This window comes from Bos taurus, chromosome 18 (genome assembly GCF_002263795.3).
Source record: "Bos taurus isolate L1 Dominette 01449 registration number 42190680 breed Hereford chromosome 18, ARS-UCD2.0, whole genome shotgun sequence".
Taxonomy (NCBI): Eukaryota; Metazoa; Chordata; class Mammalia; order Artiodactyla; family Bovidae; genus Bos; species Bos taurus.
In genome coordinates, this window is record NC_037345.1 from 51858382 (window position 1) to 51920620 (window position 62239).

The following is a 62239-nucleotide window of genomic DNA, read 5'->3' on the forward strand; positions in this document are numbered from 1 at the left end:
TATTAGGGAGACAGTTGCTTTCCCCGCTATTTTGGGTGACGGGGTGGGCTGTGCACTGTGAGCTTGACCATTCTTGGGTTTTTGAAGTCTTGGGATGGTTTAGAGTTTGTTATTTGTTTTCTCAGCATCGTTCTGCAAGATAATAGAAAATATATTGGTCTCTGCCCCTGGTTCCTGACACAGAGCTCCTGAAACCCTTGTAATTACCTAAGTGATAAGAACACCAGGAACAGCTTTGTTCTAATATTTAGTCTTTGACCTTAGCTCCTAACTCAGGTCTCCGGAAGTCCTTGTCATTTCTTGGATGATAAGAGTGTCTTTTGTTCTAATAGGTGACTTATGGTGGGCTCCTGGATGAGGTCTGGTCCCCAAAAAGACCCAACTATGATAACAAACTTGAGATTTTCAGCCGCACTCCCCATTCTCTTGAGAAGGGAGAAGGGCTGAAATTGGAGTGAAGGATCCATGATGCCTTTGTGATGAAGCCTCTGTAAAAATCCCAATAGTATGGGGTTCAGGCAGCTTGTGGGTTGATGAACACATGCAGGGGCTGGGAGAGTGACATGCCTGAAAAGAGAATGGAAGTTGTGTGCCCCTGGGCACAGACCTTGCCCTGTGCATCTCTTCCATCTGACTGTTCATCTGTATTCTCTATCATATTCTTTTAAAGTAAAAGGAAGTCACTGTTTTCCTGAATTCTGTGAGCCACTCTGGTGGGTTAATCAGACCTGAAGAGGGGGATCCTCATGGGAACCTATGGTTTGTAGCCGATTGGTCAGAAGCACAATCTGGACTTCTGATTGTCATTGGAAGTGGGAAGTATGGGCCTGAGTCCTTAATCTGTGGGATCTGAGGCTATTTCCGGGTAGATAGTGTCAGAATTAAGTCACAGAACAGCCAGCCAGGGTCACAGAAAATTGCCTGGTGTGGGGAAGCACTCCCCACATTTGATGACCTGAAGTGTTGTGAGTGTGATGCTGGTGTGAGAGTAGAGGAGATGCACAGGAGAAAGACACTGTAGGGAAAAACTGAGTTGTTCCCTCTACAGAAAGAAGACTGGGTGGGCATTTTCCCCCAACACACATTCCCTCCTCCTTTGTTCTTTCCTAAGAGAATCCTGATTTTGTTCAGGCATCAACTTTTCTTTAATAGTCAGCTGATGTGTGGGAAGTCCTAGGAGTAGGGTCTGATTATACTTTGTTAAATACTGTGGTTCCATGCCCGCTTCTAGTGCAAGGGGTGAGGCATGAAACAAATCAGGCAAATAAAATGCGGGAAAGGCAAGTCACCCTGGAAGTTTTGGGATAAGCTTTCTTTGTTTTAAAAAAGAAGAGAAGAGATGGCCCTTTGTTATTGCTTCTGAATGTGGGTGTGATGCCTGGAACTGCAGTGGCCTTCTTGAGGCCATGAGGCAGATATGCTTGAATGGATCCTTTAGGACATAATGGAAACATTGAATAAGTCAAGCCAGGAACTGCCCTAACTCATGATCTCTTCTGTGAGATCATCAATTTCCTCTTTGTTTCAACCATTTTGAGTTGGGTATCCTTGTAAATACAGCCCTGACCACCATATTACCTGCAATTCAGATAGAATACATGGAGGCATCCCTGCTTACAGAGTAAAACATTTTAAGTGGTAGTTTTCTTTTTCAGTTGCTCCCCCATCCTTGTGATGAGATCTCTCTCATAGAGGTGGTTTTCTCCACTCTGCCTGAGTGGGTTGCCTACCATGAGAACTGCCTGAGTGGCAGATGCTTGTTTCAATGTGCACAACTGTATGTCATGGCTTTGATACAAACTTCCCTGGCTGTAGCAGAGGAGGTTGTCGGCAGCGTCCTGACCCAAACTGGACTCCACCAGAGAAGAGAGAGAAGAATCTGTTCATCAAAATAGTATAACCAGACACGGTAGTTCTTGGTACTTGACATTTCAAGGGCATGTTTGGCTACTGTGTTTGAGGCCGGAGGTAGTCTGTGAGGAGACAAAAGTAAGGTGAAAGCCCAGTCCATGAAGGAAGCCACACACTCAGAGTAAGAGAGAGTGACACAGAGAGGCAGATTTTGCAAAAGGGAGACAACATTGATTTCGCCCAGCTTTTCAATTCTGTTTCTTGTCCCTGGCGCAGCCCAGAGACCTAGCTCTTGCCTGGATTCTAAACTTCCAATAATGCTGTCGTTTTTTGCTTGAGTCAGCTCAAACAGATTTTATTTCTTGCAACTGAGATCCCTGAACAAAAACTTGGGAGCCATTAATGATGAGGTCCTGATCACAAGGTCTGGTGTAGAACATTATGAGAAATTTATCTCTAGCCTCAATAGCTGCACCATGGGACATGTATTTCCATCCTTTGATCCCCACTGTAGGGCATCATGGGAAACGCAATCCTACCCTCCAGTCTCTGCCACAGGGTCTCATGGGAAATGCAGTCCTAGCCTCAATTTCAGCTCTAAGTCATCGTGGGAAATGTATTCCTAGCCTCCAGTCTCTGCTGTAGGGGTATCATGATGAATGCAATCCTAGTCTCCAGTTATCACCCAGGGGAGCAACCTGAGGGTCCCTAACCCACACCTCAACTGTCTCAATAAAACAAGTACACCTCCCTTAGACAAAAAGGTAAGGAAGCCATCCTCCCCCTCATTTCTAAGAAAAACCTCACTCCAGGCAAACTTGCAAAAAAAAAAAAAACAAACAACCCACAATTGACTATACCTTCTAGCTGCTTTTTCTTTTTCTTTTTTTTTTACAAGATAGGAACAAGAGAGCCTTAACCACAAGACACTGGTATAAGCTGACCGGACTTCAAAATTGGGACAAGGGTTGCTCTGCAGCTCATTACCATCTCATTGTAATATTAAGATCTCTGCCCCCGGCGCCATATTGGTACAATCCAATTCCTGTCCAGCCACCAAAGGGTCATTCAAGGGCAGAAAAGAGGAGTTCATTCCAGGAAATCAGTACCTATTCCACAAATCAGGGTGACATGAGACCCGCCCCCAATAGCTCTTCTTCACCCTTTTCTATAAAAAGCTTGTCCCCCACTTGTAATCTGGAAGAAGGTATCTTTAGAGCATAGAATATCCAACCAGTCAATCCTAAAGGAAGTCAGTCCTGAATATTCATTGGAAGGACTGATGTTGAAGCTGAAACTCCAACACTTTGGCCACCTGATGCGAAGGACTGACTTATTAGAAAAAACCCTGATACTGGGAAATATTGAAGGCAGAAGGAGAAGAGGATGACAGAGGATGAGATGGTTGGATGGCATCACTGATTGGCTGGACATGAGTTTAAGCAAGCTCCAGGAGTTGGTGATGGACAGGGAAGCCTCACGGGCTGCAGTCCATTGGGTCCCCAAGAGTCAGACATGACTGAGCGACTGAACTGAACTGACCCCTTCTCCATTCCTGGACCACTGAATAAAAATCTGCCTTGCAACAAACTTCTGGATTCACCGGTGTGGGAGGGTAAGGGGATTGGAGGGGTAGGGGGGTGGGGCGGAGCGGGAAGTGGAGGTTGCTTTTCAGTAAGTTTCTGCTGCTGTAGAGAATCACAGCAGAATGGTGAAAGTAGCCTCAATTTTAATTATGAACCATCTCAGAAAATGTCATCTTAGCCTCATCTCTGCTTAAGGGTATCATGGGAAATATAGCCTTAGGCCAGGTTTTGTTGTAGGGTACCACCCAAGATGTCCTCTTTCCTTCCCTCCCTTCCTCCTTTGTTCATGTCCTGGGCTCTAATCTAGAAACTGGGAATACAGTAGTGAGCAAATAAAAGGATTTACTCTTTATGGAGAGTCTTGTGGGGAGAGTTAGCAAAAACCAGACAAACAAGTGATTATTCTAGCCAACCATTGCAGCATAACAAAATACCCCAAAACTCAGCCATGTAAAGCCACAACCTCTTTATTTTATGATTCTGTGGGTCAGGAATTTGAGCAAGGCACAGTGAGGTCAGTGTGGATTGGCTCGTCAATGGATTGGAGCCAACAGCCAGAGATGGATGAGCTGCTTCATCTGGAGCCATATATTGGAAACTTTGGTTCTGTGTGGGTTGAATTGTGTCCCCCCAAAATATGTTGAAATCCTAACTCCCAGATTCTATGAATGTGACCTTATATGGAAATAGGGGGACTTCCAGGCAGAGGGTGCATGTTCGATCCCTGGTTGGGGAACTTAATACCCTACATGCTGAGGGGTACAGACAAAAAGTAAAAAAAATAAAGGAAAGAAAGGTAGATTGATATATTAAGATGAGGTCAAACTGGATTAGGGTGAGCCCCTAAATCCAGTGAAGGGTGTCCTCATACAAAGAGAGAGATTTGGAGACTCACAGCCATATTGACAGGAAAGAAAGTCATGTGATGACAGGCAGAGACTGGAGTGATGCAGCCACAAGCCAAGGACTGTTGAGGATTGCCGACAAAGAAGGCTGAGTGCCAGAGTCGATGCTTTCCAACTGTGGTGCTGGAGAAGACTCTTGAGAGTCCCTTGGACAGCAAGGAGATCAAACCTGTCAATCCTAAAGGAATCAACCCTGACTATTCATTGGAAAGACTGATGCTAAAGCTGAAGCTCCAACATTTTGGCTGCCATTGGAAAAGACCCTGATGCTGGGAAAGATTGAGGGCAGGAGGAGAAGGGGGTGACAGAGGATAAGATGGTTGGATGGCATCATCGACTCAATGGACACGAGTTTGAGCAAACTCCAGGAGATAGTGAAGGACAGGGAAGCCTGGTGTGCTGCAGTCCATGGGGTTTCAAAGAGTTGGACATGACTGAGTGACAACCCAGAAGCAAGGAAGAGGCCACAAAAGATTCTTCCTCAGAGCTTTAGAAGGAGCATAATTCTGCTAACACCTTATTTTTTTTGTTTCTAGCATCCAGAATTTCTGTTGTTTGAAGCCACCTCGTTGGTAAGTTTGTAGTCACTTACCATGGCAGTCCTAGGAAATGAAATCAGCTGGGTTTCTCAGGTCTCCTGCACCTTGCATCTGCTGGGTTGCCACGTCCAGGGTAGCTCCTTTGTTCTCTTGGCTGGTGCCTGGGCTGAGATGGCTGGAACCTCTGGGGCTCTCTCTACATGTGGCATCCATGCACAAGTAGCTTGGGTGTCTTCAGAGCATGGCAGTCTTGGTGCAGGAGGACTTTGACATGGCAATCGGCTTCCCATGGTGCCACTTCCACCACATTCTAGTTTTGTAAAATTTATTATTATTTGACTATGCTGGGTCTTAGTTGTGACATTCGAACTCTTAGTTGCAGCATGTGAGATCTAGTTACCTGAGCTGGGATCAAACCCGGGTCCCCTGCATTGGGAGCATGTAGTCTTAACCATGGGATCACCAGGGAAGTTCAGAGGTGATATTGACCCCATCCTTCTAGGCCACCACAGTGACAGTTGGTGATATATGATTTGTGTGTGAATGTGCTTAGTCATGTCCAACTCTTTGCAACTCCATGGACTGTACCCCACCAGGCTTCTCTGTCTGGGATTTTCCAGGCAAGAATACTGTAGAAGGCTGCCATTTCCTACTGCAGATCTTCCTGATGCAGGGATCAAACCCTGGTCTCTTGCGTCTCCTGTATTGGCAGGTGGCTTCCTTACTGCTGAGACATCTGGGAAGCCTGGATATATGATTTGAGAAGATCTTAAAAAGAAATCCTGTCTCTGGGAGTGGGCAGGAAGAGATAGGTTGGGAGTTTGGGATTGACATATAGCACCACTATATTTAAAATGGGGCTTCTCTAGTGGCTCAGGTGGTAAAGAATCTGCCCATGATGCTGGGGACCTGGGTTCGATCCCTTGGTCGGGAAGATCCCCTGGAGAATGGATCCCCATTCCAGTTTTCTTGCCTGGAGAATCCCATGGACAGAGGAACCTGGTGGGCCACAGTTCATGGGGCTACAAGAGAGTCAGACATGACTAAGTAGCTAACACTTTCACTTTCGTGTATATGTATAACTGAATTACACTGCTGTACTCCTGAAACTAACACAACATTGTTCATCAAGTATACTCCATATATAAAATAAAAATTGAGAAAAGAAAAGAAACCCTGTCCTCCACCTGCCCCCAGACACCATAGAAAATGTTCTTTTTCTTCCTTAAATCATACGGTTCCAGGGAAACAATTTTGTCTCTGGGGGCTTGCCTCAGCAAACCATGGAAAACATGAATTCTGCCATGTTGTGGTCAAAGAGTACCATTGAAATGGTAGTTCTCACACAAAAAAAAAAATTTTAAAAAGAAACAAAAGAAATGGTAGTTCTGGCTTTTTCTCAGTTGGCCTGAGAGCATCCTAGGAAATATAGCCCAGCCTTTATCTCTTGCCCACAGAGCAGCAGGGGGATGAAGTCTTGTCCTTAGTCCTCATGGCACGGCTCCCAGGGGTCATCTCCTATTCATCTCCTGTCTCAGAGCCCCCTAGGAAACGCAGATGTGTCCCTTTAGAGCAACAAAATAGTCTTGACCTTTGGATGTGGGAGAAGAGACTGGAAGGTTAATGCCTGGGTCAGTGAGTTGGAAAGTTGAATTTGGAGGCCAGAAATAGATGTGGAGGTGGCTTTGGGTGGAAGGCTGTATGGGACAGCTCCCAAGGCCAGGGTCTCGAATGCCTGGGTCCTACAATATGACCCCCTAATTCCAGGAGCCTGTGAAAAAGTGGCCCCCCCTCATTCATCCTCTGTTGAGAAGGGCAGATATGGCCTTGTTCGCTGGTTCAAAAATCTTTATTTCAGTATAAAATATTAAATAAAACATATATTAATTAATAATAACAATAGCCGCAACGCTATCAATAATCACATGAACTCTCTCCTGCTGGCCTGCAGCTTTTGCTAGCTTTTCTCCTCTGGTTCTCACAGCCCTCTCTCTGGACAGCTGGGAAAATTAAAGCCCAGAGAGGGCAGCCCACTGACCTGAGGTCACACAGCAATTTGGTAGGGCTGGGAACTGAGGGAAGGGCAAAGGGATCCCCTGAATCCAGCCAGTGTGGTGGGAATGTGGGGTTCAAGTGCAGAGGAGAGTGGCTCCCCAAAGTCTGGCAGTCAAGAGCAGGCTGACAAAGAAGCTGAGGTGGGCAGGGCTGGTCTTGGGGGCACCCCCCTTGCCGGGCTGGTCATCCCTGGCTGGATGGTTACAGCCACTTCCAGTACAGCAGGAGACGTTGACGTGGGTGAGGTCGAAGGCTTCAGCCACGTGGAGGCTTTGGCACCACGAGGGGGCTGCGCAGCCTCTGATGGTGTAGCTTGGGTTCCTCAGTCCTGAAGAGAGAGAAGGACCACGTGAGACTCCGAGTTCTCGGGACTGGAAACTGGAATTCTCACTGCGTGAAGCGCCACCTTGTGGTGGGTACCACCTGGAAAAGCAGCTGTTCTAAGCCTGGTCCGGGGACTCCTGGGCTTTCCCTCAGACCCTTCCAGGGGCTCTGTGAAGTCAAAATTATTCTCATAATAATGCTACAACCTCACTTGCATTTTTTCTTTTTTTGCTCTCACAAGGGGTTTCCTAGAAACCCAAGGGCATGTGATCTTGCAACAGACTGAATGCAGAGGCAGATATGAGGGTCCAGCTGTCTTCTATTAAGCCAGACATTAAAGAGATTGCAAAGAACAATGTCCATCTTCTCGCTCACTTTTTTTTTCATTTTGGAAAATGTCTCCTTTTTTCCCCCCCATAGAAATATGTTCACATGTCATGAGTTTTCAATTGTTCTTTTAAAATGAATAAGTACATTTTAAAAAGGTTCGTGGTTTTCATTTCTAGTGCAGTAAATAGCTAAAGATGTAACTGACATAAACAATAAGTTTTAAGAGCATCAAGGAATCTTGAGACCCCAAAGTTTGAAAAGCTCTGGAATAGAGGAACCTGCCCTGGACATCTCAGGATGGAATCTCATGAGGTCCACAGAAGTCCCACCCACCCACGGAAGTTCCACTCCCCCACAAAGAAATCCACTTGTCTGTAGTGAAGATATCCACTTCCTAACGAAGGAGTCCTAAGTCCTTGCTACACTTTGCACCCTCCTGAAGGAAGTCCTACCTTTTCCAACAAGACGATCCACCTCAAGTAAGTCCAGTTTCATAGGAGGTTACCTCTTGCAGAACCTCCCCCCCACCCCCCGCCCCACTCCCCACCCACCTCAAGCATCCAAGTATCCTCACCTTTAGTGCCTGTCGCTTCCAGACATTGATTCATAGGGCCGCGGCAGTCAATGAGGAAAGTTTCTTCAGAAGAACACCTGTGGGCGCCGTTCCCCTCACAGCTGTAACACTGCAAGCCGTTTGGTGGCAGGTTTTGAAGCTCCAGGACTTGGGAGATCAGTGACAGAGAAACCAAGGAAATTAGCCCAAAGGGTTTCCCACCATTAGGTCTCCAGGACTCCCACCTCTCAGCCAGAGATGTCATGGCGCTCCCTTGTGGTCAGACCTTGGAACAGCACCCTCTTTGGGCAGGGGTGGGGGTTGGGGTGGGGGATGGTTCTCTGAGGCTTGTGACAGAAATCTCCCCATGAGCCCTCACCTGCCTAGACTCTGGGTAAGGCGAAACAGTCCCTGCCTTCAGAGAACTTACGATTTAGAGCTACACTGTCCCCGGACTTCCCTAGTGGTCCAGTGGTTAAGAATCCACCTGCCAACGCAGGGTACCTGGGTTCGATCCCTGGTCCAAGAAGATCCCACATGCCGCGGAGCAACTAAGCGTGGGCGCCACGCTTTGGAGTCTGGGCTCTAGAGCTGGAGAACCACTGACTACTGAACCCGTGTGCCCTAGAGCCCGTGCCCCGCAACAGAAGAAGCCACTGCAAGGAGAAGCCCACACACTGGAACTAGAGAGTAGCCCTCTCTCTGCAGCTAGAGAAAGCCCATGTGTAGCAACAAAGATCCAGTGCGGCCATAAAAAGAAATAATAAATAGATAATAGAGCTACACTGTCCCATATGATAGGCACTAGCCACCTGTGGTTATTTACACTGACACTAAAATGAATATGGAATGAAATCCAAAATTCAGTTCAACTGCTCAATAGCCATATGTAGTAGAGGCTACTCTATTGGGCAATACAGATACAGAAATTTCCATCACCATCGAAAGTCCTGTTGGCCAATCATTGTTTGCAGAGACAGAGAAACACAAAGGATCTAGATTATACTTAGGAGGGCAGAGTTAGGGACATCTTTCCTGAGAATGATGCTTTAAAGCTGAGACCTGATGAAGGAGAAATAGCCAGACAGGCAAACTCCTAGGGGAGATGTGTTCCTGGTGGAGGGTACTGTATGTGCAAAGGCCATGAGGCAGACACATGCTGGGTTACAGAGAGCATAAGAGAACCTGCGGACAGCATTTTAAAAGCAAGCGGAAGGCATTGAAATGTTTGAGGAAGAGGGACGTGCTTTGATTTATATTAAAAAAAAAATCACTCTTGCTGCTGTGTTGAATGTAGGGTAGCAGGAGGGCCAGCAAGGTCATTGCAACAATCTAGGTGAGAGGCCATGATGGCGGGGACCAGCGTGGTGAGCAGCAGAAGGATTCCAGATGTAGAAGCATAAAGCACAGGTCTTGGTGAGGCTTTGATGGTCTCCTTGAATTCCCACAAAATCTTTCTTGAGAAAGGGCTTAATAGGTCCTTTTTTTTTTTTTTTTCCAGAGGAGAAAGCAGAGTGGAGGGATAAGCAAGCAGCCTGAATGCACCTCTCTGCCCCCAGTCCTAGGTAGGTCTTATGCCAGGTCCCCTGCCCCCTTACCTGAGCCTGCATTGCATTTGGTGGTGTTGCAGCACCGCAGGAAGTGGAAGGTGTGGTTGTTGTGGAATCCGGTGGGGCCTGGGCAGCCAGGAAGGATGCCACAGCCTCTGATGTGGCGCTCATCGCCTGGATTCTCTGTGGGGACAGAGGAGGTTAGACTGTTGCTGAGGAGCTGGGACTGGATTTGTCACCTGTCCATCTTCTGCTTCATCCTTCACTATAGGACTCTCACTGTATGAGGGCAGCCATATATCTAACCAAGAGACACAGATTCCAGCCTCTGTGGGTATAGTCAGGGCTTCCCAAGTGGCACTAGTGGTAAAGAACCCGCCTGGCAATGCAAGAGATATAAGAGATGTGGGTTCGATCCCTGGGTTGGGAAAATCCCCTGAAGGAGGGCACAGCAACCCATTCCAGTATTCATGCCTAGAGACTCCCAAGGACAGAGGAGCCTGGCAGGCTACGGTCCATAGGGTAGCCAAGAGTCAGACGTGACTGAAGTGACTTAGCGTGCACACATGGGTATAGTCATGTGGCTAAGTTCTGGTCAATATGATCTAAGTAAAAAGGCTTATGGGACTTGCAGAAAGGAGAAGCTTTACAAAAGCAGGGCCACCCCGCTTTTGCCCCTTCTTTGGGGCACAAGGTCTGGTGCTCAGGCAACCATCTGGGACTGTGAGGCAATCTTGCAAATGGAAGCCGCATGTAAGAAATGAGAAGGCATCTGGTGACTGTGGAACTGTCTTAGTGGCCCTAGACTTCCCGTCACTGGGCTTCCTGTGTGAGTACTAACTTTCTACCTTGCTTACCTCCCTGTTATTTGGGGGGTTGTTGTTAAGAGCAGCCTTTGGGAGGAACAAAGCTGGGAAGGGGAGTTGCTGGCACGTTGGGGCTCACCTTTCAGGCTCCGGTGGGTTATCACATCCACGCACTGATCTCTAGATTTGAGGCATTGCATGGTCTGGTCCCAGCCCCTCTCACAGCTGAGGTCTGTCGAGGAACAGGAAGCACATTCGAGGTAGCGGTTTCTGGAAACAGTAGCATCTCGGCCTGTTTTGAGAGGAGCAGGAGGGTGAGACCCCACGGGAGGAGTCCTAGAGACCTGTCTTGCTAGAGGACTCACCTGCACATCAGTTCTTCCTTATCCCACTCTTCAGCCAGTCAGCAAGTTCTGCCCATCCTATCTCCTAAATCTTCCTAGGGTCCATCCCTTCCTTTGCAGCTCCATGACCAGGTCAGACCTCCTTCAATACCAGCTTCCTCCCTGGCCTCCTGGTTTCCATTCTGGCCCTTCCCACCCCAGTGCCTCCCACATGGCCCTAGAAGGATGCTTCTAATACTCAAATTGAACCCAGTCTCTCCTCTGCTCAGCTCTTCCATGGGTTTCCAGTGCCTTCAGAATAAAATCCAAGAAACTCAGCGTGGCATTCAAGGCCCATCAAAGACTGGTTCCTGGCCACCCTTCCTGCCTCATTTCTCTCCATCTGCTCAGACTCTATACCAGCTTCCCTCAGTCCCCAAGTGTAAGTGCTGAGTCCCACCCAGCCTTTGCTTCTGCACAACACTTTACCCTGCTCCCTAATTTCCCTATCTCCTACTCATTCTTCAGGAGTCATCTTCCCTAATTTTTACCTCCTCCAAGAAGCCCTCCTTGACCTCCCAGGCTGGATTAGGTGCCCCTCTGGGCTCTCCAATCCCAGCTCTGTCTACTTTGGATCATCTCTGTTTGTACTAAGTCCCAGGTAGAGCCTGGGCTATCTTGTGTGCCAACATGACCCAGCACAGGGCCAGGGCCAGATAAAATAGTCAATAAATATTTATTAATTATTATTATTATTTTTTGGCTGTGCTATCAGCATATGAGATCTTAGTTCCCCGAACAAGGATCAAACCCGCATTCCGAGCACTGGAAGCACAGAGTCTTAACCACTGAACCATCAAGGAAGTCCTACAGCAATAGGACTTCCCAATCATGTCGTAGGTCAAAGTCTCACTTGACTAATCTGTGATAACTTTGCCTCCCACATGGACCTTCCCATCCAGGCCAAGTGGATGAATTAGTTTTTCCTGGAAACACCAGAGTCATTCCTCTGCCCAGACCTTGGCTCACACCATCCCCAAGCCTGGCATGCCCTCTCCTTCCTGACCCCAGATATCCAGGTTTGAGTTTGAGCCAAGTCTTAGAGAAATTAGAGGGCTCTCTCAGCCAAGACACTTAACCGGCAGGCCAGCAGCTGTAATTAGGTGAAGCACTTACCTTCAAAGCCAAATCTTCCCCACCCCCCTCCCCAAAGAAAAATAACTTAAAAGGCCAACAACCCACGTCTTCTCATATGAACCACCATGAAAAGGAAAATACAAATTGCCATCATTGCCAACATAGCTGCCTCACATCACCCATGGGTCTCTTTTGTGAGTTCTTCTTCTTACGTCGCTCTTCTAAATGTGGATGATACCCAGGCTCTGTCTGAGGTCCTTTTTTCATTTCTCATGGTATATACTCTCTCCCATTGGATGTTATCCACTGACATTGCGTCATCTCCACCTATCTGTGGAGAAATCATGAATCTCTCTCCAGGCAAGACTTTCCTCTGCACTCCACACCTGTACGCCCATGGGCCTCCTGGTGGTCCCCTGGCTATCTGTCAAACACCTGAATCTCTACCTGGCCCCAACACGACTCTCCATCTTCTCCAAACTGCTGCTTCTCCTGAATTCCACATCTCTGAGGTGGCCCCATCTGGTCTCCCAGGGTAGACACTTGGCAGACTCCTTGATCTTCCATATCTAGGCATCAATCTAATTACTCCAACTTCCCTATCTTCTGTAATCCTTTTGCCATATTGCTTCTGATCTCCATTAAGCATGTTCTATTGAGATCTTAATTTTAGACCCTGTTCTCTATTTCCTGTTGGACTCATTTTAAAATGGATTCCAGATTTCTGCTAAAAATTATCCTTTCTTCTGTTTTCTTAAAGATATTGATCATAGCTATTTTAGACCTCCCCTGTCTAATAACTCCAATATCGGATTCACGACAAGTCTGTTTTTGTTGCAGGATTTTTCTCTTGGTTTCCCCAGTCGATTTGTCCTGTTTATTTTCTTCAGGATACCTTGTATGTTTTGATTAGATGCCAGACATAGATAACAACTTGTAAAGGCTTTAAATGATTTTATCTTCTGCCAAAGAGAGATTAGGTTTTCTTCCTGTAGAAATTGGATGTAGGCATTTTTGTGCTGTGCTTAGGTCATTCAGTCATGTCCGACTCTTTGCGAATCCCACGTACTGCAGCCCACCAGGCTCCTCTGTCCATGGGGATTCTTCAGGCTGGAGTGGGTTGCCATGTCCGCTTCCAGGGGATCTTCCCAACCCAGGGATCGAACCCAGGTCTCCTGCATTGCAGGCGGATTCTTTACTGACAGAGGCTGGTCAATTTCTGGTTTTGCCCTTATTCTTAGGGTGTGGTCTCAGAGGAAAGCCTGAGACTTCTCTTTCCAATTTGGCAGCTTCAGTCTCCCAGCATCACATGCTCGCTGGAATTCCTGCTTGGTTCTGTAGTTTCCCAGATACTATTTTCTGTAGAGTTTCTTGGAGTCTAATGCTATGCATGTACGGCTTGCCAATGAGTTGAAGGAAATCTGCAGATTTGGGGACTCCCTTTTCTGTGGTTCCATGCATTCCATGATTTTACTTCTCGTTTTCCAGACACTCTGGCAGCCCCAGATTTCAACCTCTGCCTTCTCAGTCTAGCGACAATCTCTTTCTATCTGCATTCTACTTCCCTTCCAGAGCAGTGAATTGGCAAGTGCACTCAAGGTAAAAGCCAGCTTGTCTCTGGAATTCAATTTCTGTGCTTCCCTTATTTCAAGGATTGGAGCACCTCTACTTCCTCTCTCCATTTGCTGCTCTTGAGTGACTTCAATGATTGTTTATAATTCATCCAGCTTTTGTAACTATCATTGGTGGTAGAGAGTGGGGAGCGGGGGAGTTGGTCTGAGACAAGTAACTCCACATGACCAGAACTGCATATCTGCCCTCACCATCTAACCCATCATTAAGTTATGCTTATCTGCCTGCTAAATAGCTCTTAAATCCATCCACTTTTCTCCATCTGCTGATCAGACAGATACTGTCTTCTTCTTTTTTTGTTTTTAGCCACGCCATGTGGCATATGGAATCCTAGTTCCCTGACCAAGGATTGAGCCCATATCCTCTGCAGTGGAAGCATGAGGTCTTAACCACTGGATTGCCAAGGAAGTCGTACACTCCCTTCTTTATCTGGACAACCTCACACACCTCCAGGTTGGTCTCCCTTAATCTACCTTCCCTCTATCATTTCTTCCTTCCAATCTGTCTTCCCCTCTGAGGTCAGAATGCGTGCCTGTTAAGTCGCTTCAGTCTTGTCCTACTCTTTGCAACCTAATGGACTGTAGCCCACCAGGCTCCTCTGTCCATGGCATTCTCCAGGCAAGAATACTGGAGTGGGCTGCCACGTTCTCCTTCAAGGGATCTTCCCGACTCAGGGATTGAACCCACATCTCTTAAGTCTTCTGCATTGACAGTTGGGTTCTTTACCAATAGTGCCACCTGGGAAGCCAGAGGTCAGAATAACTTGTGCACAAATACAAATCTGATAGTGACCCTGTAGCCTTTCATGACCTCCCAGTGTTCCCCGGATGAAGTCTACATTCCCCACCACAGTCTAGAAGGCCTTGTATATGTGACCTTGCCGATTTCATCAGTTCCTCTTGCCCTATCTTGTCCTTCCTTCAGCCATGCTAGTTTCACTCTCTTCTGTTGCTTTTGTATCTGTTGCTCCTTCTGTCTGGATAAACCCTTTCCACCGTCTGTTTAACAGCCTGACTCCTCCTCCCTCAAGATCCAGCTTAGCTGTTGCTTCCTGTAGGAAACCTCCTCTGACCTGAGTCATTTATCTCCTCTAGGGTCCTACAGCCCCTACTCATAGTTATCCCAGCTCTGATCACTCTCTGGTCTCTGTTTGCCCCATCTCAGCCCTGATGATTCTGGACTGTGCTTCCCTATTGCAGCTCTGACCTCTCTGGTCTGTTTCCTCTGTCAGGGTCCTGACACCTTTCTCCGTGCTTCCCTGATCCCAGCTCTGACTGGGGGCAGGGCAGTCACTGTCTGGTGATGGTCTATCCTGCCCCTCCCCCACCTCCCACCCCTGCCATATAGACACACATTACCGGACTATGAGCCCCAGAGGGGCAGGGCTCAAGGCTGTCTTGGCCATTGCTATGTCCCCAGCATCACAGAAGAACAGTTGTGTCTGACTCTTGTGATGCCATGGACTGTAACCCTCCAGGCTCCTGTGTCCATGGGATTCTCCAGGCAAGAAAAATGGGTTGCCATTTCCTCCTCTGGGGAATCGTCCCGATCCAGGGATTGAACCCATGTCTGTTACATCTCCTGCATTGACAGGTGGGTTCTTTACCACTATCTCTCCTGGGAAGCCCATTAAAATCCCTACGTCCCCAAGATCCACTAAAGGGGAACACAAGACCCAGTAGGAGGCCTTGAGGGAAATAGGTCCCGACTGGTCAAAGTCCTCTGCACTGACCAGTGCTGTTAACTATTTCGGTTGTTATCTCTGATTACAAGTGTTCCTGAGACTCAACTGTTACTGCTTTCCTTTGGCACATCTAACAGAAAGAGGAAGCCAACATCCCCTCTCTTGTCACTTCCTTGAAAATAAACATCTGACTCAATTCCCACCAACGGATGAAAGTCTGAGGTCAGAATCAGTGAAAATCTAGCAGAATCAGGGCAGATGCAAAACAAGGGCAAAACTGAGTGCAGACGCAGGTGCTCTGTTTTCTGACGTCATTCTGACTGGACTGGTCTTAACACATTTCCTTTCTCCCTGGGGCCAGAAAGAGGAATCTCTGCTTGACCCTGTACCATGGTCTCCTTCCTATCCTTCCTCTCCTGTGAGAACTCGGAGGAATTTGAGCCTTTCTAAGTCTTTTTCTTACACTGACAGACCAGAGCCTAAAGTCATGAAACTCTACAAAAAGCCTTGCAAAAGTTTCTTCGCATTCTTTTTTCATTGCCCAACTCAAGAATTGAGTCTAGGGAACTTTACCAGCCCATGGAAGCCTGTCTGGCTCCCTCCTCTTTTGACTTTAAGGACTTTGAGTCACTGGCCTCACTGGTCTTTGTATCTTGGTCCCTTGCTAAGATACAAAGCATCTGTTGCCTGAACCATCTCCTGTCCCATGAGAAAAATGAGATGGCAAAATGTCAGTGAAATGACTCACCCACCACTCAAGTGGGTGTATGTATATACAGCTTCTTAAAGGCCGGTGATGCATCTTATAAATGACAACCACACACACACAGACACATAAGCAGTGCAGGATGAGATAGGAGGAGATGAGTTTGTAGTTGGGAGTGGGGCCAGTGACGGTTTGAGATGAGTTGGGATTGATTGGGGGATGGGATTAGTGATGTGTTCAGGAGGAGGATGGGTTTGAGTTGGAGAGTGCTGGGGATAAAATGAAGTTGGGGAAGGGATTGGGGTTGGGGATGGAAATGGAGTTAGGTTGGAGATTTGTTTAGGATAAGGAAAGGTTTGAGCCGGGGGATCGGTCCTGGGGTAAGGCATGGAGCTGGGGTTGGGGTGGCCCCAGATTGGGGATAAGACCAGGGTGATGTTGAGGCTGGGATGGGGATGTTTTGGGGTTGGGGATGGCAAGGGCTGCCCTACTCACCAGGGTTGGGCTTGTTGCACAAGTCTGACCTGCACACGGTCTCTGAAAGGGTGATGATCTGATCGGCAGCCCGATAGCTCATGGACCTGTTGGTCTTGTCCGGATGGGTACAGCCTTTTCTCACCACGTTCATCTCATTGCCACCTATGAGGAATGTCTCTTTGTTACCCCCAGAAGCTCCCCCGGACCCAACCAGCCTCTGACACTCCTGGTTATAAAGTCACCTGCTCCCAGGACCGACCCCTGACAGGCCTCTTCTCTTACTTGAGTCCAACTCTGTCTTTTCTAGACTTACCCATCCTCCCCATCAACCTCTTATACCAGAAGCCTACTCTCTCCTCTTAGTGACAACACTGTACCTGGGACATTCTGGATCCATCAACTCCTCCCTCCCAGCTTGGAGATCTTAACAGAGAGAGGCCTCTAGTAGGAATCTTTAAAGGAAAATGCTTTGAGCTCACCAAAAAGTACAAGTGAATGATATAATAAATACTGTACCTTAGTCATAAAACTTTATAAAATATTAATATTTTGTTATATTTGTTTCAGATTTTTTTTAAAAAAGAGAAACCAAGTTTAAAAGATAGTTAAAGCCTCCTGCTTACTGCCCTCCTCCAAATCCCATTTCTCTTATTCCCTGTCTGAAGGCAACCACTGATATAAGTAATTCTCACACCTGTGTACGCAGAATATATGTTATTGCTTATTTTGACTGTTAAATACTATTTCTAGTAAAAGGTGTCCAACTCTGTAACATGTTTTTTTTTTTCTCTTTTAATCTTACATTTTTGAGATGTATCCAGGTTAATACTTACAGCCGTGTGTGTGTGTGTGTGTGTGTGTGTGTGTGTGTGTGTTAGTTGTTCAGTCGTGTCGACTCTTTGTGACCCCCATGGACTGTAGCTCGCCAGGCTCCTTTGTCCATGGAATTCTCCAGGCAAGAATACTGGAGTGGGTTGCCACTCCCTTCTCCAGGGGATCTTCCCAGGGATTGAACCTGGGTCTTCCACATTTCAGGCAGATTCTTTATCATCTGAGCCGCCAGGGAAGTCCCCTGTTCCTAGGACAGCCCTAGTTCCTTCATTTCAGCTGCTGTGGGGTATAATGTGTGATTATACTTTAAGGTTTCTCCTCTGCTGCCCCTAAGTTCAGTCTTTCCAGTTTTCTGTGTCACAAATACGAGGACTAGGAACATCCTTTTACATGTGTCTCAAGGCAAGTGTAGCTAAGGTTCTTTGGGGTCTCTACATTCCTTGAAGTTTAACTGCTGCTGGTAGGTTATGTTAATCTTTATTTGTATCAGATATTGCCACTTGGCTCTGTTCCGTGGATGAACAAACTTACCTCCCTAACAGCAGAGCCCGCAGTTCCACAACCTCATCGATCTCAGTACTGTCAGATTCTTAAATGCTCCTCCATCTGGTGGGCGTGTTACGGGTCTCAGTGTCTTTTTTTTTTTTTGCTATTTGCCTGATAACTCGTGAGATAAGTTTTCTCGGTCCCTCGTTTTCCCTGCCCCACACACTCACCTTCCCACACACTCAGGACCGTGGTCCTGCAGAGGTCCTGACCAGGAGTACACTCTTCAACACTGCAGCTCGTCGTGTTCTCACACTGTAAGCACCGCAGGCCCCAAGAGCCTGGGGGCAGAGGGAGGAGACGAAAGAAGAGGTGTTATTGCTCTGAGCCACCCCCGCCACCCCCACCGTCCCCCACCCCGGCCCCCTTTAAGCGGCAACACCTGGACCAAATCTCCAGGCCTTGTGCACTCAGGTTCAGGCTCCACTTTTGCCCTGCCTGGGTTCCAAGGCTGGGTTCCGGCCTGCTATGCTATCTTTAGGCCAACGTTTTGTCTTTGTCTTTTACCCTGATGTTTTTTTCCCCCTGCCCACAGGTCCTTCCTAAGTCCAGTCCTCGCTCCCTTTCCCTTTAATTCTAACGGAGCGCCGGAGCCATCCGGAAAGTGAGATTCCCACCCTCTCCGCGGGTGCAGACTTGTAGCCTAGTCCTTTCCTCTACCCCCACCCGCCTGGGCCTATTCCACCTCGCGTGTTCCGACTTCCGCCGATCTTTTCGTTCTACCTTCGTGCCTGGAGCTCCCTCAACTAACGCCCACAGGTTCTCCTCCCTTTCCTAACCTCTTCCCAACTTTCTCCCGCCACGCATAAGTCCGAGAACTTCCAACTCCGCCCAGCAGCCCTGCGGAGATTCTAACCCCACCTACTGGGGCCTCCCCCGACGTTTTCCCCCGCCCCCCAGCGGCTCTTGAGCAGTTTTAACCCCGCCCACTAGGGGCTCGGGACCTGTCAGCCCCACCCACTGGTTCCGCCCCGAAGTTCTCACCCCGCCCACCACCTCCGCCCCGATGTTATAATCCCGCCCTCTAGCTCCCCAGCCAAGGCTCAACCTTGCCATCAGACCTCCCTTGTGGTCCCTTGAAGTGAAGAAGTGAACTGAAGTCGCTCAGTCGTGTCCGACTCTTTGCGGCCCCGTGGACTGTAGCCTACCAGGCTTCTCCGTCCATGGGATTCTCCAGGCAAGAATACTGGAGTGGGTTACCATTTCCTTCTCCAGGGGATCTTCCCAACCCAGGGATCGAACCTGGGTCTCCCGTATTGGAGGCAGACGCTTTAACCTCTGAGCCACCAGGGTCCTTTGCCCGCTCCAAATTCAGAGTCCCCAACCGAGTTATTACTCATTCTAGGCCTCCCGCGGTTGGTTCATTACCGAACCAACTCTCAACTCCTACCCGCCCCCGCTCCGCCCTCACAGTTCCAACTCAACTTCCTTTCATTTTTCGACCCGTTTTCCATTTTCCAAAGAAAAGAGGTAAGAGGTCCCGTCGTCTAGAGTATAGTGAAAGGGAAGGAGCCTCGGTACGAGCCCCGCTTCCCTAGCCCCTGGCTCTGCCCGACTCAGCCTGACTCTCTTTAGACCTTGTGTAAAATGAGGCGCTGTCCTCCCAGTCTTACGAATGTGTGTGTGGCGGGGCGGGGGTTGGAGGGGGAGGGATCTGATAGAGTGGAGAGGGCTGTAGGAACCACTGCGGGTCAGAATCCCACTTACAAAGGCTGGCTGTGTGACCTCGGACCAGTTAGTTAACCTCTCTTTGCCTGTTTCTCTGTAAAAAGGGGTTAAAATAGTTCTGCCCACCCAGTCGGAAGTTGCAGAAGCTTAGAAGAGTGTCTGGCATAAAGAGCGTATTCCCCAGATGATGGCTGTCGTTAAGCTCCTTTGCTCAATAAATATTTCCTGAGCGGCTACTGTGTGCCCGGTTCTGTACCGCGGGGGGCGGGGCGCCGAGAACAGGAGAATTATTTGATTGTGGGGTGGGGGCTGGGGATTAAGCCGTCCTTCTCCGAGTCATCAGATTCTGAGCTCTCTTCCCCTCTCCCTTTCCCGCCGTCAGACCCCAGTCCCCAGCTTAGAGGTCCGGGCACCTTGCCCCTACCTGGAATGTAGGTGTAAACCAACAGCAGTAGCAGCAGCGGTTGGCCCATGTCCGACGGTGGCTCCTGCTCGCGATCTCCCTGCACCTCTCAGTCTGGCCCCCGGAAGGAGACAGTTTTGTGGCCCTGGGGGCTCCTCCCAGAAGTTTGCGAAAGAGCGAGTCAGCCCCAGATGTGTAGGTCATTCCTTGCCTCCCCCTCCCCCGCCTCCCCTACCCACCCCTCCCGGACCTTCCTCAAAAACTTCCTTTACCAGGGTGTGGCTAGCTGGGGGTACGGGGGGCTGACCCTACTCTGACTCACGTTGGCGGTAGTCACAGCTGTCCCTGGACTGCCTGGGTGTGAATTCCACTTTTCTCTCAATGCCACATCACCTAGGGGAAGGGACCTCACTCTTTAAATTAAAACTTATCCCTTTGGGAAATGTGTGGCTATTAGATATTACAGGGCTTTCCTTAGTCTTGTTAGGAAGGATCGTGGTTATATGGGAAAGTGTCTTTCTCATTTAGAGCTGCAGGCTGAAATATTTGGGGATGAAATAATACACTGTCTCCAATTTACTTTAAAACACTTCAGCCAAGAAGCAGATATTGCTGTTATGACAATAGTTTTGTGGTTATGCGGAAAACTTGTTCTTGTATTCTACAGATGCTGAAATATTTAGAGGCTGAATGTCATTGTTGCATTCGCATTTGCCTTAAAATACTTTAGGAAAAAAAGGCAAAATATCATTGTTTAGTTGCTAAGTCGTGTCTGACTTGTTGCAACCCCACAGACTGTAGCCCACCAGGCTCCTCTGTCCATGGGATTTCCCAAGCAAGAATACTGGAGTGGGTTGCCATTTCCTCCTCCAGGGGATCCTCCCAACCCAGGGATTGAACCCAAATCTCTGCACTGGAAGGCAGATTCTTTACCACTGAGTCACAGTTAATTATTTATTTTAATATTTATTTGGCTGCACTGGGTCTTAGTTCTGGCACTCAGGATCTCCAACCTTCTGTGTGGCATGAGACTGTGGGAGTTCCAGTTTCAGCTAGTCATTAGCTGTGTGACCTTGGGTATTTTACTAAACCTCTGAGATTTTGAGTTGTAGCATGTGGGATCTAATTCCCTGACCAAGGATTGAACCCAGGCTCCCTGAATTGGGAGCATGGAGTTTTAGCCACTGAAACACAAGGGAAGTCCCCATAATAAGCTTTTAAAAGAGAAAAATAAAATACAAAACATGAAATAGCCTCTCCCTCCCAGTCAGAGCAATTTAATGCGGTAGAATTAAATGCCTGAAATGGTCACTGGCCCACATGGAGTGCCTCAACAACCTCTGTCAACATTTACCAAGGACCTGCTCTCTGCCAGGCACTGGTCCAGAAGCTGTGGACCCAGCAGAAAAGTCCCTGACCTTGTGACAGTAGGGAGTAAATATGTATCACCTGGTCTATCGCTATCAGACTGTGATAAGTAAAATGCAGAAAAACAAATTGAGTTGAAGGAGGTGCAAGGGTACAAGTGAGGTGAGATTTGTTTTAGGCCAGGTAATCCCGGAGGGCTTTCCTGAGGAGGTGACATTTGAACAGAGGCTGAATGTAGTGAGAATAGACGTTCAGACAGATGGTCCAGGAAGAGTTCCAGGGAAAGGAAACAATTAGTACAAAGGCCCTGGGGTGGGAACGGACCTGATGAGACCTAGGAACAGCAGAGAGGCCAGTGTAACTGGAACAGAATCAAGAGGGACACAGTAGTAGGCTGTAAGTAAGCAGTAGCTACCTCTACCACGGCGATAATGATTAAACTATCATTATTCTTACTAACATATCAAAGCCTTAAGGTAATCATTTTAAGATAAGATAAGAAAAGGACTTCCCTTGTGGCCCAGTGGTTAAGAATCCGACTGCTAATGGAGGGAACGTGACTTCATTCCCCGGTCCAGGAAGATTCCACATGCTTTGGGGCAACTAAGCCCTTGCCCTGCAAGTACTGAGCTCGAGTGCCACAACTGGACAGTAGCCCTGGAGCTCTGCCACTGGAGAAAGCCCACGTGCAGCCACGAACACCCAGTCCAGGCAAAAATGAATGAACGAATTAAAAAGATAAGGTAAGAAAAGTCTCCAAGAAATTCTCTTTTCTAAGAGACAGTATACCTAGTGGTTCAGAGTGTGGGGGCTGAGACCAGGCTGTGGGGGTTCCAGTTTCAGCTACTCATTAGCTGTGTGGCCTTGGGCAGGTTACTTAACCTCTCTGGGCCTCAAGTCCCCTATCTGGAAAGGGAAGCTAATTGCCTCCCTCCCACAGCTGGTGAGCTAGAGACAGAAAAGTGTACATTCTTGCACAGTGCCTGGCGCCGTGCTAGTGCTCAATAATAATAATAATAGCAAGTGCTCAATAAAAGAGTCACTGCCATTGTTATCCCTGTTGGGTCCAGATTCTAGACTCTGGTCCTGCATTTCCTCTCTGTGGGTAGGATAGGGCAGGAGGTAGAACTGTCATGTTGACACATGAGGACAGCAATTGTACTGACGACAGCAGGATAGTACAGCCCAACCGATATCCTCATCGCCAAGCGTCAGTCTCCTCATGTGGAAAATCCAGCCCCTCTTGGGGCTGGCGTGAAGACTGAATGAGATACTGATGCAGATGAGGTGGGGAGATAGAAAGTCGGGGTGTTGGCCCAGGTGGCCTTGAGACCCAGTTCAGCCCCTTGCTTCTGGGGGACCCTGGGCAGGTGGCTTCACTCCATGGATCCTTGCTTTTCCCAGCTGTGAAATGGGTCTGGGGTGGGTGGAAGCATCTCTCGGTGAAAAGTAGCTTCAGGTTCGTTAGTTCTCGGAGCTTGTGGTCTGGCGCTGCCGCTTCCTGGCCAGATGACGTCATCGCTATGGACTATGAGTTCCTCTTTTATTTGAAGACAGAGAAATAACTCGGAGGCCTCCCATCCTCCCACCCCAGACTGCTCTAGTTTCCTGAAATCTGTCCATCTGTCTCTCCCTTTCTGTGTCTTTGCCTTTTTTTATTTGGCTGTGCAGCATATGGGACCATAGTGCCTGGACCTCACCCCTGCAGTGGAAGCACAGAGTCTTAACCACTGGATGGCCAGGGGGAAGTCCTTCTTTGTCTTTTTCAATATGTCCATTTTGCTCCTGTCTTTCTTTCTTTCTTTTTAATATTTATTTATTTGGCTACACCAGGTCTTTGTTGCAGCAGGAGAACTCTTATTGTAGCATGTGGGATCCAGTTCCCTGATCAGGGATTGAACCCGGGGCCCCTGTATTAGAAGCATGGAGTCTTAACCACTGGATCACCAGGGAAGTCCCGCTCCTTTTCTTTGTCTCTCGCTGTTTCTCTGACTCCATCCTCCATTTGTATGTTTCTCTTTCTCCCTCACTGTCTCTGTCTCTGACTTGCTCTCTCCAAGTGACACACACTGTGAGGTCCGGTGACGTGTTATGGGAGGAGAAGGGCAGGAGGCTGGGCTGTGGACAGTTCCAGAAAAAAAACTGCAGGAATGTCAGCTCTTTCCTCCTCTGACTCACCTGGGCCTCACCCAGCTCCTACCTGCCTGTGGGGTCCTGGGTGAGGCCCAAGGGTTTCGGGGGTTTCCCAGGGCTGGGGAGAGGAAGATCTCCTGTAGAAATATAGAGGGAGAGGGATCGAGAGAGATAGAGACAGAAAAGGAGAGAGAATGAGAGAGCTAGGGGCCAAACACAGCCAGACTCAGGGGAAATCAGAGAGGGACAGAGACTCGACATACACTTTAAAATATGGCTTCTCTAGTGGCTCAGTGGTAAAGAATCCTCCTGCCAATGCAGGAGACCCAGGTTCAGTCCCTGGGTCGGGAAGATCCCCTGGAGAAGGAAATAGCAACCTACTCCAGTATTCTTGCCTGGAGAATTCCATGGACAGAGATGCCTGGTGGGCTATACAGTCCATGGCCTCTCAAAGGAGTCAGACACGACTTAGTGACTAAACAAAAACAATATTTAAAATAGATAACCAACAAGGACTTACTGATAGCACAGGGAACTCTGTTCAGTACTCTGTAATAATCTGAATGGGAAAAGAAACTGAAAAAGAATAGATGTGTGTATCAGTTCAGTTCAGTTCAGTTCAGTTGCTCAGTCGTGTCTGACTCTTTGCTACCCCATGGACTGCAGCACACCAGGCCTCCCTGTCCATCACCAACTCCCGGAGTTCACTCAAACTCACGTCCATCGAGTCGGTGATGCCATCCAGCCATCTCATCCTCTGTTGTCCCCTTTTCCTCCTGCCTTCTGTCTTTCCCAGCATCAGGGTCTTTTCAAATGAGTCAGTTCTTTGCATCGGGTGGCCAGAGTATTGAAGCTTAAGCTTCAACATCAGTCCTTCCAAAGAATATTCAGGACTGATTTCCTTTATGATGGACTGGTTGGATCTCCTTGCAGTCCAAGGGACTCTCAAGAGTCTTCTCCAACACCACAGTTCAAAAGCATCAATTGTCGGCACTCAGCTTTCTTTATAGTCCAACTCTCACGTCCATACATGACTACCAGAAAAACCATAGCCTTGACTAGATGGACCTTTGTTGGCAAAGTAACGTCTCTGCTTTTTAATATGCTGTCTAGGTTGGTCATAACTTTCCTTCCAAGGAGTAAGGTTCTTTTAATTTCATGGCTGCAGTCACCATCTGCAGTGATTTTGGAGCCCCCAAAATAAAGTCTGTCACTGTTTCCCCATTGATTTGCCATGATGTGATGGGACCAGATGTGTGTATAGGTATAAGTGAATCACGTCACTGTACCACTAAAATTAGTACAACATTATAAGTCAACTATAGCCCAATATAAAATAAAGTTTTTTAAATGCCCAGATTCTGAATATTGGCTGCACAACAATGAATGTATTTAAGGCTACTGAACAGTACCCTTAACATGACAAATTTTATGTTATATGCATTTTATCAAAATTAAATATTTTTTCATTGCAAAAGAAGACCGAAGCTGAGAGCCAAGGACAGAGGCAGAGAGAGATTAACGGACAGAGTTAGCTAGAAGGACCCTCTGTTGCCTTCAAAGAGAGAAAAGTCGAGACAGATTGACAGACACTGCCTGTGTGTGTGTGTGTAATCCCCTCAGCCTCTTGCCATCTGACTGAGGAAGTGACCCCCTCTGGCCTGGGCTGATGGTGGAGGTGGGGCTGTAGCTATTACCTTCCCAACTCCAGGAGGCCTGACAGGCAATACTCATGGGCTTTCCCATCCTGGCCTGGCTACCTCCCAGATGGGGGACATCTCCTTTCAGGCCCTCGCCTTTCCCTCTACAAAAATGAGGGACAAAGGAGGACCTACCCTTGGCAGAGGCAGAGCTGGGAGACCCTGAAGTCCACACTCCTTTCCCCCCCTTTTCCAGATAGAGAAATTGAGGCCCAAAGCGGGACACCATGAATGAGGACCTCCACCTCCCGGTTTGACTGGGCTCTATAGCCATGCAGGGGAGTGGTCTGAGTCCTTTATCTATATAACCTGGTGAATCCTCCCAATCCCCCATTTTACGGTTGAGGAAATTGAGGGTTCAGAGAGGTGTAGTAGGCTTGATCAGGTGGCCTCGGCCTGAGACGGCCTGGAGCGGGGCTTGGGTTCCCAACCAGAGACTGAGGCCAGGTCGCGGTGGTGAGAGCACCAGATCCTAGCCACTAGACCAGTGGCCAGTGACAAGGGCCCTGGCCCTTTGGCTCTGCAGAAAATAATTTCCACCAAGACAGACAGTTGTGACGCAGGTCAAGTATTTATTAAGAGGAAAAAGAGTACAGTATGTGTGGAGAGACACGCAGGTGGACTGAGAGAGAGAGTTCTTGAGTTGCACCTTCTTGCAGTTTGAATTACTTTCATGGGGCATTTCTTCTGGGTTTCCTTTGGCCAATCATTTTGACTGGCCTGGTTCACAGTCCATAGGTGATGTATCTCAGCATCTTCCCATATGTGCACACGCATCTCTTAGCCAAGATGAATTCTACCAAAAATGTGTATGGGTAGAGAATATCTGTTATCATAACTCCCCTTTGGCCTCCAAGGAGCAATCTCCTGACTTTGAGAAAAAGAAATATGTGGTCTAGGCAGGGCCTGACCTCCTCTCTTAATTGTCCTGCTATTCTCCTCTTGGAGTTTCAGCCCACAGGGAATGAATCTTCAATCACTTTACCCTGGGCAGGAGGGAGGCGTGCATCTATCTCTTGCTTTAGGCTGAGCAATGACCTCCTAAGAGATACAGGTCCTAAGCTCTGTAACCTGTGACGTTACCTCATGTGAACAAAGGGTCTCTGCAGATGCGACTAAGTCAAGGAGCTTAAGATGGGGACATCCCTGATCCTGAAGATCTGAGTGGGCCCTACGTGTAACCACAAGTGTCAATATAGAGGGGAGGCAGGTGGGCATGCGACTACAGACAGAGTGAAGGAAACTGGGGTCAGAGAAAGAAGATGTTTTGCTGCTGGCTTTGAAGATGGAGGAAGGGGCCACAAACCAAGGAATGGAAGAGGGGCAGCTCTAGCTACTAAAAAAAGGCAAAGAGATCACTGAGCCCCTACAGTTTCTGGAGGGAGCGCCATCCTACTAACCCCTTGGTTTGGACCCCTTAGGACTCATTTCAAGGATTTCTCATGTGGTCCAGTGGCTAAGCCTGTGCTCCCAGTGCAGGGAGCCCGGTTTCCAACCCTGGTCAGGGAACTAGATCCTGTATGCTGCAACGAAAGATCCTGCATGCCGCAACTAAGACCCAGCGCAGTCCATGAATAAAATATATAAAGTATAAATAAATATATAAATGTGTAATTACATATAAAAAAACTCATTTCAGATTTTCAACCTCCTGTGCTGTAAGAGAATATATTCCTTTTGCTTTAAAGCAGTAAGTTGGTGGTAATTTATTATGGCAACAATAGCAAATGAATACCAGAGGTTATTGGACTTCCCAGGTGGCTCAGTGGTAAAAAACTCACCTGCAATGCAGGAGACAGAGACGTGGATTAGATCCCCTGGAGGTTGAGAAAATCCCCTGGAAGAGGAAATAGCAACCCACTCCAGTATTCTTGCCTGGAGAATCCCATGGACAAAGGCACCTGGTGGGCTACAGTCTGTGGGGTTGCAAAGAGTTGGGCACGACTTAGGGACTGGGTGCAGGTAAGAGGTTAAGTTCCCTGCCTGTGATGACTTGTAAGTACAGAGTCAGGATTTGGACCCAAGGCTCTACGGCTCATGCTCATAACTACCATACTGGGTTTGGGTAACTACCATGCTGTCCTGGGGGGACAAGAACCAGGGGCGGGGAGCCCCCAGCCTCTTCCCAGACCATCTTTCATCAGTCCTCTTTGCCACGCTTGCCCCTGGTTTCATGACATTGGGGCGGCCTGGAGAGAGGATGGGAGCCAGAGGAAAAACATTTGCTGAGTTTGTGCAACGAAAGGTTTTCCTACCTCAAGCTCTTAGCAGCTTACGTTTCCCCACTTAGGTACAGTAGCAGAAATAATCATTGTGATCTGAGAGTTAATATTGCTAATAGATTAAAAGTTCCAATCAGGGGTTGAAGGGTGTGCCTATTTAAAAAAAAGAAGAAGAAGCAAACAAAGAAAAAGATATGCTGAAGTTCTAACTCCCTGTACTCAGAATGTGACCTTATTTGGAAACAAGGATGTTGTTGCTGATGTAATGAGTTAAGATGAGGTCAGAGTGGAGAGTCAGGATTTGGACCCAAGGCTCTACGGCTCACGCTCATAACTACCATACTGGGTTTGGGTAACTACCATGCTGTCCTGGGGGGACAAGAACCAGGGGTGGGGAGCCCTTAGCCTCTTTCCAGACCATCCTCCATCAGTCCTCTTTGCCACACTTCCCCCTGGTTTCATGACATTGGGGTGTGTCTCCGGCACTGTAGGCAGATTCTTTACTGTCTGAGCCACCAGAGAAGACCCGTAGTAGAGTAGGGTGGACCCCCTAATCCAATGTGATTGATGTCTTTATAAGAAGGTGGTCATGTGACAACAAAGACACAGGGAGAAGACCATGTGATGCTGAAAGCAGAGATTGGAGTTATAAACTGCCAGCCAAAGACTTCTAGTAAATCACTAGAAGCTGCCAGGAGGCAAGAAAGCATCCCCTGACTGGTTGCAGAGAGAGCACTGTCCTGTTAACACCTCAGTTTTGGACTTCCAGCCTCTAGATTGCAAGATAATACATTTCTGCTCTTTCAAGTCACACAGTTTGTGGTAGTCTGCTGTGGCAGCCACAGGACATGGATATAGCTCCTGTGAATTGACAAAAAGTTAGGAAAGGATGGAAGAAGACACACAATGGCGAAACTTCCCTGGTAATCCAGTGGTTAAGAATCTGCCTGCCAATGCAGGAGATGTGGGTTCAATCCCCGGGTAGGGAACATCCTCTGGAGGAGGAAATGGCAACCCACTCCAGTATTCTTGCCTGGAGAGTCCCATGGACAGAGGAGCCTGGCGAGCTGCACACAGTCCCTGGGGCTGCAAAAGAGTCTGATGCAACTGGGCACATACAGCATGGTGTCCTACCACACCCCTTTCTCCTACAGGTAGGCAAAAATAAAACACCTGGATGATGCACAAAGCTAGGGAGTCTATGGGAAACAGGCACTCCCCACACTACTGACGGGAGTGGAAACAGACGGTCGTTTTGCAATCGCTCTCAAATTTACAAATGTAGAAAACGTTCCTGATGTTGCAAAAACACTTCACCACTTCTGAAACGCAGAACTCTGTACCTACGTTTTTCACCGAAGCGGTTTGTAATTACTCAGTGAACTGTCCTAGAGGTTTGTACCAAACTGTACAAGAGGTATACTTATCCAACAGGAAAAAGAAAGAGGAAACTGTGTAATTCAGGTTACCTGATTGTCAGGTGGAAAAATCTAGGGGCAGAATTGTGTGTATCATATACTGTTGTTTGTCTATAAAAGGGGGGGGTGGGTGCGTGCTCAGTTGTGTCCAATTCTTTATGACCTCCTGGACTATAGCCTGCCAGGCTTCTCTCTCTGTGGTGCTTTCCAGGCAAGAATACTGGAATGGGTTGCCATTTCCTCCTCCAGGGCATCTTCCCAACCCAGGGATTGAACCTGCATCTTCTGCATCTCCTGCTTTGGCAGGAGGATTCTTTATCACTCAGCTACCTGGGAATATTTGCTTGGACATGCATTAGAGAATTGCCCTGAGGTCCCCCACCTCCAGGTTTTAAATTAAGGGCAGGGAGGCATGGAAGGGACATTTCCTTGCCCTTCACAATCTTTACTCAGAAAACCTCGTGTTTGTGCAGTAGGTGGCCTGTTTACTCAGCCTCAGTTATCAGCTAACCTTTGAGGAGACAGGCTGCTACTCACAAAGCACCAGGAGCTGCTTCCTCCTCCAAGAACCCCAGGCTCCCTGGGGACTGTTCTCCCTTCTTCCCACTTCTCCTGAACTAAGAGGCTGGGGATCCACCTGGGAAGGAGGTGGCCTCCTCCCCAAACTCGTCTCTGCCACAGCATCCCATCCCATGGTGGGAAGAGACACCGCCCCACCCCAGCCTCCTGCCTTTCTCTTTAGGACTGGTTCCTTCCCAAGTGGCCTCCTTGACTCTATACCCTGATCGAGGGCCCCGCCCCGGAGTCTGGAAAGCCTGGCAAGGCCTGTGAAGTGACCTTGGAGTGGTCCTTTCTCTCTGCTGGGATCTCTCCTCTGAGCCGAGAGGACAGCCCAACCCCAGCCTTGCCAGGCCCACTGCCAGATGATGACGATTATAATGGGGAGATGATGATGAGACGATGATGAGATGATGATGCCATCGAGCATCTATTGTTCTCAGCGTTCTTCTCTGATGCATCAGCTCATTTTATCCTCATGGCAGCCGTATGACATAAGTCCTCCTACGTGCGCTCCTTGACAAATGAGAATACTGAGACTCAGGTGCGTGAAATGTCCAAGATCACCCAGCTTCAGGAGGCAGAACTGGAACTTGAATCCTGGCCTTCTGATTCCTCAGTGCTCACCCTCCTTGGCATGCGCGTGTGGTTTCCTTGAAGCTTGAGCATCACTAGTATACATCACCCACACAGGAATGTAGCCAATAGAGCCTTCCCTGAGGGCTCTGGGTTGATCCCAGTTTAGTGTCACCAGGGCAGTGATATATCTCTCTTCTTATCTGCTTAGGGACTGGTAGAGCCCTGAGGGTCTAACTTATTTCCTTCCTGGGAAGTGTCAGCCAAGCTGTGGTCTCCTAAGACCAGATATAGATCCTGGGGGTAGCGCAGGGGTCCATGACCGAGGCCCCTGAGCTCAGAGCTTGCAGGAGGATGGAACTGCCCATTGAAGATGATCAATTCTGATTTCAAATCATAAGGATTTCAGAGTTGAAAGAAATGGACCTCAGGGCTCAACACACTGGGGCCCCAAACGAGAGGGAAGGGGCAGTCCCAGAGTTACTTCTCAAAGGAGAGGCAGGTGGGACTCAAAGCTGGTGAAGAGACATTCCAAGCATTGGGACTATAAGGCCCTTTGTGGGTGGTTGAGATGGATCTTATTCCCATTGAGCAGATGTGCAAATCAAGCCTTTCTTCAGAGGTGAGGGCAAGAGAGCAATGTGGGCCTCGTCAGGAGGGGCGCGATGTCTTCCCTTTCCCTTCTTGGTGGAGCCAAGTCAGTGGGGCCTGGGTTCAAATCCTGGTTGTGCCAGAATCCTCACGTTGTGGCCTCAGACAAGGGCCTGGACTGTTCTGAGCTCTAGTTTCCTTCTCTGTAAAATGGGGAAACTCAGGGCTGATTGCAACCATACCAACTGTTAAAATATTGAGACTTTAACCAGATTTGGTTGATAGAAATCTGCTCTTCCAAGACCCTGGCTGCTCCCCAACTCGTGGCATGTCTGGGTCTTCCCAGACACCCCCAAGTTCTACTAACTAAAACGGAATCACCAGGTTGGTGAAGGGGACCAGAACAGCACTCTAGTAATGGGGCTGAACTGTTACTGCTGCAGAGCCTGCCCTGTACTGACTGACGGTCAAATATTTTAAAAAGATATTTATTTATTTTTTATTTGGCTGTGTCGGGTCTTAGCTGAGGCATGTGGGCTCAGTGGCTCCTCAGCATGTGGGATCTTAGTTCCCTGATCAGGGATTGAACCTGCGTCCCCTGAACTGCCAGGTAGATTCTTAACTGCTGGACCACCAAGGTAGTCCCTGGTCAAATATTTTGGAATATGCTTCCGAGGGTTAATGATAATGGCTTGTAGGATTATTAGAAGGATCCAGTGAGTTAATGTCTCCTATAAAATGACCAGCAAACCTATTAGTAATAATATTAATAACAGCAACATGCCCAAAAAACAAACAAAAAAAAAAAAGGGAGGAAAAAAAGGGCGAAAAAGGAAAGAAGAAAACAAAAACAACAAAAACAGGCCAATTGTCCTTCTTTGGCTTCACTGAATAGCCTCTGGCTTGTCCCCCAGGCCCCTCAGGACTCAGTTTCCCCACCTCCAAGCTCTCTAGGCCCCTGCCCTGCTCCCAGTGGCCAGCTTGGCAGGTGGGGCTCTATCCACCCCGCCTATTTGCTCTCCCTCTTCCAGGGCTGACACCCTAGACAAGGCCCTTGAATAAAAGGCCAGGGCACCTTGGTCCTTCTTCCTCCTCTCCAGCCTGGATCATGTTCTGGCTCCCCCCACTTCTAGTGCTCCTGGGAGCGCTGGCAGTCCCAGAAGGTAAGGTGCATTGTGTGTGGTTCCTCGGAGAGGGAGGGGGTGATGGGAGTCCGAGTGGCAGCTTCTTGTATCTTGGTTTTTTGTTCAGCAGAGGCAGCTGGATGGGGTGTTTGAGAGCATAGTTCTGAAGCCCGGCTGCCTGGGCTCAAATCCTGGCACTGCCACTTCTCAGCTGCGTGACCTTGAGCAAGCCACTTAACCTCTCTATGCCTTGGTTTCCCTATCTGTGAAATGAGGATGATAGAGCCCTCAGGGGGCTCTTGGGGGCAGGGCTCTCACTGAACTTATGTGTTAGAGGGGATAGAAAAGTGCAAAATTAAATAACTTGATACTTCTGGGTTTTCTTTAATTAACAGTAACCTTTTGGTGTTCAACTATTTGTTTTCTTGTTTTTGTTTTTGCAAAAACTCCTATACTGTACTATATTCCAGAAAACTCCTCCCTTACATTTTTGAAACAGTCCCTCAGAGCTATATAAGAGGCTGTATCTTGGGTTTAAGTCCTCAGGAATGCCCCAAATAAAACATAATTCTAAACTTACAAAAATTTTTGTTTAAAGATTTTAAGGACTTAGAACAATATCAGGCCATAAGTGGCCTTGCCTGAAGGTGAGTTATTAATAATAACTTATTATTCCTTTACCTCACCTGACTATCTTCCCTCTGGTTATGATTCTGCTACCTTTGGCTCAGGAGAGATCTTCCCTGGTGATTCAGAGGGTAAAGAATCTGCCTGCAATGTGGGAGACCAGGGTTTGATCCCTGGGTCGGGAAGATCCCCTGAAGAAGGAAATGACAACCCACTCCAGTATTCTTGCCTGGAGAATGGGGTCACAAAGAGTCAGACACAACTGAGCAACTAACACTTTCACTTTGGCTCAGGATAGGAACTAAACAGTCAAGACCCAGCCCAGGACCTCACAGTGTGATCTTGGGTAAAACTCAAACTCCATCTGGTTTCAGTTACCTCTTCTATAAGTAGACGGTGTGAGTCAAGGTCAGCCATACACCTTTTCAGGGTGTGTGTCTTAGAGCCCTGAGATTTCTTGGAAGAGCCTCAGAGACGTCTTGGGGGTTAAGACCTGCTGGACAGACAGGGTGGTCCTCAGCCGATGAAGGGAAATGACACTGTTTTTAAAAAAGAAAAATGATTTATTTATTTTTGGAGGGGCCTTTGGTTGCTGCAGGAGAGTAGAGGGGCTATACTGCGGTGTGCAGGCTTTTCATTGTGGTGGCTTCTCTTGGGTGGCACTAGCAGTGTTACCCCACAAGGTCTTGGCGGCACGGGCTCTGGGGTGTCAGGACTTCAGTAGTTTTGGCTCCCCGGCCCTAGAGCACAGGCTCAATAGTTGTGGCACACGGGCTTAGTTGCTCCACGGCATGTGGGATCTTCCCAGACCAGGGATAGAACCCATGTCCCCTGCATTGACAGGTGGATTCTTAACCACTGGACCTCAAGGGGGAAGTTCAGGAAATGACTCTCTTATCTGTTCAGTTCTGGACTTGGTGGGGGAAGGGGGAGATGTTTGGAGAAAGAGTTCCATGGTGAGAACTGGTAAGTTACATGCAGACGAGATGCTGATTTCAGCTCCCAACCTTTACCTGCAATGTTTCACCCACCTGGAATGCCATTTACCCACCACCAGGAAAATGTTCCTTGATCTTCTCCCAGCAGCCCTCCCACCACCGTTAGTTCTACTGAAAGCACAGAATCTTAGTCACTGGACTGCCAGGGAAGTCCCTCTTAGCTCTATTTTTGACTTGTGTGTCTGCGTATGAGTATATGTGTTTGTTCTCCTTCCCTCCTTCTCAAATCTCAGGGTATAATCACCCCTTTCTCCCCACAGGGACCACCAAGACGTGTCCAGTCTGCCCTTTGCTGGGGAACTGCATAGAGAAAACCTGTCCTCCGGCCCAGGACGCCTGCTTGCTTAGCCAGTTGCAGCTGGGTGGGGGATGGGCCGGCCGGGGTCGGGGGGTGGGTAGGGAAGATGGACAAAGTGGGTGGGCAGGGGTTGGAGGAGAGTGGCCTGCACCAGCCCCCCCGGGACTGAAGGTTTCGAACTTCACCTCGTAGCTCAGCTAGCTCAGGGCTGCTGGGATGGCAGTGGGGAGGTGGGGGTGGCGGGGGGTGGTCTCAACACCATCTGAAGCCCCAGACTGATCTGTGGGGATTGCTGCAGAGGGGGCAGAGGTCCCGGAGGGCTTTGGGGCAGGGAGGTCTCTAACTTCCCATCCTCAATTTCTGTCACCAGCAAATGGGACTGTCATCAAGAATGGGTCCTGCGTGGCCCCTGGGGATTGTCGAAAAGATGTCTACTCCTTGACCTACGGTCCTGGCTTGAGTCTCTGGATCCGCACAGCCTGTTGTGAAGACAACTGTAGCAGTGTTACCCCACAAGGTCTGTTGGCCAGGCCCGAGGGATCACACACCCTGGTGGGGTGTCATGGGAACTTGGCCTTAGTCTCTGGCTCTGCTTGGCTGATGGGGACAAGAAGAACCTCAGTTTTCTCATCTGGAAAATGGGTGTGCAATAATTTGTGCAAGAGTTGCAGAGAGTGCAAAGCTGACACAGAGTAGGCACTCTATAAATTGTAGCTGTACTTATGGAGTTATTGTGGTGGGGGGCGGCACTTAACAGAAGCTCCAGACTCTTCTTTCTCCTTAGGAGAGGGGTTGCCTGAAGTCTAGTCAAACAGAACAAGATATGTCATGATTGGTGATGGGCTTCGGTCTAGGCTAAGGGGAAATGCTCGTTTTCTGGTGCTGACTCTGCACTTGCTCAACCTTGACGGTGAGCATCTCCTCGCTGGCTCCTTCCAAACTTGGCCCTGAACGGTGATAAAGATCACTTTTTGTTGCTTGGCTGTTTTTCCCAGAGAAGGAGTTTTGAATTTGGCAGGTGTATCAGTGGGGAGACTCTATAGACAGCTCCACACTTGGGGCCACTAGCCATCCGTCCAGACCCCTGGGACTTCCCTCCTCCTAAACTGTGCACATCAACCAAATACAACATCCAGGTCTGAGCCGAGAGCGGGGTATGCTAGTCAGCATATAGATTGTCAGTTAGGAGTATAACTGCATCAAACAAAGCTCCTATGTGTAAAGAAAAGTTGCAGAGACTACTTTAGACTACTTGGAGCAATTGTCTCATTTTTTTCATTCTTTTAAATTTCAAAATAAGCATATACACATATCCATTCTTTTTCAGATTCTTCTACTGATCATTTTTATCTTATTTTTTTGTTCCTTTAAAATTTTTAAATTTTATGTTGGATTTACAACATTGTGTTAATCTCAAATGAATAGCAAAGTGATTCAGTCATACAAACACATATATCTGTTCTTTTTCAGATTCTTCTACTGGTAATCTTAATTTAATTTTTATCTTTTGGCCACACTACATGGCATGTGGAATCTTAATTCCCTGACCAGGGATCGAACCCACGCCCTCTGCATTGGTAGCATGGAGTCTTAACCACTGGACCACCAGAGAAGTCCATATTTTTACTTTATTGCTCTTTAAGATTTTTAAATATTTTTATATTTCATTTTATATTGCAGTATAGTTAATTTACAATGTTGTGTTAGTTTCAGGGGTACTGGAGTAATTGTCTCTTGGTAGGGCTTCCCTGGTGGTTCAGGTGGTAAAGAATTCACCTGCAATTCGGGAGATCTGGGTTTGATCCCTGGGTTGGGAAGACCCCCTGGAGGAGGACATGGCTACCCACTCCAGTATTCTTGCCTGGGGAATCCCCATGGACAGAGACGCCTGGCGGGCTACAGTCCATGGGGTCTCAAAGGGCCAGATACGACTGGCCTTTGAAGTGACTTAGCATACACACGTGCAAGATGCCCATAGCTGTCTGTAGAAATAAACTGTGAGCTACACAGAGAATGAAAGCTTTTCTAGTAGCCACATTCAAAAGTAGGAAGAAGCGGGTGAAATTAATTTTAAGAATAGATCTTCAGGTACCATATCCAAGCTATTATTTCAACATGGTGATAATCAATATATAATTATTAATGAGATATTTTTACTTTCTTTTCCCAAATGAAACCTCTGAAAACACACCGTCTAGGGTGTGTTTTATACTCAGAGCACATCCCAAAGGGAACCACCCACAGTTTAAGTATTTAATAACCACGTGTAGAGAGAAGCCATCTATTAATCAGCACAGTTCTCTACTTTTCTGTATCTGCCAATGTTTCAGTATAAACCCATGTTAAAACAATCTGTGGCTGTTTTGACTAAGGAAAAAAAATATGCTTAAATAGCTTCCTCTTCAATGTTCCAGATCTCTAAGAAAGCTCTGAACACTAATCAGATGGTGGAGAACCTGGAATTAACCAGATGGTGGTGAACTACCCTTTTGTAAAACCCCACAATATTTAAGATCTAAAATAACAGCATCGCCTTTTCATCACATTTGGAATTTGGGGTGTTAGAGGGAGGGCTTTTGTCCGTGTGGCCAATGTCTTGAAAACAGGGCCTGGCACAGGGTAGGTGCTCAAGAAATGTTTGTGGAATGAATGAAAGAACCCTTGGACTTCAGCATGAAGGTTTGCTTAGGACAAACGGACAGCATGGGGCCAACTCCACCTTTGATTCTGTTCACTGCTCCTTGGAATCAGTCTTCAAGGACCAGAAGGAGGTGTCTCAGACCAGATTGGTCTCACTTTGGAGGAAGATTGTGGTGGGTGGAAGCAGCAAGAACAGAGGGTGGGAAAAGGGGGATGAAAGGGGGGTCTCCCTCAGCCCCATCTCACTCTCATTACAACCACTCCCACCAGAAGCAAGACCCAGAGCCCAGCCCAACGGGCTGCAGTGCCATTACGGTCCCAGGAATAAGTTGGCTCAGTGTGACTCCCTGTCGGTCATGAACTGCACTGGAAACCAGACTGTGTGTTTCACCCTCAGTGGGACATGGCATGGAGGTAAGGGTTCCCTTCAGGAGGTCAGTTGCATGGCCGGCCTCCACGCTGTCTGCACAAATCAGTGTTGACGTTCATTTGCATGTGTGTTCCGGTTATTTATTGCTACTTAAATGTCTCTTACCTGTAGTGCCTTAAAAAACAATCATTTTATTAACTCTTATGGTTTCTGTAGGTTGGGAATTCAGGAAAAGCTCATCTGGAAAGTTCTGTTCTCTCACATAGATACACTTAGAGGGCTGCTGGAGCTGACACCGAGGGGCAACTAGGGGCTTAATGAGCATTTCGTACACGTAGAATCTGGGCTTTTCCATGTGTTCTCTCCACATTGGTTACATTGGCTTTCCTTACAGCATGGCTGCCTTGGGGCTTTTTATACAGTGGCTGGAGCTCCAATACATTGATTAATGCAGCAAACAAGGCAGCAGTTGGGGCTAGTTGGCCACCTCTCTCTCCATGTAATCTCAAAGCTTCTCTGTGTGGTTTCTCTTCATTGGGCTTCCTCACATCAAGGCTGCCACCATCTTTGCATGGCAGTTGAAGAGTTCAGGAGCAAGTAGTCCAGCAAACAGGGTGGCAGCTGCATGGTCTCTTATGACCTAGCCTTGGAATTCACAGCCTGTCATGTCGTCTATGTTTTATTGATCGAAATAATCACAAAAGTCCATCTGGTTTCATTGGAGAGGAGGTATCGACCCTCACCGATTGGTCTTAAAGAATGTGCACATGTAGTTTTATTTTATTTTTCACATTAAAAAAAATAAGTTTATTATTATTAAGCCTTAGATATGCGTGCTCAGTCGCTTTAGTTGTGTTTGACTCTTTGCGACCCTATGGACTGTGTAGCCCGCCAGGCTCCTCTGTCCATGGGCTTCTCCAAGCAAGAATACTGGAGTGGGTTGCCATTTCCTACCCCAGGGAAGATTTTTTTTTTAAATGTGGACCATTTTTTAAAAAGTCTTTATTGAATTTGTTACAATATTTCTTCTGTTTTATGTGTTGGTCTTTTGGCAATGAGGCATGTGGAATCTTAGCTCCTCCATCGGAGATTTAAATGGCATCCTCTGCGTTGAAAGGTGGAGTCTTAACCACCAGACCGCCAGGGAAATCCCTGCAGGTGTATTTTTAAATCATCACGTGTTTGCAAATGGATGGAGCAGAGGCTTTTTGAACAAAAGGCTTGGAACACAACCACACTGATCAGAGACTAGATTACCTGTGAAGAGTCAAGGAGAGAAGTGGTCTGGGCTTCTGCTCCTAGCAGTCTGGTGGACTAGATCCTCTGCAGGGTCTTTCTGTTACAAACAGTGGCATGCTCGGAGGGTGGGCGTGAGAGGAACAAGAATGGTAGGAGTGGTCTGCTCCGGTGGAGAGAGGTATTTATCACTACCACTGTTTAGAAATGCTGGTATATGATGATAATAAAAAGCAGACCGACTTTCAGTTGGTTTTATTGTTTTTAACTGCTCTGCAGGCAATACACTCTAATCTTTTAGCCTGCTTCCAGGATGGATTGCTCCCACCCCCCATCCCCCTTGGTTCCACTGTTTACAGATGAACTAGATGCTGTACAAAAGTTTCCCCATGATTTTGGGAGCTTGAGGGAGATTTCCAAGGGTCCCCAAAGAAAACTAAAGTGTGAGCAGAAATCAGAAGATCAGTGAGTAAACATGTAACGCACAGTGGCCCTGAGAGCAAATACTTATAACAGCCTGCTTTAAGGGACTTCCTCGGTGGTCTTATGTCTAAGACCTCACCTTCCAGTGCAGGAGGTGTGGGTTCGATCCCTGGTCAGGGAACTAAGATCCCACATGCTTCTCAGTGTGGGCAAAAAAAAAAAAAAAAAGCCTGATTTAAGTGACTAGATCTTGGGTCCACAGCATGGTTGGAGAATTGACTCTTTAACCCCTATGTAAGTCAGGGATCTTGGAAGGAAACTGAAATGATCCCAGGTTGGTAGAACCCCTGGCTCTCAGTAGTTTGTTGTTCAGTTGCTAAGTCCTGTCTGACTGTGTGTGACCCCATGGACTGCAGCACACCAGGCTTCCCTGTCCTTCACTCTTTCCCAGAGTTTGCTCAAACTCATGACCATTGAGTTGATGATGCCATCCAACCATCTCATCCTGTCTTCCTCTTCTCCTCCTGCCCTCAATCTTTCCTAGCATCAGGGTCTTTTCCAGTGAGTCAGCTGATCTGACTTATCTGACAAAGCATAGGCCAGTTGATCTCAGTATAAGCAAAGGCAAATGCTCTCCAGGGAAAAGCCTCCAGGACTCCCACGGATGACATCAACCCCATGTGAGCTCCCAATCCAGAGCCCATGAAACGCACAAGGAAACAAGCCACCATGAGTGAGAGCAGTGGCAACAAACGATGGATGTGGGCCCACAAGGAACTCAGCTATTATAGTTAGCAGCCACAGAACATAGCGTAGTTATATGTGACATATATGAATACAGTTAGAACCCTTCAAATGAGTGGGCAACAAGAGGTTGTAAGAAATGACCAGATAGATTTGATAATGAATCATACAGAACAATCAAGAGAGCTGGAAACTTTCACACAGAGAAAGACAGACATCAAGTTGGGAAGGCTCAAGCTCTGAGTCTCCCCCGCCAACTTTATCTTGTTTCTACAGGGACCCCCCAAACCCTGAAAGGCTGTGCTACACCAGAGATCTGCCACCTGCAAGCGAACACCACGCTGGGCCCGGAAGGGTCTGGATTTCGTCTCATCACCAAGCCCGAATGCAGCCATGTGACTCCTACCACCCAGCCAGGTGCTTTGAACCCAGACTTCCTGAGACTCTACCCTCTTTGCCCTCTCTGGGTCCCTAATGCCCTTTCTGATCTTATGTGTTCCCAAGTATCCCCTCTCCCTACCATCAAGCTCTCAGAGAATGCAATTACTCATATGTGCGAAGGCGCGTGCTCACACACACCACCACACAGATGCACACAGATGCACTCACACCACCCGACACCTGGATGCAGAAAATCCCATTGGTCCACATCCACAGACCATCTGCATTTACATCCCAGCACCCAAAACACGCCTGCAGAGGAGCACTACGTCAAAACGAGAACATCCTGTTGTGTAAAGGAGATTCGAGATCTAAACTCGGTTTAGAAGAAATCTGATGGTCTTTACATTTTCTTCACTTCCTGGCTTGTGAAAGAAGACGCATTTGACAACAGCCTTCTTTTGGCTTACCAAAGAACACTGACAATAGTTTTTGTCTTCCAGAAAAGAGAGATGTTAATTTAGATAGTATTTACCACGTTAACAGTTGTGTGTGTTTTTTTTTTTTTGTAAAATATCTATTTAATTTATTGGGCTGTGCCAGGTCTTAGTTGCAGCATGTAGGGTTAGTTCCCTGACCAGGGATGAAATCCCAGGCCCCTCGGATTGGGAGAGTGGAATCTAAGCCATTGGATCAGCAGCAAAGTCCCAGCAACAGGTTTTTAAGTGACAACGGAGCAGAATTATAGACATTTCAGAGGAGCAAAGGTAATTTTCAAACCTGGATTCAGTGTCCTGGGGGCATAGAAAATACTCTTGTTAGAACCTGCACAGCAAAGACAGTCCTGTGATAAAGAAGATATGTTTGCTGAACTTGCAGGCAAAGCAGGAACATTCTCACCTTTACTATCTCAGATTACCAGCTGTTAGGCAGTTTACTTTTCAAAACTAATTAGAGGATTAAATGAATGATGACGATGAAGAAAAAAGTGGTAGACTTGAGAGCTAAAATTTACAACGTGGAAAGAGAAAAAGGGCAAACTAGGATTACTGACAACTGGGAGATGGGACATGGAATTTTTGTGGGTACAGTCCTTGTGGATATATGACACATCTGTGCAGGGACACACACACGGATGTTTGTTGGTTGTCAGATCCAAGCACATGGACTGGGAAAGAGAAAGGTACAAACACACACATATTAATACACACAAGTACAAAATATACACACACACTGAAACACTTAGCTAACATACACATCTGTGCACCAACATGTATATCCAAGCACCCTAAACCTTGCTGGAAACACAGACTCCCTAGAGCAGCCTCCTACACAGACACATGGGCTTCCCAGGTGGCTCAGTGTAAAGAATCTGCCTAACAATGCAGGAGACGCGGGTCCAATTCCTCGGTGGGGAAGACCCCCTGGAGAAGGAAATGGCAACCCACTCCTGTATTCTTGACTGGGCAATCCCATGGACAGAGGAGCCTGGCGGGCTACAGTCCATAGGATCGCAAAATGTCAGGCACAACTTAGAGACTAAACGACCACAGCAACATAGACACCCACACACAGAGGAGCTCGCGAAAGCAGACACACAAACATTCCTACCCTTCTTCAGACAATTCCAGAACACACAGAGTGCAGCACATGCATGTATAGCCGCATGACCACGTGTGCACAGAGAAACAGGCCTGGATGCTCATACACACAAACTGCCTCATCACAGAAGTGCATCCACACAGCACCGTCACACGCATATAGCTATGTGCCCAGAAACTGACACACACACGCGTGCACGCACACACACGTATCCTCCAGCCAGCTCATCTTCCTCTCTCCCCAGGTCCCTACACGGCCCACAGCAAGGCTAAGGTCACCACGTGCTTCACCTGCTCAGACCTCCACCATTGCAACCCTCTCCCCTGCACTGAAGATAGGAACCACTGCCTTCAGACAGTGGGCATCACAGGTGAGCGCCCCTGGGACAGGATGGGCGAGGACGGGCAGAAAGGGGACAGAAGACATCCAAGACCTCTCCTTGCCCTCCTGTGTCTGCTGCTTCAACTCTAGCCATGGTAACCCTTTCCTGGCTATGAAGGACAGAGGTTGGATGCAACAGAGGATGGGAGTTTAAAACGTGATGCTGCAAGTGTCATAGGAATTCCTGAATGGCAAAGCAGCTAAAAATATAGAAGCTTCACCAGACACAAGAAGATAAATACTGTATAATTCCATTTACTTGAGGTATCTAGAGTGGTCAAAATCAGGGAAAAAGAAAGCAGAATCGTGATAGATTCAATTCTGCAAAATGAAAAAATCTAGAGATGTATTATTACCCGACAATGTAATATAGTGAACACTATTGAACTGCACGCTTAAAACTGGCCGAGAAGGTAAACTTTGTATTATGTATATATATACTTTTTACCACAATGATAAAAAAAACAGACTTCATGACTTAACAATGATTTGGGGAATTCCCTGGCGGTCCAGTGATCTGGACTCAGCACTTCCACAGCAGAGGGTGCTGGTAAACATGTGGGTTCAGTCCCTAGTGGGGAAATGAAGATGGCTCGTATTTGCTTCTCATGAACCCACCCTCCATATCCTTCCAGTCCTAGGCGCAACTAACTCTGTCGCTTGGAGAAATGGTTCCTGTGTGGCCTCCAAGGATTGCACACCTGCAAACTCCATCTCTGCCTTGACCTACAGCATTGGTTTCGGCTTCTGGGTCAACACCACCTGTTGCCAAGGCAACTGCCAAGAGCCCGGTCCTCTTGGTGAGCTGCCACCAGAGAGTGGTCAGATGGGAGGCCAAGGAGGTGGTGGGGTGACTTTGGAGGAGAGTTTGTCCTGGATTGAGGAGGGTAGGCACTCAATCCTCATTACCAGTCAGGTTGCCCTAAGCCACCTTGACTGCAGCTCCCTGGGAAATCCCATTAAGGTCATCCCCCTGTAGTAGAGCCTATGAGCACATGAAGGACCCTGGAAGGTCCTGAGAGTCCTCCCGGCTGACCATCACTCTCCCCTCTACAGCCGCCCTGCCAGCCTCAAGCACCCTGAGTAAGTTCGTGTGTCCTACATGTCCTGGGGGCCACTCGGGGCCCTGCAGCCCCTCCTTCTACATGCAGTGTCCCAGCAGGGAGACCGAGTGTATCCACGTAAATCTGGTGTCCGAAGTAGGTAAGATGTGTGTGTGTGTGTGTGTGTGTGTGTGCATGCACGTGTGCATGAGTGCGTCTGAACACACTGGTTTGGATACAGGCATGCCTGGGTTTGGGGGGCCCAGTTCCATCACTGACCCTGTGAGGCCCAAGCACCTTCATCTCCTTTAGCCTCATTTTTCTCTTCTGATAAGTGGGGATGCTAGAAGCATACCTGCTGGGAGCCAGCACAGGACCCCGGTACATACCTCACAGGGTTTGATGAGGATGAGATGAGTTCATGAGAAAGGTGATGGAGTAGAGGGCAGAAAGCAGGACTCTGGGGCCAGGCTGCTTGGGTTCAAATCCTAGCCCTTATGAGCTGGGTGACTCTGGGTAGGGGACTTTCTTTGTCTGTGCCTCAATTTCCCCATCTGAGAAAGAGGATAATCAAAGTCTCTTATCTGTTATGAATATTAAATAAGATAATCCATGAAGCTTCTAGATGTGTGCTGTCCAAAAGAAATACAATGTCCACATATGCAAATTAAAATTTTTTACTAGCCTTTTGCAAAAGGTAAAAGGTGAAATTCACTGAATAATATATTTTCCTCTGGCTTCTTTTTTTAACTTTAAATTGATTTATTTTTTAATTGAAGGGTAATTGCTTTACAGAATTGTGTTGGTTTCCACCAAATGAATAATATATTTTTAACCCAACTTATCCAACAGTTATCACTTCAACATGCAAATGACATAAGAAATGATAAATGAGAAATCTTACATTCATTTTTTTCCTACTAAGTCTTTGAAATCTCACATGGGTTTTACACTCATAGCCCATCCCAGTTCAAACCAACCACATGGCAGGGGCTCAAGAGCCACATACAGCTAGCGGCTACTGTACTGAAGAGCATAATTCTAGAACATAGTAAGGGCTATGTATGGCATGTCAGCAAATCTAAGGTGATGGGAAGACAGGAAGACAGCTGTCTTCCAAAGTATTCAAAAATATATGTATGTACTCAGAGGTAAAGAATCTGCCTGCCAAGACAGGAGACTCAGGTTCCATCCCTGGGTTGGGAAGATTCCCTGGAGATGGAAATGGCAACCCACTCCAGTGTTCTTTCCTGGGAAATCCTATGGACAGAGGAGCCTGGTGGGCTACAGTCCATGGGGTTGCAAAGAGTACAACACAACTGAGTGACTAAATGGTGTGTGTGTGTGTGTGTGTGTGTGTCTGTTGGGGAATAGGGATTTGCATCTTGGAATTGATGACATTCAGTGTTAGTGGTTCGGAGAAGGCAATGGCAACCCACTCCAGTACTCTTGCCTGGAAAATCACATGGGCAGAGGAGCCTGATGAGCTGCAGTCCATGGGGTCACTAAGAGTCGGACACGACTGAGCGACCTCCCTTTCACTTTTCACTTTCATGCATTGGAGAAGGAAATGGCAACCCATTCCAGTGTTCTTGCCTGGAGGATCCCAGGGACGGGGGAGCCTGGTGGGCTGCCGTCTATGGGGTCGCACAGAGTCAGATACGACTGAAGCGACTTAGCAGTGGCAGCTGCAGCAGTGTTAGTGGTTATCATTGTTAAATGTGAATAAGGCTCAGGTGGACAGAACAGCTCTTTAATCGATCACTGTCCAGGGAAGAGATGAACTGGGGAAGTTAGTTTTTTGTGCACAATGGAGTAAGTGTGTGGGTGTTTCTGGAGAAGGGGTGATATGTCAGTGAGCAGGAAGCCTGGGTGTGTTTGTGTGGTTTGTTCTCTGGTCTCTTGGGCTTCATATGGACTGGGATTGAGGTGTGTGTGTGTGTGTACATGTGTGGATGGGTGTGCATGACGGTGGGTGTGGGACCATGACTCACAAACTTGGCTCTTTGAGAAAGTGTACTCCAGTTCAGGGCAAGATGACATAAACTCAGACTGTGCTGTGAGGCTTACATTTCTTCTTAACTTTTGTATTATGGAGAAATTCCAAGGCAAATATAAGAGTAAACGGTTTAATAAGCCCTGTGGACCTTTCACCCAACTGTGATCATTACCTACTCATGTCCGATCCTGCTTCATCTCTATCCAGGCCCCATGTTATTTTGAATACATGCAGATATCCTACTACTCAACCATCAGCATTTCCACATATGGCTAAAAGATAAGGACCTAAAAATAACACCAACAGTTGTAGTTAAGTATTTTCCTGCTGGTGTGTACCTGCTGCTCAGTCAAGTCCAACTCTGTGCAACCCTATGGACCACAGTCCTCCAGGCTCCTCCGTCCATGGGATCGTCCAGGCCAGAATACTGGAGTGGGTCGCCATTTCCTCCTCCAGGGGATCCTCCCGACCCAGGGATCAAACCCTCATCTCTTGCCTCTACAGGTGCCTTGACAGGTGGTTTCTTTACCACTAGCGCTACCTGGGAAGCCAGACTATTTCACTTTCAAATTTCTCACAAGTCCTTAATAAACTGGTTACTCTGGCATATTTACATTTTTATATAAATACGTCACATCCTGTCATACTAATCATATAGGGCTGTGAGGAGCTTAGGAAATAATTGGGAAACTGGTTGGAGGGATGTGTGAAGCCGAGTGGCCTCCAGGTGTCATAATTTTTATTAATATTGAATACAAGTGAAAGAACACCTGTAACACATGAGTAACACACAAAGATTAAGGAAAGGAACGGTGGTGACCAGTTCCAGATCAAGGCTCAGAACACTGCCGGTAAGTTTTCCTGGAGGGCACAGATGGGCTTGAGGGCCGGCCATTCCCTCCGAGGTTGGCGCGCTCTGTGCTCCCCTTTCCACGTGACAGAGCCTTTTAGGAAGGCAACCGCGCGAGGCTGGAGGGAGTTTCCGGGCAGTCTGTTGCATTGGAGGAACTCCGGGAGTCTGGAGACAGCGACGCGGCGCTGATACCAGTGGCGAAGTGCGTGCGCCAGGCGCGCGCCCTCGCGGGGCGCAGCCTCACGTCCCCGTCCCCACCCTCGTCTCCGCAGGCGGCCGGAACCTGAGCGTGCGCGGCTGCGGCACCCGCGACCTGTGCCAGGAAGAGGGTTTCCCGGTGCTCCCGGGCCACCGGCTGGCCGGCCGGCCCGTCTGCAACGCCAGGCAACGCGCCATCCTGGACCCTAAGTGCCACTCGGGCGCAGCGCTTGGCCTCCGCCTCGCCCTGCCGGTGCTGACCGTCGCGCTGGGCACCGCGACCCTCTCCTGAGCCACCCCACCTGCACCCCCGACCCCCTCCTCTAAGCCTCCCTGCTTGTTCCGCCAGATGGTGCCCCTCTACTAGGGCATTTCTAGGGGTTTGGAAGCTTCCGATGAGAAAGTAAAAAAAGCAGGGGTGCGCCTCCTCCCTCAGACTAAGAGATTCCCCAGTGCTAGTCCTCTTTCTTCACCACAGAGGCTGTGCTTCTTCCCTCGGACTAGGGCTTTTTCAAGTCTGGTCCTCTTTCCTCACCAAAGGCCTCAAAGGCTATGCCTCCTTCCTTAGACTAGGCTGTTTTTCCTCCTCAGATGAGAGATGCTTCCATGGTTACACATTCTTCTTCCTATTGGGGGGGCCAAAGACTGAATAACATCCTTCCTCAAAACTAGGAGGTTCCCAATACCTGGCTACTCCCTCAAGACTGTATCTCTTCTCAATAAAATTAGAGAACAGCGCCTCCTTCTCTTTCCCTCTTCAGGGTCTAGCAAAGTCCTAGCAGCCAACCTGGGGCTTGAGGACAAAATACATCCCCTCCTCAGGCTTTCAGAGCAGCGCATTCCACCCCCACCATGGGCCGTCTTCAGTCCCGGCACAGTCTCTCAGCTGTGCTGTTGTTCAGTTGCTAAGTCGTGTCCAATTCTTTGCAACTCCATGGACTTCAGCATGCCAGGCTCCCCTGTCCTCCACCATCTCCTAGAGTTTGCTCAAATCCCTTCCAATAAACATTCAGAGTGGATTTCCTTTAGGACTGACTGGTTTGATCCTTGCTGTCACCAAAGCTGAATGAATCGAATTGCACAGTGCCTAGTGGTTTGGACTTCCTTTTACTGACACTGCAGCCTCAAGTGGGCCCCCCGATGTGGTCTCTATACCCTGGGGATTCAGATGACAAGGTCTGGGAGCCTTGAGATCACATGCTCAATGTGGAGTCAGCATCATTTTAGAGCAAGCTTTGGATCCAAAGGACGGAGCAGAGAGGTATAATAAAATCGAGGCGCTCACTGCAGGCAGAATTCCAGGAACATTTGCTCACAGCTGAAAGTAATAGAAAGTCCAATGAGAAGAACGAAAACGATTCATTTAACAAAAATGTATTGATCACTATATACATCGAGCACAGTTGTAGACATGGGGGACATTGAGTAAACAAAATCTCCTGCTCTCAGGAAGTTCATGTTTTATGGGAGAGGAAGATAATAAACCTCTCATCTGGGTTTCCCTGGTGGCTCAGATGGTAAAGAATCCACCTGCAAGACAGGAGACCCAGATTCGATCCCTGGGTCGGGAAGATCCCCTGGAGAAGAAAATCTCAACCCACTCCAGTATTCCTGCCTGAAAAATCCCATGGACAGAGGATCCTGGTGATCTACAGTCCATGGAGTCGCAAAGACCAAGGTACTAACCACTTCACTTCATGATATTCCAGACCGTAATGAGTAATCTGGAGAACACAGTTTGGGAAGAGAAGTGGGGATGCTGCCAAAGGGGTGCACTTCCTAAAAAATTGCATTTATATTTTATATTTATTATTGATTTGGCCATGCAGGGTCTTAGTGGCGGCGCACAGGATCTTCAGTCTTCCTTGGAGCACACAGGTTCTTTTCGTTGCAGCATATTAACTCATAGTTGCAGTATTTGGGATCTAGTTCCCTGACTAGGGAACCCAGGCCCCATGCAATGGGAGCTCGGAATCTTAGCCACTGAACCACCAGGGAAGTTCTGGGGTGCACTTTTATGCAGGGAGGATTTAGAGCGTCATCTGAATAAAGACCTGAAAGGGGCTGACAGAGAGGGCCATGCAGAGGTCTGGAGAGCGAGTGGGAGGAATTCCAGTAGAAGGAACGGCAAACAAAGATGCTAGAGTAGGAGCAGTTGTGGTTCAGTTGCCAAGTTGTGTCTGACTCTGCGACCCCATGGACTGCAGCACGCCAGGCCCCCCTGTCCCTCACCATCTCCCAGAGTTTGCCCAAGTCATGTCCATTGAATCTGTGATGCCATCCAACCATCTCATCCTCTGTCACCCCCTTCTTCTCCTGCCCTCAGTCTTTCCCAGCATCAGGGTGTTTTTCCAATGAATCGGCTCTTCGCATCAGGTGGCCAAAGTATGGGACCTTCAGCTTCAGCATCAGTCCTTCCAATGAGTATTCAGGGTTGATTTCCTTTAGGACTGACTGGTTTGATCTCCTTGCTGTCCAAGGGATTCTCAAGAGCAGTAAGGAATATCTAATATAATACAACAAAACAGAAAGAATGGAGATGGAGATGCCCAGGGGCCATTAATTCAGCAGTTCCTACAAGTCACTGGGGACCTACCTTGCTGCCCTGCTGTCCTCAGTATGTTGGTGTTTGCACAATGATGGCCAGAGCTCCATCATCATTTCCTCGTACAACCACATCCAAAGCTGGAAGAGGGGGCTTCCCATCTCTGTCTTGTCAGGAACCCCATCATCAAGCAGACTCTGTCATGTCCCATCAGCCGATCTGTGGCAAGGTGATGGATTATCTCGACTGACTTTGCCTAATCAAGATTCAAGGGCTTCCCAGGTGGTTCAGTGATAAAGAATCCTCCTGCCAACACAGGAGACCTGGGTTCGATCCCTGGGTCAGGAAGATCCTCTGGAGAAGGAAATGGCAACCCACTCCAGTATTCTTGCCTAGGAAATCCCATGGACAGAGGAATCTGGCGGGCTAGAGTCCATGGGGTTGCAAAGAGTTGGACATGACTTAGCTTGAATGACAACAATCTCTAAATTGACAGAGGCAAAAAATGATTGAAAGATATAAAAAGTCATCAGAAGGCTCTTCACCCCCTTCACCCCACTGCACTCATTTCCTCTTTCCCTCTGGCTCCTACCCCGTCTCCTTCATACCCTCCTTTTCCTCATTCTAACCCTCTCACTGAATTTCCCCTTTTCTCTGGCTCTCTAGCTGCCACTTCCTGTCTTGATACATGGTTTCTCCTAGAGTTGACAAGGCTCTGGGATTTCCTGGTAAATGCTACAGTATACCCTTAAATAGCTAAGGGGAAACAAAAATTAATAAGAAAACCTTGCCAAATTCCGGTAAATATTGGAGCTATACTATCTACTTTAAATCCCACATAGAACCTGTAGACAGGATCCTTAAAAAATCTGGCAGGAGCCAACAAAAGGTGAAAATTCTTACCCAAATCAGTTCTTCCGCATCTCCATCTGTAGTGGCCAGTTGAGAGAAGAATATAAAATTTCACATTGTCTCTTCCTTTCCAGATCTAGACCTCTTCCTCTCCCAGAGATAACCACTGTTTTTCTTTCTTTCCTTCCTTTTTTTCCCCCCTTTTGCCACAGAACACGTGGGCATCTGCCTGCAATGCAGGAGACGCTGGTTCGATTCCTGGAGAATCCCCTGGAGAAGGAAATGGCAACCCACTCCAGTATTCTTGCCTGGAGAATTCCATGGACTGTATAGTCCATGGGGTCGCAAAGAGTTGGACATGGCTGGGCAACTTTCACTTTCAAGGTGGTCTGAGCCACCAGGGAAGCCCTAAATCCCAGGCCTGGTGGGCTACAGTCCGTGGGGTTGAAAGAGTCAGACATGACTTAGTGACTAAACCAGCACCACCATGTAGGATTTAGGGCTTCCCTGGTGGCTCAGACAGTAAAGAATCTGCCTGCAATGCAGGAGACTTGGTTTCGATCCCTGGATTGGGAAGGTCTCCTGGAGGAGAAAATGGCAACCCACTCCAGTATTCTCGCCTGGGGAATCCCATGGACAGAGGAGCCTGGTGGGCTACAGTCCATGGGGTCACAAAGAGTCAGAAACGACTGAGGTACTGAGAACGCACAAACATGTGGGATTTTAGTTCCCTGACCAGGGATTGAACCCACACTCTCTGCAGTGAAAGCACAGATTCTTTTATTATTATTATTATTATTAATTGGTTTATTTTTGGCTGTGCTCAGTCTTTATTGCTGCTCATGGGCTTTCTCCAGTTGCAGTGCTCGGCTTCTCATTGCGGTGGCTTCTCTTGTTGCAGAGCACAGGCTCCAGAGCGCCGGGGCTTCAGTGGTTGTGGTGCACGGGCTTAGCTGCTCTGTGGCACGTGGAATTTTCCCGTACCAGAGATTGACCCCGTGTCCCCTGCATTGGCAGGTGGATTCTTATGCACTGGAAAGTCCATTCTTTTCCACTGGAAAGTCCCTGATATAAATTTTTTTAAGGCCCTTTCTTATTTTTTAATTTTAAATCTATTTATTTTAATTGGAGGCTAATTACTTTACAATATTGTATTGGTTCTGCCACACATCAACATGAATCTGCCATGGGTGTACACGTGTTCCCCCTCCCACCTCCCTCCCGGTACCATCCCTCCGGGTCATCCCAGTGCACCAGCCCCAAGCATCCTGTATTGAACCTGGACTGGTGATTTGTTTCTCATATGATATTATACATGTTTCAGTGTCATTCCCCCAAATCATCCCACCCTCTCCCTCTCCCACAGAGTCCAAAAGACTGTTCTATACATCTGTGTCTCTTTTGCTATCTTGCATACAGGGTTATCATTACCATCTTTCCAAATTCCGTATATATGCGTTAGTATACTGTATTGGTGTTTTTCTTTCTGGCTTACTTCACTCTGTATAATAGGCTCCAGTTTCATCCACCTCATTAGAACTGATTCAAATGTATTCTTTTTCATGGCTGAGTAATACTCCATCGTGTATATGTACCACAGCTTTCTTATCCATTCATCTGCTGATGGACATCTAGGTTGCTTCCATGTCCTGTAAGGCCCTTTCTTTTAAGCTAAAATATACCTGGGTGGTAGAGGAGAGCTATAGCCATTTGAGAAGATAAGCTGAACTTGTTCCAACTGTCCTTTTATAACTAGTGTGTTTTGTATTATTGTACCTGATTCATGGCAGAAATTTTAAATGAAACTATTAAGGTCTCTGCATCTGTCTCTGCTTATGTGTGTCAATAAGTGTGTTATAGATGTGTGGTATTTTTTACCTTTGGATGGTATTACAAAAATTAATGTGTAAAAGAATTCTATCGAATTAGCTTAAAGAAAATAAAGTGCTTACATAAATTAAGTATTCATAAAACTTTAGGAAATACAGTAGAACATCACCAAAATGCTTTTCAGGTTCATGTGATATGGGAAAATATTCAATATTAGAACAACTTTGTTGGTTCAATTAAAATAGACATGTCTTCGAATTATAAATATGAAGTGTAATGCAAACATACAATTTTTATTCTACTTGGGTTTATTAGTCAAATAAGTTCAGGCCACAAAATCTGTCAGTAAGAAAAGTAAGTTGGTTTGAAGAAATTTTCACAAATAATCTAAATAGTTGTTGCTATTTAGTCGCTAGGTCATGTCCAACTCTCTTGGACACTCTCATAGACAGTAGCCTGCCAGGCTTCTCTGTCCATGGGATTTCCCAGGCAAGAATACTGGAGTGGGTTGCCATTCCCTCCTCCAAAAGTAAATAGATGTAAGTAGAATAAAAAGTTTTCAGGATAATTTTACAAGTAGTTTCCCCCATATCTTTTGGTAACCTGGAAACCTTAGTTTTGTTAAGCTCAGTTAAGTGAAGTGAAAGTGAAGTCTTTCAGTCATATCCGACTCTTTGCGGCCCCATGGACTGAAGCCTACCAGGCTCCTCCATCCACAGAATTTTCCAGGCAAGAGTACTGGAGTGGGTTGCCATTTCCTTCTCCAGGGGATCTTCCCAACCCAGGGATCGAACCCAGGTCTCCCACATTGTAGGCAGATGCCTTACTGTCTGAGCCACCAGGGAAGTCAAGTTCAGTTAAATAATGAGTTAAGCCAAAATCATTGAATATCCAGATGATTTCCAAATAAGATAAAACACTGAAACACTAAATATTGAACATAAGTTTATCATTTTGGGCTTCCTTTAGACATTTGGGCTTATTGGTAAATATGTTTGATGCCACACTGAGAAAATGTTCCATGAGAAAGTATATTTCTGGAAGTTATAACAAGTATATCTAAATTTGCCAAGCCAGAGAATGCTAATTAGAAAAGAAAGTTCATAATTCTTTACTCTTTTATAGTCACTAAAAGTTGAGGTTTCTAAGGGTTTTTTGAAAGTCGCTCAGTCATGTCCAACTCTTTGCGACCCCATGGACTATACAGCCCATGGAGTTCTCCAGGCCAGAATACTGGAGTGGGTAGCCTTTCCCTTCTCCAAGGGATCTTCCCAACCCAGGGATCGAACCCAGGTCTCCCGCATTGCAGGCTGATTCTTTATCAGCTGAGCCACAAGGGAAGCCCTTCTAAGGTTAAAGTGAAGTGAAGTGAAGTTGCTCAGTCATGTCCGACTCTTAGCAACCTCATGGACTACAGCCCACCAGGCCCTCTGTCCATGGGATTTTCCAGGCAAGAGTACTGGAGTGGGGTGCCATTGCCTTCTCCGTAACAGCGCCTGGCATATTATATATACTTGGAGCTGGTATACTTGGTGACAGCCTTAGTGCCCTCGGACACGGCGTGCTTGGCCAGCTCCCCAGGTAGCAGCAAGAGCACAGCGGTCTGGATCTCCCTGGATGTGATAGTTGAGCGCTTGTTGTAATGCGCCAGGTGCCACGCCTCGCCAGTGATACACACGAAAATGTCGTTGACGAAGGAGTTCATGATTCCCATGGCCTTGGACAAGATGCCGGTGTCCGGATGGACTTGCTTCAGCACCTTGTACACGTACACGGAGTAGCTCTCCTTGCGGCTGCGCTTGCGCTTCTTGCTGTCCTTCTGGGCCTTGGTCATAGCTTTTTTAGAGCCCTTTTTAGGGGCAGGAGCAGACTTAGCCGGTTCAGGCATGTCTATAATGACAACACCCAACAACACAGAAAGATCTAAGGGTAAAGAATTCTAATTAATATATGCAATTAAAGCTACTGGAAATGATAAGGGAAATAACTCAGTATGCAAGAAAAGTAAGATATGGGTTTGTTGTTATTGTTATTGTTAGTATGAGAGGGTATGAGAGGACTTCCCTAGTGGCCCAGTGGTTAAGAATCCACCTGCCAATGCAGGGGACACGGGTTCTATCCCTGGTCTGGGGAGATCCCATGTGCTGAGGAGCAACCAGGCCTGTGAACCACAATGAGCACCCTAGGGCCTGTGCTCTGCAACAAGAGAAGCCACTGCATTGAGAAGCCTGAGCACCGCAGCTAGACAGCAGCTCCCGTTCCCCACAACTAGAGAAGGCCCGTGTGCAGCAACGAAGACCCAGCGCAGCCAAAAAAATAAATAAAATACAAAAGTGTACGAGGTGTGCAGATGCATTTTTGTTGAGGGAAATGAAAGTGATTTTGTCTTAAAATAAAGCTGGTTGTTTTGGAAAGGGAAAGAAATGAAAATGAACACAGGAATCCGAAGATTTGTGGAAAAGGAATCTGGGAAAGAAATCTTACGGTGTGATCAAGCTGGATAAGATTGAAAAAAAGTTGGTTATAAAAGGTTTTTTTTTAAATAAGCTTTAATATCAATAATGTACTTATGTGTAAAATTGGAACTTAACCTTCTTTCTTCTGCTAAAATGACAGCTTCTTGGAGAATGGGTCTGCTTCTGAGAGGGGCTTGTTAAAGGTTTCCGTTTTTTTAAAAAAAATTTTAATTGAAGGAAATTTTCTTTACAATGTTGTGTTGGTTTCTGCTGTACAAAAATGTGAATCAGTTTCCCTTACTTTTTAAGTAATATGCCTAGAAAGCAAAGATTCTGTGTTTTATTAAAATTATTTCCTGACCTTCATGTCATCTTAATCGGATCTTTGATTACTTAAGGAAAACAGAGACTCCTCAATATTTAAAGAGTAAGTTTTGCGCAGAACTATGAAACTTCCTACATTTACCTTAGAAGTCTTTTTGTCACTTTGGTAAAGTAGATAATTATCATTTCATGATAGTCTGTGACCCAATTTAGTCAAGTGTCTAAAATCTTTTGATATTTTTGCCAAACTTCCCCAAAACCAAATTCTAAAGAAAGTCTTTTTGATCTAAAGTAACTCTGGGGATTTCCAGAGGGCCTCTGGAACATTGCAAAAAAATTGTTCTCTTTATGGAAAATAGAATTTTAAATTAACTAGGCTTCTTTGGTATGTTAAATGACATGAGAAGCAATGTCAAGTAAGTGATGATAAAAGTTCTTAAGTTATGTTTTATGGGTGAATATTATTAATATGTGTTCTAGAAACTGTATAAAACCCTAACATTCTGATATGTTCTGGCATAATGTTTTCAGTTGTAATTCTAGTTACTGTCTTAAAACGCGTGTCACAGAAACAACGGCATTTTCTTGTCAATTGCATTGTACTAAACTCTCATCAGATATCTAGCCATTGCCATTTTTAAGCCTTTGTCATTGATAGACAGTTATTCTTTTATCCTCATGCTTTCACAAAAGCATTCCTGTGGAAGTACTTCATATTCAAAGAGATTCAAGGAAAGGGCTTTTCACAAGTACAGGTTTCTGATAGCTTGAAGATCATCAAACTGAACTAGGGAAGAATTTCCAGAGCTAAAGGAAAAACTGGATTCAAGAAGCACAAGTGTTAATCAGATAGGATCGAATGAACTGAGAGGATTATAATTTTTAAATCACTTTTCATTTGAAACCATACTGTTCCTTAGTGGGTTTTTTTTCGAGTTTAAGGAAGTCTTTTGTCTTCGGCCCGGCTTCCCAGGTGGCGTGAGTGGTGAAGACCCCGCTTGCCAAGGCAGGAGAATCAGGAGATGTAGGTTCAATCCCTAGGTCAGGAAGATCCCCTGGAGGAGGGCTTGGCAACCCATTCCCGTATTCTTGCCTGGCAAAAATCCCATGGAGAGGAGCCTGGCAGGCTATAGTCTATGAGGGTCACAAAGAGTCAGACACAACTGAGAGACTAACATATACATTTTTGTCTTAAGCTATCATGACATATAGCAACTTGGCAAAGTATAACTTTGTAAACAAAAATGAAACATTTACTTTCTCTTTCTACTTGATCTTTCCAGAATTTGGAAATCCTTGCACATTATTCTCGTGGCAATATAGTTAGCTATTTACATAAGCTCAATAAAAATCTGTCCTCCCTGGCACTTCCTTGGTGGTTCAGTGGTTAAGACTCTGTGCTTCCACTGAAGAAGGCATGAGTTCGATCCCTTGTTGGGAAACTAAAATCCCACATACCATGCAGCAACCCACTCCCTCCCCACCAAAAAACTATTCTCCTAGTAACAGGATAATTAGAGACACTGGATGTTTACCAAGATATTGACTGGAATATTGTAGTCAAGAGAGATATGCATAGGCTTAAATATGACCAGACAGCTTTAAGGAGTGACTTTAACTTTGGTATGACTTCCTGGCCTTGAGAGTTCTTTTTAAGCATTTAATCTGAGACTCCCTATAAACATTTCCAACAAAGCAGTCTTAAAAAGAGCTTATTAATATTTGGTCAATCACTGCTCTTGCTGTATTTATGTCAACAATTGGGCAACATTTCATGCAAATAAATTTATTTTGACTGTGTGTGGGTTTTGGGGTCTTGTTTGTTTGTGTGTATGTGTGTGGCTTGTGAGATCTTAGTTCTCCAACCAGGGATTGAACCTGGGGCCCCAGCAGTGAAAGCGCTTAGTCCTAACCACTGGAACGCCAGGGGATTCCCTGTGTATCTTTGATAAAAATGAGGGCAACTGTAGAGAGAAAATTATGTTTGCACCTTTGTATATATTCTAATCTTGTCAACAGTCTCTGAGGTTTTATTATATACCTATAAACTGAACTGGATGTTGGAAATTCTTCTTCGTGTGTACGTGTGTGTGTGGTCAGCATCTTTGCAACCCCATGTACTGTGGCCCGCCAGGCTCTTCTGTCTATGGGATCCTCCAGGCAAGAATACTGGAGTGGGTTGCCATGCCCTCCTCCAGGGAATCTTCAAAACCCAGGGATCAAACCCTCATCTCTTGCATCTCCTGCCTTGGCAGGCGGATTCTTTCCCACTGTGCCACCTGGGAAGCCCCTGAATTCTGCTGGTTTCCACAGATATCTGGCTATTAATCCCCAAACGAATGTTTCAATCAGTAGAAACAAAGGATCCACTGGCCTTGGATCTCCTTGGAAGGGACTACACCAGGTCTTCCTCATTACCTGGATGGCAGCCAAACTTCAGGCACGGGAAACTTGGCCACACATTCACAGCTGAAATGGCCCTGCCTGGCATCTGATCCTGTGAAAATGCTAGAGACCTCCGAATCAAATTGACAGGGAAGAGATGTAGCTGACACTGCGGTGGACTGCTCCCTCCCAAGATGCCAGATAAAGACTTTGTACTTGAGCTAAACAGAAAACACTTTCTTTCTTCTTGCCTTTCTTTCCTTTACTCTGTCCCAGGTCTGGAAAGATAATGCCATCATCCATTTCTCCCAGGCCATCACTATAACCTTTCAGACTGTGCCGGATTTGTCATCCAAAACTGTGATCTGGTGAAGCAAGTCAGAAAGAGGAAAACAAATATCCTATATTCACGCATATATGTGGAATCTAGAAAAATGGGAGAGACGAGACCTTCTTTGCAGGGCAGGAATAGAGATGCAGATGGAGAGGGAATGGACATGTGGACCTAGAGGGAAAAGGGGAGGGTGGGATGAATTGGGGGAGGAGGCTTGACATATATACACTATGATGTGAAAAATAGCTAAGTAGTGGGAAGCTGCGGCGCAGCCCAGGGAGCCCAGCTCAGGGCTCTGTGATGACCTGGAGGGGTGGGAGGGAGGCTCAGGAGGAAAGGAATGTATGTTTACATACAGCTGCATGATTGTTGTGCAACAGAAACCAACATAATATTGTAAAGCATTGGCGATGGAAGGCAAAGTCCTAACTGCTGGACTGCCAGGGAAGTCCCTTTGGGTTACCCATCCTTCCTGGGAGAGAGGATTAACTAAAACAAACCTGATGAGAGCCAAGCATGACCTGCCCCCATCCCTGCCCATTAGCAAAAGGCTCCAGAATGTCCTTCACCTTCAGATATCTATCTCATTTCACCCCTGGAATAGTGACATTCTTCTAAAGTCTTCATAGAAAAATCATGTCAAAAGTTCAATTTGCAGTAAGGAGACACAATCAAAGAGAGAGTCCAGCGCAGTAGTTAAGAATATGGACTCTGATACCAGTCTGTCTTAGGCTAGAAGTCCAGCTTAGCCAGTTACCAGTTTTATCACATTGGGTGAGCCCTTAGACCTCAGTTTTTCCATTGGTGAAATGGGGTGATCATGCTTCCTACTCAAGAGTTGATACGTGTACAGAAATCAGAAAAGCACATGTGGAAAGAGTTTCTTGTAAGTAACCAAGAGCATTTACTACTATTACTTGGGAGGGAGAATGCCCTTTGGCTCTAAAAATCCCTTTCTTGGGCTTCCCTGGTGGTCTAGTGGTTAAGAATCCACCCGCCAGTGCAGGGGACACGGATTCCATCCCTGGTCTGGGAAGATCGCACACGCCCCAGAGCAACTAAGCCCGTGCGCCACCGCGACTGAAGCCACGGCAATGAGAAGCCCACACACCACAACGAGGAGTGTGGTGTGCACACCACGCCTGCTCGCTGCAACTAGAGAAAGCAGGCACAAAGCAGCGAAGACCCCGCATAGCCAAAACATTAAATAAAAAATAAAATAGATAAATCTTTAAAAAAGAACGCACACTGTTTATTGGTGGTGGGATAGCATCACCGACTCAATGGACATGAACTTGGGCAAACTCCAGGAGGTAGTAAGGGACAGGGAGGCCTGGCGTGCTGCAGCCCGTGGGGTCGCAAAGAGTCGGACATGACTTAGCGACTGAACAACAACAACAACATACACTATTTAAAAAAATAAAGTCCCTTTCTTTCTGCTCCCCAACATGGCCTGTCTAGAGGATGCCTGCCCTGAGGTGTGGGTGTGGAGTGACCTGGGGTGGCAGGGAGGGGAGAGGAAGGAAGGAAGGGTTTCTGTGAGATCAGAGGTCCCCAGGGATGAGGCCAGGATATGATCCACCTGGCCTGAGCTGGAGCCCATGGCAGGTGGTCAGGAACTGCTCATAGAAGGAAACAATCATTGAATGACCCTAACCCTGGAGTCCTGAGAAGGCAATGGCACCCCACTCCAGTACTCTTGCCTGGAAAATCCCATGGATAGAGGAGCCTGGTAGGCTGCAGTCCATGGGGTCACTAAGATTCCGACACGACTGAGCGACTTCACTTTCACTTTTCACTTTCATGCATTGGAGAAGGCAATGGCACCCCACTCCAGTACTCTTGCCTGGAAAATCCCATGGACGGAGGAGCCTGGTGGGCTGCAGTCCATGGGATCGCTAAGATTCCGACACGACTGAGCGACTTCACTTTCACTTTTTACTTTCTTGCATTGGAGAAGGAAATGACAACCCACTCCAGTGTTCTTGCCTGAAGAATCCCAGGGACAGGGGAGCCTGGTGGGCTGTAACTCTGTGGGGTCACACAGAGTTGGACACGACTGAAGCAACTTAGCAGCAGCAGCAGCAGCAACCCTGGAGTTTGCAGGAAGAGAAAGGTACTTTGGGAGTGGGGTGGGGCTGACCTGGGCAGAAGCTTGAATTTTATTGTTCAGGTCTTTTTATTGTCAAGTCTTTTAATTTCCACTTTTTTGTAACAGCATACATGTGGGTCCATGATTCAAGGTAAAACCTTTACTATTAATTATTTAAAGCTTACATAAGCAAACAAAATGTTTTAAATAATTTAAAAAATAAACAAAAAACAAAATCAACCTACAAAAACAAATAAAGAAATGGGTAGTGTTTTCTCACAGCTCAGCTAAAAGGCAGAAAGAATTAACAAAACAGTTGAAATCTCCTGCGCCCCTTTCCCTGGCCGCTTGCCTTTCCTCTCTCCTCGCCTGAGATAAATTCTGCCCCAAACACGATAGTGGCAGTTTTGCTACCTGTGTCCATGCTTTGAGTTTTCTGAACCATGCCTTTTCCTTTTGCATTTTCTCTTTTCTTCCCAGAGATTTTCCCCAGGGAAGCTCATCCCAGGAATCTCATGCTAACAATCTCAGATATCTCTTCCTGTTTTCATTTCCCAAACTCAGACAATCCTATACAGACATTCTGTTGATTGAAGCAAGTTACAAGGTCAGCTCAGACTCTGGAGAGGACAAAGACTCCCCCTCTTGTGGGGAAGAGTGGCGTGTGTGTAAGGAGATGGAGAGATGGTCAGCAGTCATAGTTGCAGGCGATCCACCAACCCCTCAATCCATCCCTTATACTTGCTGCCTTGTTCTTCTCTTTTCTTATTGCTATTGGACAGTATCTTGCTTTTGTTTATTATCTATATCTTTCAAAAAATATAAGCTCCATGAGTGCAAAGGTCATCTGTGGGTTGTTCGCCCATGTGTCAGTGCCCAGAACTCTGTCTAGATCCAGAAGGCAGACAATACCTATCTGAATGAATGAATGAATCCTTGGGGGCTAGCTTCAGGTTTTCCCAGGATGATGGCAAATGGAGAGAAGGTGGGGGCTTCCCTGGTAGCTCAGTGGTAAAGAATCCGCCTGCCAGTGCAGGAGACACGGGTTCGATCCCTGATATGAGAAGATCCCATATGACCTCGGAGCAACTGAGGCCATGTGCCACAGTTACTGAACCTGTGCTCTAGAGCCTAGGAGTTGCAACTACTGACCCTGTGTGCTGCACCCTAGAGCTCGGGCTCCCCAACAGAGAAGCCACCACTATGAGACCTGTCAACCAACAGCTTTGGCCCACAGTCAGCGTCTATTGCACAAACTTCCTCCCTGCAGGAAGTACCATCTGCGTCATCGCTGTGTTCCCGGACTAGCAGACGCAGAGCAAACACACAGGAAGCACTTTCATCGATTCTAAGATGCACCCTTCATCCCCCGCACCCACCCTGCATTTTAGTAATTCTGAGATCAGGAAGAGTCATAGAGGTTGACACCTTACAGCCAGGCAGTCATTGTGACGCAGCTGTCACTGACTGGGTGTGCATACGGAGATTTCCCCCCCACCCTGCCCCGCCCCGGATGGTTATCATTATTTTCACCAGAGAGCATTTTTTAAAATTTATTTTCTTACTGAAGTGTAGTTGACTTACAATGCTGTGTTAATTTCTGCTATATAGCAAAGTGATTCAGTATACACATATGTATGCTTCCTTGGTGGCTCAGTGGTAAAGAATCTGCCAGCAATACAGGAGACTCGGGTTTGATCCCTGGGTTGGGAAGATTCCCTGGGGAAGGAATGGCAACCCACTCCAGTATTCTTGCCTGGAGAATTCCATGGACAGAGGAGCCTGGCGGGCTACAGTCTGTGGGGTTGCGAAGAGTTGGACACGACTGAATGACTCACACACACACACACTTTTTTTTTTAATATTCCTTTCTAATATGAGGTATCACAGGATATTGAATATAGTTTCCTCTGCTACCCAGCAGGACTTTGCTGTTTATCCATTCCACATATAATAACTTACATCTGCTGATTCCAGACTGCCACTTCATCCCTCTCCCATCTGCCCCTCTGGGCAACCACAAGTCTTCTCTATGTCCATGAGTAGGTTTCTGTTTCATAAATAAGCTCATTTGTGTCACATTTTACTACTTTTAACATTTTTATTTATTTATTTATTTATGGCTCTGCTGAGTCTTCACTGGGCTTCCCTGGTGGCTCAGATGGTAAAGAATCCACCTGCAATGCGGGAGACTCGGTTTGATCTCTGGATCAGGAAGATCCCCTGGAGAAAGGAATGGCAACCCACTCCAGTATTCTTGCCTGGAGAATTCCATGGATGGAGGAGACTGGAGGGCTACAGTTCACGGGGTCACAAAGAATCGGACACGACTGCGTGACTAACACTTGCGCTGCATCTGCACTGTTGCACGCGGGCTTTCTCTAGTTGTGGCGAGTGGGGGCTACTCGCTGGTTGCCGTGAGCAGCTTCTCATTGAGGTGGCTTCTCTTATAGTAGAGCACAGGTTCTAGGGTACACGGGCTCAGTTTAGTTGTGGCTGTGTCATATTTTAGATTCCACATATAGGTGATAACACATGTCTTTCTCTTTTTGACTTACTTCACTTAGTATGATATCATTAAATGCATCCATGTTGCTGCCAATGGCACTCTTTCATTCTTTTTTATGGCTGAGTAGAATTCCATTGTATATATGTACCACATCTTCTTTACCCATAATTGAGCTGCTTTTAATAGCCTCATGGCTGTGCCTGTTGGCATGGAGGAGAGAAGATGTGTTGTGTGAGAAAGTGTGGACATCCACTGCTTGGAGCAGAAGTGACTCCACAGAGTCAGAGTCTGTGATTTTAGGCTCAGCTTAGCTAACTTATTTCTCTTGTATTTTCCTAGTTAGATGCACACACGGATAGTATAAGATACAAACCTATATTTTCTAAGTAAATCTACCAAGCGCTCTTGCATTTAATTTTATTTTCTGTTTTTTGGCCACCTCATGTGATATTCGGGATCTAAGTTCCCCAACAGGATCAAACCCATACCCGCTCCAGTGGAAGTGCCCTGTCTTAACCACTGGATCGCCAGGGAATTTCCTAAACATTTTAAGTGATAGTGAAATACATCATAATTTTATTGGCAGCACTTTAAAAATTTTGTTAATGGGATAGAAAACGGTGCATCTGACAACCATGGTACCTCAGATTGGATGAGCTGGGGAACCCACAGAAGGAGAGGATGAATTGGTATGTTTGTCTCTATCTTTCTCTCTATTCCAGTCTCAGCTCCTGGGTTGTGTCTATCTTGGGATGATAGGTGGCAGAACAGAATTTTAGTCTGGGTTAAATGAGTTACCCCACCTGACAGGCTTCACACATCTTGTTGTTGTTTAGTCACTAAGTCATGTCTGACTCTCTGCAACCCCATGGACTGTAGCCCAGCAGGCTCCTCTGTCCATGGGATTTCCCAGTAAGAATGCTGGAGTGGGTTGCTATTTCCTTCTCTGGGGGATCTTCCTGACCCTAGGATTGAACTTGCATCTCCTGCATTGGCAGCCAGATATTTTTACCACTGAGCCACCAGGGGAGTCCATGCACACCTGGTGTATCAAAAATGTCCCGTAAGTGAGCATCTGGCTTTAGCATGTGAGCACGATAGCGCCCCCACCAGCCTGGGAGGTCTGTAGGAGCCGGGATGTGTGAGTCACATCTTGGGGCCAGCACAGGGACTGGTGAGGTCTACACAAATGTCTGTGGGATGACCACACAGCTGAGTCAGTTACAAGACTAACGAGAGCTCTCTCTCAGCTCGGGGTCTTTGCCTAGGTTCTTTAGGGCTGGGATGCAACTTCCTAGCTGACCATCTGGCTCACTCCTACTCATCCTTCAGTTCTCAGCTCAGGTGCCAGTTCCTCCAGGAAGCCCTCCTTGACCCCTGAGCTAGTTCAGGTGGTCCCTTGGTGCTCTCACCCTCTGGGCCACCCTCCCCATCCCAGTCTGGCCCACTCCGGGTCATCATTGCCTGGGGATGGATCTGACTCCCCCACTACATGGGCTTCCCTGGTGGCTCAGATGGTACAG

At 47.2% G+C, this 62239-nt stretch overlaps 3 protein-coding genes across 4 annotated transcripts; 1 reads left to right on the forward strand and 2 right to left on the reverse strand.

Moving 5' to 3' along the window:
* Positions 1-6714: 6714 nt before the first annotated feature.
* On the reverse strand, positions 6715-19995 carry PLAUR (plasminogen activator, urokinase receptor; the record flags this gene model as incomplete). The annotated part of the gene is given in 7 exon segments (NM_174423.3): positions 6715-7264; positions 8165-8311; positions 9742-9876; positions 10639-10791; positions 16477-16620; positions 18006-18116; positions 19928-19995. Coding segments are annotated over 7 exon segments (993 nt in total). The 3' UTR covers positions 6715-7010.
* Positions 18999-46417, forward strand: LOC512005 (uncharacterized). 2 transcript variants are annotated; one of them, XM_010815134.4, is made up of 10 exons: positions 19219-19305; positions 31504-31635; positions 33482-33583; positions 33890-34036; positions 36430-36573; positions 39209-39349; positions 41160-41285; positions 41932-42096; positions 42353-42499; positions 45464-46417. In XM_010815134.4, the coding sequence occupies exons 2-10, from the start codon at positions 31581-31583 to the stop codon at positions 45679-45681; spliced, it is 1245 nt and encodes a 414-aa protein (XP_010813436.1). In that variant the 5' UTR covers positions 19219-19305; positions 31504-31580; the 3' UTR covers positions 45682-46417. The 2 variants fall into 2 exon arrangements, with proteins under 2 accessions (XP_059733549.1, XP_010813436.1); XM_059877566.1 differs by lacking the exon at positions 31504-31635 and having other exon boundaries at positions 18999-19305.
* Positions 46418-47079: 662 nt separating this feature from the next.
* Positions 47080-52450, reverse strand: LOC526915 (histone H2B type 1-H). Its single transcript, XM_015458240.1, has 3 exons — positions 52214-52450; positions 47986-48074; positions 47080-47113 (listed from the first exon to the last, which is right to left on the reverse strand). The coding sequence occupies exons 1-3, from the start codon at positions 52448-52450 to the stop codon at positions 47080-47082; spliced, it is 360 nt and encodes a 119-aa protein (XP_015313726.1).
* Between the last annotated feature and the right edge of the window lie 9789 nt (positions 52451-62239).

Coding starts and splice junctions, on each gene's coding strand:
- LOC512005 (XM_059877566.1), top strand. CDS start 18,999: ATGGGATTCTCCAGGCAAGAATACTGGAGTGGGTTACCATTTCCTTCT. Junction 33,584..33,889: donor GCTTAGCCAGTTGCAGCTGG/GTGGGGGATGGG, acceptor TTCTGTCACCAG/CAAATGGGACTGTCATCAAG. Junction 36,574..39,208: donor CAGTGGGACATGGCATGGAG/GTAAGGGTTCCC, acceptor TTGTTTCTACAG/GGACCCCCCAAACCCTGAAA.
- LOC526915 (XM_015458240.1), bottom strand. CDS start 52,450: ATGACCAAGGCCCAGAAGGACAGCAAGAAGCGCAAGCGCAGCCGCAAG. Junction 48,075..52,213: donor CCAGGGAGATCCAGACCGCT/GTGCTCTTGCTG, acceptor CCCCTCTTCCAG/CTTTGGATGTGGTTGTACGA. Junction 47,114..47,985: donor GAGGACAGCAGGGCAGCAAG/GTAGGTCCCCAG, acceptor TGTGTTCTCCAG/ATTACTCATTACGGTCTGGA.